Source organism: Spinacia oleracea, chromosome 3 (assembly GCF_020520425.1).
Source record: "Spinacia oleracea cultivar Varoflay chromosome 3, BTI_SOV_V1, whole genome shotgun sequence".
NCBI lineage: Eukaryota > Viridiplantae > Streptophyta > Magnoliopsida > Caryophyllales > Amaranthaceae > Spinacia > Spinacia oleracea.
This window is the reverse complement of record NC_079489.1, coordinates 23110858-23182946: the sequence shown is the minus strand read 5'-3', so window position 1 is coordinate 23182946 and position 72089 is coordinate 23110858. Positions and strand designations below refer to the sequence as shown.

The 72089-nt window shown below is 36.1% G+C and overlaps 3 protein-coding genes and 1 long non-coding RNA gene across 4 annotated transcripts; 2 read left to right on the top strand and 2 right to left on the bottom strand.

Annotated features, from left to right (window-relative positions):
• Window positions 1-18719: 18719 nt before the first annotated feature.
• On the bottom strand, window positions 18720-30155 carry LOC110798938 (protein NEDD1). The gene is made up of 10 exons (XM_056839930.1): window positions 29735-30155; window positions 29533-29645; window positions 26716-26976; window positions 26521-26625; window positions 25011-25076; window positions 24685-24906; window positions 22009-22539; window positions 19643-20239; window positions 19325-19504; window positions 18720-19228 (listed from the first exon to the last, which is right to left on the bottom strand). The coding sequence occupies exons 1-10, from the start codon at window positions 29868-29870 to the stop codon at window positions 19121-19123; spliced, it is 2319 nt and encodes a 772-aa protein (XP_056695908.1). The 5' UTR covers window positions 29871-30155; the 3' UTR covers window positions 18720-19120.
• Window positions 30156-33255: 3100 nt separating this feature from the next.
• LOC130470718 (uncharacterized) lies at window positions 33256-34380 on the top strand. Its single transcript, XR_008931441.1, has 3 exons — window positions 33256-33344; window positions 33478-33619; window positions 33721-34380. It is a non-coding gene; the product is annotated as an uncharacterized lncRNA (long non-coding RNA).
• A 3485-nt stretch (window positions 34381-37865) lies between these two features.
• On the top strand, window positions 37866-43636 carry LOC110798940 (uncharacterized). Its single transcript, XM_022004133.2, has 4 exons — window positions 37866-39022; window positions 40715-40952; window positions 42550-42721; window positions 42807-43636. Exons 1-4 carry the CDS (start codon window positions 38035-38037, stop codon window positions 43230-43232), a joined length of 1824 nt encoding a protein of 607 aa, XP_021859825.2. The 5' UTR covers window positions 37866-38034; the 3' UTR covers window positions 43233-43636.
• LOC110798939 (isoamylase 2, chloroplastic) lies at window positions 43525-47439 on the bottom strand. Its single transcript, XM_022004131.2, has 2 exons — window positions 47139-47439; window positions 43525-46368 (listed from the first exon to the last, which is right to left on the bottom strand). Exon 2 carries the CDS (start codon window positions 46301-46303, stop codon window positions 43721-43723), a length of 2583 nt encoding a protein of 860 aa, XP_021859823.2. The 5' UTR covers window positions 46304-46368; window positions 47139-47439; the 3' UTR covers window positions 43525-43720.
• Window positions 47440-72089: the final 24650 nt, after the last annotated feature.

Sequence of the window (72089 nt, the reverse complement as noted above, 5' to 3'; positions counted from 1 at the left end):
AATCAACGAAAATAAAGTCAATGTAGCTAGTTCAACAAGTTTAAAGTCCCATTAAACAAACCAAAGTCAACTTAGCAAAACAAACTAAATACAAGCTCTCTAATCCCGATCTCAATGATGCATCATCTTCAAACATGTAGATGGGCAACGCTTATTGATCCTTAGAGACTGCTCACCAAAATAGGTCAAGGATCAATAAGGCATAGCCATGATCAACACACACAAACAAAGCACGTAATCAGCAAAGCTGAGTACTACATATTAAATCAATGAATAAATATTCCTAGCGTGATACTAATAAAGTATAAGTAAGGACAACCAAAACATGTTAACTTGAAGACTACATTTGACTAGACTGGACTAGACTTTTATAACATTAATATTATTTTAATTGAAATAGTCAATGGACCGAGTTGTCTACTAGAAACCTTCACTAAGGAAGACGAGGTACGGGCGCGACTCCGTAACCCCAATGACCTGCGATATCGAGGAACTTTTGAATAAAATAGAACCGGTGATCAATTCGGTCCCAGAAAACGCCATAGGCGACCCATGACCCCAACTCCTGATTGTCCGCCACTTCAAACGTGCACATTAACATGCTTAGAATCATAAAAATTATTACTTTGATAATTCATAATCATCCTACCATGATTTAAAACCATTAAAACCTTAAAAATTTATACATTAATAATTAAAATCATTATTTCAATCAAATTGTATAATCTGATAATTAATAATTTAATTATGCAAAACATGAAATCTGAAATTCATAATTAACTCATGAAAACTACAATTTAATTCAAGAAAAACATGAATTATATTAATAAAACATAATTAAAGCACTAAATTAGTTTAGGGTTTAAGAATTAACCAAAAAAGAGAGAGAAGGGGTTTGTTGGCCGGCGGCAGTGGCGGAGCGGCAGCAGGCGGGTGCTCTTCGACGCGGCGGACAGGTGGCGCAGCGCGACTGGTGGCTGACGCTGGTGATGGTGGCGTGCAAGGTGAGCAACGGTGGTGTTGTTGTGTGCGCCTGTGGTGGTAGCCCGCGAATAAAGAAAGCAAAGAAGAGGAGGGCTCCGCGAGCGAGAGGGGGAACAAGAAGGAGGTCGTCGGCTGGTGTTATTGCCGGAAACGATGATATTGCCGGAAACGGAAATATGGATCGTATCGGAAATATAAATATTATCCAAGTCGTAGATGTTGCCGGAAACGGAAACATGGTACGTATCGGAAAATATTATCGGAAATAGAAATATTGCCGGAATCGGAAATATTGCCGGAAACGGAAATATTGTCTGAATCGGAAATATTATCGGAATCGGAAAATAATTCCGGAAACGGAAATATTAAATATTTGTTCGAAACGGAAATTAATTCCGGAATCGGAAATGTTAAATATTGTTCGTATCGGAAATGAATTCCGGAATCGGAAAATTAATCGGAAGCGCGTCGTACGAATTAGCATCGGACGAGCTTGCTAGACGAAGGCCCAGCACGAAGCCAGGCCCATGTCCAGCAAGGGAAACGCGCGCCACAACACGCCAGCCCAAGGCTGCGCCAGGCCCACCGCAAGGCAGGCCCAGCGCGCGCCCAAGGCTGCGGCAGTCGTGGGCTGCGTTGCTCGGGCTGTGCGCGAGCGCGCATGGCGCCCCTCGTGGGCTGTTGTGCGTGCGTAAGTGTTTGTGTTCGCATACGAAACCTAAAACGTGCAGAGTTCGGTTAATGATTAAATTCCTAATTCTATTTGATAAATTAATTAAATAAGAGTTTTATTATAATTCTAATTTAATTAATTCGTATCCTAATAGGATTCCAATTCTCTTTCCATACCCCTATAAATATGTGGCCTGGGTTCACAATTTATAACGAGTTTTTCAAGTATTCAAAGTGAGTTTTTGAGAGAAAAATTCAGTCACACATCTTGCTCAAAAGTGCCGAAAATTTATAGTACCTTAGGGGCGATTCTAGTTGGTCAATCTTAAGGCGGATCCGGACGTGCTGTGGACTATCTACGGAGGAACGACACTTGGAGTCCTAAAGACTTGTTCTTGTTCGGTTCGGGCGCAGCTAGGGAAGGCACGCAACAAAGAGTATGCATCTAAATTATGCTATATGATTATGTGTAAATAATATGTATTCCTGGCTTAATGGTTGTTTCCGCATGATTTATGAATTGTCATATGAATCATAACCTAACAGTGGTATCACGAGCCTCTTATTATTTTCATAATCTAAATTGCATGAACTTGGTTAAATATTACAAATTTGCAAGAATTAAAAGGGGTGATTAATTTTCGTAATTGTTAATTAATTGCAAATTGCGTTTATTTAATTATACGTACGCAATTTTTCGGCAGTTTCTTCGTTACTCATCCAAATCGAGTGATTTTTGTGTCAATTCCGCATGTAAAAGGCATTCTAAAATTTTGACTTTTCGAAGGTTTTAGTTTTTCGAATGCAAAATTTCGTAAATTTAAGATGTTAAATTAAATATTTGCGATTCTTGTTGATAAATCTTGAATTTTTGATTAACCTACTGTATATGTTTAACAAGTTTGAATGCCTAGCCTTGTTAATTATGCAATATAATTTGTAATTATGATTAATTAGTTGAAAATTAGAATAATTTAGAATTAATTTGATTTTCATAATTAATTATAATTTAATTAGAAACCTATGATTAAAAACCACCATAAAAATTGTAAATTTATGATAAATTTTAAATTTTTATGACCTAGGCTTGAATCCATGAAAATCGAAAATCAATTGAATAATAAATTTTCGATTTTTCGCCCTAAAATTATGAAATTAATATTAATTTATTAATTTGTCATTAATTTTAAATATAAATTTTAAATTTTTATGCGATTCGTTCATATAACTTGCACGCACAAAGCAATGGACGCTACGTGTTACCCTTAAGGGGTGTTGTATAGTGCGGGCATGCAACGACGAGCAAGGGAGCTCGTCGCCCATGCGGCACGAATGCAATGAGCAAGGGCATGGTGCACGAGCACAAGGCAGCAGTCCTGCCTTGTGTCGTGGGCTATGAGCAATGGACGAATGGGCATGGGCGAAGGCAAGGCACGGCAGTCGCGTGTGGGCAACAAGCGAGCTGCGCCACAACGCGCACTGCCTCGCGCAAGCGCGCGCAGCCTCGCGCGCAGCGAGCGCAAGCTCGCGTGCCACGAGTGCTGCGCCCAGCGTCGATGCCGCGCGCAGCGAGCGCTAGCTCGCACCAAGCGAGCGCTAGCGAGCGCGCACATCATGTGCTGGCGAGTGCACGAAGCGAGCGCTGGCCCGCGTGCAGCGAGCGCTAGCGAGCGCGCGCAGTGAGCACATGCTCGCGTGCATCGAGCGCTGGCGCGCGCGCAGCGAGCACCAGCTCGCGCGATGGCTTGCGAAGGGTAGAAGCAGCAGCTATGCGACGCAGCGCATGGGCTGCGCGCACATGGCCAGCGATGGCTGTGTGCGTGTGGCCCATGGGCGTGTGATGCGTGAGGTGTTTGCGTTGCGATTAGATCGTTTTGAAATTTTAATTTGAAATTTTCAGTTTACGTAAATTTAATTAATTTTAAAATTAATAATTTAAATTATTTTCTTGGATTTTAATTTTGAATATTGTAATTATAATAAATTTATTTATTCTAATTATTTTACTAAAATTAAAATCATGAATTAATTTAAATACGACTGAAATTAAATTAAACTTTTTGGATTCAATTATAAATTTATATGAGCTTTAAATTTTAATTAAATTTGTATGTTTCCGGTTAGACTAGAAATACATTTTTATGTTTAAAATTAGTAAAGCATATGAATTTATTGGTTTAAGTGGGAGCGCTTTTAGTCATAAACTCTTAATTAGGTCTACAAAACCTTAAGGTTAAAACAACTTGATTAGAATTAATAAGGACTGAATAATTGGTAGATTATTGGTGCCCTTGATTAATTGCTGCAAATGTTTACGTGATGCATAATGTGTTTTACTAACCAGCTATGTGGGCCATTCATGATAATGAATGGGTGAATTGTATATATTGTATATGTACTGTTTTGCAGGTTATGAAGTGACTAGTATGGCCCAAATAGGATAGAAAATATGGTCTGCGTACCATTAATTTGAATGTAATTGGTCTAAAGTACCAAAGTTGTTTTTCAATTCAAATATGGTCTGCGTACCATCAAATAGTTGTAATTAGTTTTAATTATAGCTTATCCTATTTGAAGAAAATGGTGTCTCCCACGGAGATTTTCAAGACGGACTTTGAAGTTAAAGCTTCAAGATGAAGTCGGGCCATACTAGATCACATTTATCTTATGCATGCTTTAAGTTATTTATTGCTTTAAATATGTCTTAAAATGCATGAGATCAAAAGCTTGATTATGTTGCATGATTAAGGATTTTAGTTCACTTAAAATCTAACCAACATAGTAAGAGCCTTAAGTTCCAAACTTAAAAATTGAGTTAAAAGGTGCCATGCCAAAATATACACTTGCTTGGATATCCTTTACATCAATCTAGTAATAGTTTTCGCTCAGCGAGGTGTTACTTATTGGTCCTAAAGGGGCAAGGTACACAAATAATTGTGAGTACATGTTAGTTTTGGTGAAACTCAACGATATAAGTAAGGAGTCCTTTTATGTCGTGGCAAAATCGATAGGTTTACCTAATAAGTTCTTAGACGTACCTATCAACCAAGAATAGTTTCTAGACTATTAGCAAAAGGCTTTTGCTTACCTAAGATATTTTAGGATTAAGTCGACAAACTGTGCTTAGTTCTTCAATGATTTTAGGATCTTGGAATCATTTTATTCACACCTGCCGGAACACATAATTCGAATAAAATGCTAATGACTTGTTTAAATTGCATGATTGCTTTCATTTTCAAGATATTATTCATGATAAATGTTTAGACTTTGCATGCTTCAATGTATGTTTTAATTATTGTTTATAATTAAATATCTTGCACTGCAATAAATCCTTTTAGAAAGGTAACAGTAAATTTCCTCGATTGGTAGTGAATCCAAGAACGATTCACGGAAATGAGAGAAAATGAGCAATTTAAAAATGTACGTTTCTTTTAGCGACTTTTATGGTTGTTTTCGAATATCAAAATCGAATGGCGAACCAATTGGTGCTTGTGAATTCAAAATACACTGTAGTTTTGAGATCATAAAGCATTGAGTTTAATACGCTCAGCTTTACCAATGGTTAACAACCTAATATCTTTGTCCATTTAATTCTCGAATGAGTCTAGACCCTAGACATTCGAATAGATTGATGCTTAGAGAACTTTAGAAGCTTCTGGTAAGATCATCTAGTTGAAACTTAATATTCAACATAAATGGTAAGAACCTTGTTGGGGTGACATTGGACATGTCTAACAAAGTATAAAAGTCAACACTAAAGAATTCAATTCTTAAGACTATAAGAAAGGGTACAAGAAATAGGAAAACAAAGGAACAAATGAAAGGAATTTATAATTCCGTTTCTACCTATAAGTTTATGTTTAAAGAGAAGTGACCTAGGAATCAAACTTCCTTGGTATCATATACCGCTTGAAGTTCTTACTTCGGTAATAACTCAAACAATGGAAGCTAGGCTACACTAATGACCTACAAGTGGGAAATGAAGCATGGCAATGCTACATTAGTTGTAGGGTCATCTAGTTTGTTTTAAGTCCTTTCAAAGGCTGGAACTTAATGGCTATTTTGTTCCATAATCAGCATACCTAAATTTCTGCTTCAAACACAGAAAGACTCACATTCAGAAGAACGAAAACAATGCTTGTTTGTTTGTTTATTTGAATGAAATGGTCATTTACGGTTTGAGTCAATATGCTTGATTAAAACAAACAACTCTTTAAATAAAAACTTCACTAGGTTCAAATCAACCCCTTGATTTGAGTTCCACTAATCTTTGGCATTGTTGCTTAGACCATATCAACAAGTTAACATTCAAAAGCTCTATTTTGATGGACTTTTGAAAGTTGATTGATTTCTAGATCATTTTAAGACAACTAGTCTTACTTGTTGAAAGTAACAAAAGATATGAACTATTGTTAGAACGCCTAGACGATAGAGTTCAAAGCTAAAGAAAGATTTTATGACTTTATTATTTCACATGGATTTGAGTAAATATAGGTTTATTTACTCAAATGTGATATAAGTTGAATCTGTTTGGCTAGTTCAAAGATTCAGAAGTATAAAATCCACTTGGCAAGAAATCATAAAGATCTAGGTTAGATCATGTTGATGATTACTTGAGACCAAATATGATCATCAATGATTGTGTGTTGTAATTTCACAATCTAGGTCCATAAGATATGGCATATCTTAGTTGGAATAATCGAAGTCAATTAGTACTTGATTCGATTAATGATCAATCATAAAGACTTTTCCTATAATTTCTAAAACAAAATGCTCAACTACCACCAAACTAAACCAAATTCGTCAAAGCTATTGAAAAGTAATTTCAGGATAACTTTTCATAAAATATATCTAGAGAGTTCCTAAACTCAGTGGGAGCTTAGTGTTTGTTATTCAACAAACTAAGGCCCAAGTATAGATATATGTTTCATTGTGATTTATTCAAATGAGACACAGGGTATTGTTTCTACCACGAATTTTTGAGAACATAATGTTTGTTTGCTCGAAATAATGTCCTTTTGGAGATTCGTTTCCAAAATGACAAGTGGGAGAAAATAGACCTCAAAGGTCTTCGAGGCGAACAACAAACATAAACGGACATTCCGAAGGCTTTTCGAAGTGCTTCAGAAAATCTGAACTTATTCTTTAAGGACTTTAGAAGTGGCTTTAAAGAATAGACATCTCTTAGAAGACTTTACAAGTGCTTCAAGGAGAACAGAATATTCAAAGGACTTTCAAGTGGCTATTGATATTCTATTGTTTGATGTTCTATACCCTAGTAGGCATAGAGTTCAAGTCACTGGAACTATGAGATTCTTCTATTAGATAGTGAAGAAACATGGAGTTCAGGTCATTGAAGCTATGCGATTCTTCCATTAGATAGTGAAGAAACCTACAACTTGCAGTCAAACTATTATCATGTAGATTAATGAGTTTGTGACTTGTAAGAAAGCTATGACGAAACCCAGATTCCCTTAAATGGTTAGAGGCCATATATAGACTATATGTTTAATTGGTTAAAGGCCATAAAACGTACTCAATGTTTTGATGACAAAATTGAAATTTTGTTGATTTGCAAGAATAGTTTCACACCTATTGGTTGCAAGTTTGTTTTAAGGATAAAAACCATCAAACATGGAATTGTGTTCACTCACAAAGCTAGATTAGTTGCTAAAGGTTAAAAGCAAATTCATGGCATGGATTGTGTTGAAACCTCATGCAAAATCGTAATGCTTAAGTCTATAATTCAAGCAATGATTGCATATTGGTACATATAGCAATTGGATGACAAAACGTATTCCTCAATCAAATGTTGGAATATAATATGTACATGGTATGTCATAGAATTTGTGGATCCAAATAAATGCTTGAAAAGGAAAGCTAGCTTATAAAATCTAAGTACAGATTTAAGCAAGCAATTGGGAATTGGAACTGTATTTTAGTAAAGCTAATAAGTATTTTAGTTTCATAAAATATACATGATTCTTATAGATATATAAGAAGTTTAGTGGGAGTACTTAAAACTTAATTGGTCCTATGTGTATTACACACATATCTCTCTATTGTGAAATAACATTCAAATGCTAATGACTTAGATTTGAAATTATTCATCAATGATGGACCATGGAGAAACTTAGTACATACTGGGTATTAAGATCTATTTACAAAGATCTTATGATATTGTTTTGGATTAAGTAATGGCATTTACTAAATCAAACACGAAAGTCTCCATTGGAGATATTCGACCCATGTGAATAAATCTAAGTAATGAATGTTTGAACTATGTATAAGCATTTACTAAGTTAACATCAAAGAGTCTAAATGAGATTCTTAAACCTATATTATATGTCAAAGAATTTAGCTGGATTCAGTATCTGCTGAAATTGAATGAGCTAAAGTTACATGAATAGAATTCAATTGGGAATTATTCTGCAAAAGAATTTATCATGTATGATATAATATGAGGATCGCCAAAAACGTATCGTATGACTTTAGGCATGACGAACATATACCAATCTCTATTGATCTAAGTGAAGATCAACTAGATTGAATCAAGAATACTTATGGTACTTGAAAAGGTACATAGGAATAGTTCTTGATTCAAGGAAATAAAGATATGCTAAATATTGATGCTACACGCATAAACACTGGCAAAGGATCAAGCAAGACCCTTTGGAGTTAACCATTGATAAGGACGAGCTATAGAGCATCGTGTTTTGAAATGGCAACATGGATTGGAGACCATGAGTTGTTGCGTGGGATATTAAAATATTAATTTCTATGTTCTAAGATACAGCTGGAAAGTAATCCACATATCTGTGAACTGCTTGGATAAGTAATTCCAAACAAAGCATCACTAGCAACCTATAAAGTTGAAGTAAAAGTACTTATTGCCTAAGAAGCAATAAAACAGGGTTGTTTATGTTAAAGAGTTCTTCACTGAACTTAGGTAGATCACATGTCTGCTGGCTTGATGGTTCTTCATTGAAAAATGCGTAGAACCACTCTTGAAGTAAGAAAGACTAGATCACATAATAAACATACTCAAAAGATCTTATCATCTATCTCGAAGAACATTCGATGAAAAGGATATTAAGATTGGCAAAGCATGATAACTAAACCTATGCAACAAGTGAGAAACAACACTCACATTGTAGCACTGGAAATCAAGCATAGCTTTGAATTCCATGAACTGTTTTAGAAGATGGGTTTGAGGCCCATGGTGGTAAAACATTGGGGTTGAACATTTATCATATATGAAATGAATTTTCATATTCCATTTAATCTTGGTTTAGTATTAAATGATGAGTCCCTTCAATTTGACGATATATTCAAGATAGACTGTCAGGACCAGTCCTGTGACTAAGAAATGTCTATCAAGTGAACTTGAATGTCAAAGGTTGAAAATGGTCCCTAGTCGGAGTTTTCTATAAAATTGGACGCATAGAAAACGTTAGACGATTAGAATGCAAGATGACTAGTAGTTCTGTTTCTTGAACTATGTGGACATGGAAATGTCATAATCATTTGCATAGATACTTACTTTGGGAAGACTAGTATCGGACAAGACCTATGAAACTTTACTGTAAGAGATGAAAATCTGTCATAAGTAAATTTCATTAAAATTATTAGACACTAAATCCTCAATACCTGAGTGATTTGAGATTACTTGTTTGAGAACTGGTTGCTTTGACGTTGACCAACCGTTGCACCGTAAAAGGAGGCTATAAAGGCAACGCTCAGGTAATCACCTATCAAACGAAGTCTAATCTCAAGATCGCAAGATTGGGATTGTCCTCCCATAAATCGGGATGAGATGCTTAAAAGTTGTACAAGGCCACTCGGAGAGCTAGAAACTGTGAAATGCATGGCCATGCTCGGATGAATCATAGGCTATGATTATCTGTTTATTTGATCAGTTGAACTCTGAAACCGAGGAACACCTCTGGACATAATAAGGATGACAACTCTTACCTTATGTTCAAGAGCAAGCATCGAGCGACAAAGGAATTAGGAAATGCACACTTGTCCCTAAGGACAAGTGGGAGACTGAAGGAAATAATGCCCTTGGTCCAAGTATGCATTCAATGTTAAGTCTAATAAATGCGGTTCAGTATTAATTAACAAGTTAATAATTCAGTGAGATCAAGTGAGCTGAATGCCTGGCTAGAGGCCGCTTCAGTTCAAGTGGAATTAATGATATTAATCCACAGCTTGCTCTTGACTGAACCCGTAGGGTCACACAAATAGTACGTAAACGGATCAAGTATTTAATGGCATTAAATACTCCATCTATGGATATTCGGAATCGACGGATCTTGGTTTCAGTGGGAGCTGAGATCGTCACAGGCAAGAAAAGAATACTCCGGAAACGATGATATTGCCGGAAACGGAAATATGGATCGTATCGGAAATATAAATATTATCCAAGTCGTAGATGTTGCCGGAAACGGAAACATGGTACGTATCGGAAAATATTATCGGAAATAGAAATATTGCCGGAATCGGAAATATTGCCGGAAACGGAAATATTGTCTGAATCGGAAATATTATCGGAATCGGAAAATAATTCCGGAAACGAAAATATTAAATATTTGTTCGAAACGGAAATTAATTCCGGAATCGAAAATGTTAAATATTGTTCGTATCGGAAATGAATTCCGGAATCGGAAAATTAATCGGAAGCGCGTCGTACGAATTAGCATCGGACGAGCTTGCTAGACGAAGGCCCAGCACGAAGCCAGGCCCATGTCCAGCAAGGGAAACGCGCGCCACAACACGCCAGCCCAAGGCTGCGCCAGGCCCACCGCAAGGCAGGCCCAGCGCGCGCCCAAGGCTGCGGCAGTCGTGGGCTGCGTTGCTCGGGCTGTGCGCGCGCGCGCATGGCGCCCCTCGTGGGTTGTTGTGCGTGCGTAAGTGTTTGTGTTCGCATACGAAACCTAAAACGTGCAGAGTTCGGTTAATGATTAAATTCCTAATTCTATTTGATAAATTAATTAAATAAGAATTTTATTATAATTCTAATTTAATTAATTCGTATCCTAATAGGATTCCAATTCTCTTTCCATACCCCTATAAATATGTGGCCTGGGTTCACAATTTATAACGAGTTTTTCAAGTATTCAAAGTGAGTTTTTGAGAGAAAAATTCAGTCACACATCTTGCTCAAAAGTGCCGAAAATTTATAGTACCTTAGGGGCGATTCTAGTTGGTCAATCTTAAGGCGGATCCGGACGTGCTGTGGACTATCTACGGAGGGATGACACTTGGAGTCCTAAAGACTTGTTCTTGTTCGGTTCGGGCGCAGCTAGGGAAGGCACGCAACAAAGAGTATGCATCTAAATTATGCTATATGATTATGTGTAAATAATATGTATTCCTGGCTTAATGGTTGTTTCCGCATGATTTATGAATTGTCATATGAATCATAACCTAACAGTATTGATGTATTGGCACCACTTAATTTGCAGGGTATAGGACCCCCTCATACAAACAAGGGATTGTACAACCTCTCAATTTAAACGTTTCACTCCCTCGCACACGGATCGTGACATAAACCAATATAAACCGTCAATAAAAAAAATGGACGATTCAAAACGTGTCACTCCCTTGCATACAGATCTTGTCACCCTATATATCTATTTTCCCCTAATCATTGGCAACCTCCAACCACTCACCCTCATCCCCAGACATTTTGTTATAATGACAGCTCCTTTTACTTTCTCATAACCCCTTCTCATCCTCTCACCATCAAGACAACCCCTGTCCGCGAATATATTTTTATCATGAGGAGGTACATAAAGCGCCATCAAATTCATTTGGGGTTTGTCAATCAGTATATGTGATTGATGGCCGACACGCTGGAATATGAGCTCGCATCTCACCGATTGTGTGCTGAAACCGAGACTTCTAACGAGGTAGAACGTGAGATAAGAGGTTTTGATATTGTTCATATCACTAATTCATCATAGTACAAAATGCTACATTCAAGAGATGTTGGTAAAAAAAATCATGATGGTTCTGGTTGATGAGGCTGTTTCGCCAACATCCGAGGCTCACATAAGAAGGAAGATATGAGAGAATGAGACGAAATTGAGGGTTCTGTTCGATTCGACTCTGGGGGAGAAGGAAGATCTGATGAACACCCTTGGTCTGTTTACAGCCCGATTTTCCAGTTGGTCTCCCAGATCTTCTGGGCTTTCAGACTCACCCTCGATCCCGGGAGAACATTACTACAGAAAACCTTTTAATAGCACTTATTTTTGCATTTTACGACGCCTCTAAAAGCAATGTTAATGCTCCGGTGTAAAAACAAATATGTACATTTAATAGCGCTTGGAAAAAGCGTTGTAAAATGTACTATTAGGATAATTTAAAATTTTCTTTTATAGCACATTTTAAGCGCTATTAAAAGCATGTTATTACATATTTTCCTGCCAAATAGTAGATGTTTATGATGTGCTATTAAATTAAAAAAATTATTTATTAATTTTGTTGGCGGCAATATATTTTATTTTTCACAATAATGTATTTATTATTAACATATTTCATATATAATAACACTAATATTAGATAATAAATAGTTGAATATCACTTTTCAACTCCAATAAAAAGAATTCTACAATCAACGTCATAATAAAATTGATGACATAGATATGTTCTAAAAAGGCTTTATACGTTAAAAAATGACTTGATGTCTGACAACAGAAATGAAAAATAAAACAATGCAAGAAGCAATGATCAAGATATACACTCTAACATAGTGTTATTTTAGCATTGCACAACAACACTGAATATCAGCAAGCCCTACACGACAGCAACCCCGGCAAAGACAGCCCTGGACAACACCAGCAACATCATGCCTGGAAGCAAGCTCATGACCTTCAGTTTGCCTAGTCGAGCGCCGGTGCTTCTACAACCACTAAGAAGTCGTTCTCGAGGAATTGAAATCATTCAACAATAACTTTAAACTAAATCACACAAATTATAGTCCTTTTTTTAGCACCAGAAAACTAAAATAATATGCCTCGGTCAACGGTTCTGGTCTAATGAGTCTAGTGTTGGAGAACATTCCTCATTCCTCACCTTAGTTGGGCCTTTCTGTTTCGAATAAACCCGTCAAAATCTACATTCAAAACAATGACATGATCCGACTTGAGATAAACCATGGCATATATTTAAAATCAACACGAAAAATCGTTTTTAGTAGTAGTAGTAGTAGTAAAAGAAGAAAAAGAAAGGGAAGAACAGTAGGAACCTTTCTAGAAGGATAGTAGATACTATGAGCTCTTGAGATGTCCAGGAGTACAATCTGAGATGCAAGCAAGCACAATTTTAGTCAGTACGAATATAACAACCTAATTAATTTCACAAGTAGAATAACTATTCATAACCAAATTAATGCAGAAATTCAAGAGAAAGAAACACTTAGACAGACCAAGCTAGAGAAGAAGCTCAGAATAAAAGTAACAATATTATAAGATATGGCATGTGTTAGGAAAAAAAAGGTACGAGGAATGGAGAAAACAAATACAATGCAAAGGCAGTGTACTAGTTTAGCTAACACGTCTAACAACTTAGATGGATGAGGCGGTTAAGGAGTGAGTAATGTTTCCTCTAGACCAGAACCAATTTCAACCACAAAGTGTTATTTTGACGTTCTGATAATCTTACAACTGCAATAAAATAAATATTAGAAGCACAAGCTCGGGAAACCAATCTCCACACACTTTGCGTAGGCAACAATAAAACACCAACACCAGCAATAATAAGCACCAACAGACCTGAATTGACGTCTTTATTGGGAGTTCATGACAATAATTGAGAAAGGTTCAGTTTGGAATTCATCCAACAGTCCAACAGACCTCAATAAGATTTAGACCTTTTTTTCTTTAAACTGCAAGATCAATATGCAAATATAGTTTTCATGATCCCAAACACCTTTCGTAAGACATCCGTCATTATATTATGAATGAAGAGAAGCAAAGAAACTTCACGTACTTGCACACTTACCAACTTTAATAACCTAAGTTTTCCTCAAGAACAAAAATTTCGTAAAATTGGAAATGGACAGAAAATGAAATAAAGATGAAAAAAAGGACTTCATGAAAACTAATCAAAGTTTCAGGAAAACAAACACGTTCCGTGTGTAAATAAAAATCCCTAAATGCAGGACAACTTAAATTTATTAAATTTTATTTTCCTAATTTTCCCTTTGTGATAATGAAGTGCATAATAATAAGGTGCATATATTATAGCATACGTAGTAATGTCATGCAGTCTTTTTTTTCGCGTAATCATTACGAGCAATTAAGAAAAGTTGGGGATATTACTCGCACTATTCATCAACAACCCAATCGAATTTCCAAAACCATTAGTTATCTATTGGAAGATAATTTTGAAGCCCTTTGTCAACCTGCCGGAAGTCATTACCGGATCCCACGACCTATTGCCGGAAGAAATTTCCGGAGCACCTAACCTAGGAAGAAAATTCTGAAGCCCCTAAACAACTGCCGGAAGAAAATTGCGGAGCCTCTAACCTATTGCCGGAAGAATATTTCGGAGCTCATACCCAACTACCTAAAACTATTCCAAAATCTTTAACCAACCACTGGAAAAAGCAAGGAAATATGGAATGCATTGAGATAAAGAAAATGTGGGAAGAAGTTAGTTAGCACAGGTGGTACGAAACATATATAGGAGGAGGAGAAAGGAAAGTAAAATTTTATTTAAATAAAAAAACATAAATAGTGTACCTCATCAAGGAGGAAGATGGAGAAAAAGGGTTTTTCAACAATGGAAAGTATGGAAAGTATATATTCCGTAGTTACTCCGTACTACGGAGTATGTTTTTTTTTTTGAGGGAAAAGTTAGGCAGGGATTATTATTGCAAATCAAGATCCGCTAAAGTAGAGATACTTTGCGGAAAAGAGTTCATACAAATCAATTCAGAACTACCTCGAGTATCCCCTCTTTCCCCGAGATGGGCTACCGTATTCCCTGCCCTCTTAACATGAGAAATCACAAAAACATTAAAGAGCTTTGAGAGATCACATATATCATCGTAAATTAAAAATAAAGGAGAGAGACCCTTCATATTTGTGTCAACAGCTCTAGCCACGTTGGTTGCGTCACTTTCAATCCACACCCTATCAAACCCAAACCTTCTGGCAACCTGAGCACCATACCTAGCTGCCATAGCCTCAGCAACTTCCACCTCTAGACCTACATCCACCCTTTTCGTTGCCGTCAACAATAGGTTACCCAGCTCATCTCTTACTACCACTCCAAGACCAGCATATAAGCCTGTAACATGTGCATCTACATTAAGTTTTATCATACCAGTAGGGGGACAATTCCATGTTGTAGCTAACAGGGGCTGCACAGAGCAATGGGCACTATGAACCTTCTTAACATACGTTCCATGTTCCTCGATAATTCGTACAAAACCCGAAGTGATCATTGTACCATTTAAGTGTTCTTGCTCATGTACTCGCTTATTCCTACAGAACCAAATAGCCCAAGTAATGGCCATAATACTACGAAGCTCAGAGTTGCTAACTTTACTCGCCAACCATATTAATCTTGCTGCAAAAGAAGATATATGAGCCTCATTAATAATGCTATAGAAAGTGCTACTCACCCATGTGGACTTTGCTTCAGTACACTCAAAAAGAACGTGAATAATTGATTCACTCTCAAGGCCACAACAACCACACAAATCATCACTTGCTATATGCCTCCTAAATAGTACCTCCTTTACCGCCATGCTCCCTCTACAAGCCTGCCATAAGAAATGACTAAGCTTCGGGGGGCCACCAATTCTCCACGCCGTGCGCCAAGTCTCTTTATTTTCCTCATCCATGCCATCCAATTCTACACGCAATCGACCCATACGACCCAACCAGTACCCCGGTTTCACAGAATATTCCCCGTATTTCGATGGCCACCAATATTGACAATCATGAGCTTGTGTCGAGGAGTGGGGGAGTTGTAGAATTTTAGTACTAACCTCATCTGTGAATAAATGTCTCACCATTTGACTCTTCCATTCACCACAAGCAGGATCAATCAATGCACTTACTCGTATCCCTGGATCAATACTAACACCATGACGAGGTAAAAGAGCTACATTGCATCCAGGGAGCCATAAATCCTTCCACACCTCAATATTGTGACCATCACCCACCCTCCACAACAATCCATCCAGAAGAAAAGACTTTGCACCCCACATACTACGCCATGAGTAACTCGGATCGTAGCCCCGAATGGCTTCTAACACCGAGCTATTTTTAAAATATCGAGCTTTCAGTATCGAGTGTAGAATAGTGCCTTATTATGAAGACGCCATATTTGCTTTCCTAAGAGAGCTTGATTACACTTTAAAGTCACGAAAGCCCATACCTCCCATTGCTTTTGGTTTACAAAGAGTTTCCCAGCTATGCCAATGCATCTTCTGAGTCGTTCCGTCTGATCCCCACCAGAAACGGGCACATAGTGCATGTATTTCATCAAGCAGACCATCTGGAATTTTAAAAAATGCTCATCATATATGTCGGAATCGCCTGTGCTATAGCTTTTATCAACACCTCTTTACCCGGTCTAGACAACAACTTCTCTTTCCACCCTTGCAGTTTCTTCCATATTCTCTCCTTCAAACACGCAAAAATTACGTTCTTAGACTTTCCGATGATAGTAGGCAAACCCAGATACTTTTCATGTTTTTCAACTTCTCTTACCCGTACTACGGAGTATGTAGTTAGGGATGATAAAGAGTTTGGGTTTGAAGGATGGGAATGAATGTGGATTGTTAGTAAGCATAATAGAATGGAGTAGTATGAATTACAGTACTATAAGGGTGCGTTATGTTCAACTTATTTGACCTGAACTTATCTGAACTTATTTGAACTTATCTGGTCTTATCTGAACTTATCTGATCTGAACTTATCTGAACTTATTGGAACTTATTGAAACTTATCTGAACTTACCTGAACTTATTGAAACTTATTGGAACTTCTTGAAACTTATAATTAATAATTAATAATTAATAATTAATAATAAATAATTAATAATTAATAATAGATAATAAATAATGGATAATAAATAATAAATAATAAATAACAAATAATAAATAATAAGTAATAAATAATAAATAATAATATTAATATTAATATTGAAACTTATTGGAACTTATTGAAACTTATCTGAACTTATCTGAACTTATTGGAACTTATCTGAACTTATCTGAACTTATCTGAACTTATTGGAACTTATTGAAACTTATCTGAAATTATCTGAACTTATTGGACCTGAAACTTTTTTTTTAAGGTGAACAGAACGCACCCTAAAAGTATAGAAAAGGGTATTTTGGTCTTATAAAATTTGTGGTATCATTAAATTGTCCTTCATTTATTATCATTTATTATAATTATAATTTTTACTTTATTTAGTTATTATTTATTACTTTTTAATTATTACTATTCCTAATTAATTATTAGTATTACTAATTACTTATTTTTTTATCATTTAGTAATAATTTTACATGGGCTATACACGCATGCAAGTGATGCAGTTACAAAAGAAATAAACGGACGGAGTATCAAAAGTAGGCCGAATAAAAAAACACAAATTCTTATGTACATGTGGTGTACAATAAATATTGTACACTGGAGTCAAAGTTAACTCAAAATGTTTAAAAGGCACCCTTATATATATGTAAAATTTATCTATTTTTAAATACTAAATTTTTCATTTTAATAAAATTTATTTCTTCAAAACCAATAATAATGTATAAAATTAATCATTTAACCCTTTAAAATATTTATCTATAGGCTTTTATTTAATATAATATAAAAGTTATAAAAAAACAACATAAAAGTTATATTAGTGTACAATAAATCTATCGTACACTTATGCTTACAAGACCTTTTATAAAAATAAAAAAAAAAAAAAATTATAAAAAGTACGTAGTACTCCGCAATTTTTATATTTTGTTGGGCCTTTAAGGCTGCAATATCTGTTTTGTAGTTTGAATGCGCCACACGGCCCACACGCAAGACGAGTTGCCCATACTTCAAGGATAATAAACGCATAAAGCCCATAGATCGTGAATTAATCATCATGTATTTGATTTTGTTATTGGTTTAAAAATAAAAAAAGTTGGTAGGCGGTGGATTAATTTCCTAATTGTAAACAAATTATATTTGTATTTCCTAATTTAAAACGTATTTACTATTTAGTCTTCTTTCAACGATTATAAATACAGTAGGTAATACAATTACATAACCCATTAGGCCATTACGCTTCAATTTCACAAAAAGTTTTGTCAAGTTTTAAGGATGGAGATGGAGATGGAGAGGCAAGAGGATTTATTTGGGGAATCTTATGTTAAGAATGTAAGATTATTCAAGTGCGGTGAAGAAGAAGAATTGTTCTTTCTAAAATTACAGAACACCTTCCACTCGGGTCAACCCGGAACCCTAACCGAGTCAATCCAACAAGTGAACTATAGCTTTATTCAGATTGACTTGAAGCCGTCCCTTGTGTTTTACGATGACGTAGACAAAAGCATAGTAGATCTTATGGCTTCGAAAATTGTTGATTCTGATTCCCCAATACAATTTGCATTCCATGTGGCTCAAGATTTAGCCCGAGAATTGTGTTGTTATTTGAGGAGTTGTTACCGTTGTGATCAAGTTAAGTCGACAAAGGAATGGTCTTTGGTACTTGTTGCGGATGTATGCGTGACCAGTGCTACTTTGGATTATTTAAACGCCAAGGAAAAACAGATCTTGTTACCTAAGATGTTCAGTGTGTTGTGTTTTATTCAAGCATTACACATGTTTGAAAGATAATAATGTAGTCAATGTACATAATAAGTAGTACTCTCTGTTTAAAGTCTATATTTTTTGGGAGGAGTGTACATAATAACAAGTACTTTGTATGTTTAAAGTCAATATTAGTTTTACTTGAAGTTGATCATTATGTTGAGAGAACCAATCCTACCTTCAAAGCAAATATTAAAAGAGCTGCATGCACTAGCACTAGCACTAGCACTAATGATGTAGACAAAATTTGATATCCATTAAATCAAAGGGAACCAATAAGCCAGTACACCCAAAATCTTTCTTATCAAATTGAGTTAGTTGAAATCTTCAATCAACAACTAAACTGCATAATTAAATAACGAGAAGGATCATTTTGTTTCAAACGATTCTAACCATCAAGGCTAACACTCACTTTCTCTAGCAATAATCACACAAATTTTATGTAATGCTAAAAGCTAAGCCAGATATTAAATAAAAAGAATACATATTCATCTGGGCTCATGGGGGAAAAAAACATCACCTACTCAATGATGCATCTATATACATACAGGGAAAACAAAACTATAAATGAAAACCCGCCAACCAAACACCTCCTCCAATAAAAGTAAAAATAAATTCTCAAAGTCCTTTGTGAATTTTCAAAGCAATTGACGAAGCCGTTCATTTTCTTTCTTCAAATCCTGGATTTCTTCTGTAAGTGAATCTAGTTTATTCACAACTGTATTCATAAAACCTGAAACTTCCGTCTGTACAACAATATGAAACAGCAAACATGTGAGGAAATGCACCAGTGCACCACAATATAGATAGAAAGGTACAAAGCAAGGAAGATAAAGCAATACCTCTTGCATATGAAATTGCCTTAGAATTTCGATATGAAGGTTCCTCACGTCTTCATGTATTGACTTCTGGAAGGATGACAGAGTTTCTTGAAGGGTATGTTGAAATAGTTGAAGGGTGAAGTTAGTGGATCCTGGCTGCAGGTCTGCTTGAGGTGTTCTCTGATGTAAATTTGGTGCTCCCTAAGCCAAAGAAAAAACAACTACTTTACTCTTTGTGTTTGGTAAGCATCATCAGTAAGTATTAGCAAAAAGTTCAGGAATGCTTCTCGAAATCAAATCACATAACTAATCAGTCTACTCATCTATGTTTATACGTACATTAATAGTTGGAAGCAACCCAGGTTCAGCGGCATATGTTGTATCAGATCTGGCCAACAGACTATTCTGAAGTTCTTCCCGTGTTTCAACTCCTGTTTTCTTTGTTTTAGGTGAACCGACTGAAGCAGAAACACCATCGTTGAAAGATGCAGAACTGCCTATCCTCTCAGCATAGGTGGTAAATCTTCGAGACGGATTCAAAGAAAATGGTCCAACAGCTTCAGGATTTGCCTGGGATTTTGAACCATGATTCGAGAGAGCACTAAAGGGGACATGTCCAAAAGCTCCAGGGGAACTTTCTTGAACAGATGATATGTCTCTTGGTCGCAAGCTTGAGATAAGACTTGCGTTTGTTGAGTAACTCATGGCTGACTGGCTTGCAGATGGATCTTGCAATCCAGTGTATATTGAAGTGGAAGTACTGTTAGAAGTTGACATACTGAAACGCGATGTCAGAGATCCCAGCTGACGATGATGGGCAATTTTATCTGATAGTCTCTCACCACCCCAAGCTTCTGGAGGAGTAATAGATGAAGAATCGTCACTTCGGGAAGATGCACTGGGAGTGGAACCAGGAAGGGATGAATGGGTGTCATCCTAAGAAAATGCAAATGCAGCAAAATTAAAACCTAAAATAGAACAAGAATTTAATCTTCTACTAAAACATTCAACAACCAACTGAACTTATCATTCAGAGAGATGCTGTTGCATGAGCTAAGGACACAACTGAGAGAATTTGTCTGCATGTTACAAATCTTACTATGAAACACACAAAAAATCTGAAATTTTCAATAGAGGACAGACAGGCCTTCACTACTTCTGCAAGAAAATAGCACCACACAAGATTTATTTTCGTTTTAGCAAGTCTTAGGAAATATAGAGTTGTTGCAATTCTCTTAATTCATGAGCTAGTGTATAATCTGTACGCAGTGGGCCAGTGGCGGTTCCAGGAATTTAGAGACGGGGGTATGAAAAGAAAAAAAAAACCAAGAATTTTTTGCGCCATAATATGCAAATTGTTATTTCGTCCTCTATTTTATGTACTCACTCTTCTATTTCATATCGACTAGAGGTCTAGAGTTGTAAAAAGAGATTGCAAGCTGTTTATTGTGAATTAATCCATTTTTTAGATTAACTCGCTAAATTGTTAGATTAAACATTTAATATTGAATGATTATTACCCTTTACAAACAACTTTTTAAGTTAATTAATATGCATTTTCTAAAAATGCTACGAAATAAACATGTCCTAGAAAACAAAATTCCTCCATACAGTGGAGTTTTTTTTTTCCTTTGAAGTAAAACTTGTCCCCAAAAAATAAAATATAGCAAGCCATATCGCCTATATGGACCACCATACCATTTGGAGCAGGAATAGAGAAAAAAGAAAATAAATAGAGAAAAATGCAATTATAGATAAATGCTTGTAACAGGACTTGAACACTGAATCATTGTTCCCACGCACTCCAGAATCCACTTCCGCAACCAATGAGTCATGCATCACTGTTTTGCAATGATTATTCTATATTGTACTACTTCACTGTATTTTCAGAGGGGGGGGGGGGGGGGTTCCCTGTTGTGGATTCCAGGGAATGGGGTCTTCCCTTAAGAAATAGCAAACGTGTAGCCTATCATTGTGGTCTTTGCGGGTAATTAAGTATCAAAATTGAGTTCCCACAAAAAAACAACTTTTTTAGATGAGAGATTAAATAGACTTGAAAAATATAAAAAAGGAATACAATTCATCCCTGTTGCAGGTTTCAATAAAAAAAAAGGACACAATAATTGTGAAAGAGAAATAGAGAACAGACCAAGCCTGCTGTTATTTCAGAAACCAGAAAGACACAATGTGGTGAGTTACTTGCAAGTTACAATGCAATTTATAACAGTTCATGAGGGTTAAACAAGGGCTATAGTAGTAATATCAGTACTTAGTGCCCCAACAATAACTAAAATTTTGGAATTGGTTAAGTCATTATAGGTAATTATTATCTATGTATCGCCAGGGGGTTTAATTTCCTTTTAGTTGTAAGCAATCTAATAACCAGCTTCAAGATAAGTGACTTACAAGACCCAAAAAACATTTTGAATAATAACTAGTGTGCAACTCATACTACGACGCTTTATAGTTACTGTTAAGCATAAAGATGTATTTGTTCACTCAAAAATCTCACAACAGTTACCAGTAGTATCCTGAAAAAAGTGCCTCAACACTTCAAAGTTCAAATTTTCAAATGCCCTAAGATCACAATCTGATAACGATCGCTTTTTAAACCTCTTTAAGAGCAACAAAACAACGTTCGTACGACATTACAAATACCATCACATGCAAATTCCTACAATCAGAGAAGATGGAGTATTCCAAACCTGTTTAGAAGCTGGGCCAGGTTTCCAGTCAAAAATTGGGTGTATATCATTGACACCTTCCGGAAGTGTGAATTTCCGACTGGAAAACAGTGAAGAGATTTTTTTATCACCGGGTTGATCTTTTCTGGATCCTTCAGGCTCATTCCATAGTTTATCAAGTGCGGGCGTAATCGGCTGGACATCCACAAGTGGGGAGAAAACATCCATGTCATCCTTAAAGTTATAATTCCGAGTATGTAGTCTTGGCAATACTCCACCTGTCTTCAATGAGCTTCTGTGAGGTGTTTCCTCTGATGAAGACAAAGTGTTTGTAAATGTTGTAGCGAAGGCTGATTCCACTGCAGAGCTTGAACGTCGAGGACCAGACAAAGTTGTTGATAGTGAAACACTGGATAATGTTGCTGAAGGAAGTGGGTCAGGCATTAAAATTGAGTCCTCAACAGACCCTCCTAAAAGAGCTACGTCTGCCGTACAATTTTTCTCATTGACATCAATAGGTTTTGATCTTTGCCAACACAAACTCGTGACTGCCTGATAATTAATTCCAAATAAATCATTAGAAAATTTACCAAAATAATTAAACTTCTTTCCTTATCTGAACTTATAAACCCCTGTCTGAACAATGAACACACTTAAACTTCTCTGAACTAAATTTATATGGTCAAATGAACTTGTTATGGGCTCTAAACTTCATGTTTCCCGGAAAAAAATTTAAGTTAAAAGAACAAGGGATTAGTTATTTTACTCAAAATCTCATACCGTATACTTCGTATATAAAATTCAGATCTTCCCTCATAAGGAATTCCTGAATGAAAAATAGAGTGACCTCCAAAAGAAATTAAAATATTCAGATCAAAAGAGTAATATCCATACGTACATAGATTTATTCTCAGATTTTGTTGCAAAGTTAAATATTATAGGACTCTACGTCTACGAATTTCCATAAGAAAATCATCCATGTTTAAGTGCAACTATGTCTATGACCACATATATTCCCATCACTTACATAAATTTCAACCAAAGGTCAATAGTTACAACTTACAACTTACTTCCTCCAACCTTAAATGTTTGCCCCATTGCTATTTTTTGGGTTAAACTTTAAAAAGTTAGACCATGAATTCCCATTAATCTATAAGAAATAATAGTCATGTGGGGTCTTGTTAGATTTGATTCAATTTATATTTTTAGAATATCAACTTTTTAGATTTTTTTACACATGTAGAATTGTAGGTAATTCCGCTTTAAGTCGCGTCTTGGAGACTGTGAAAAGTCAAATGGAGCAAACAGATGTAAAGTGAAGGTGAAAACATAAAAGAGTATTAACAGCTGATTTCACAACAACAGATGTAAAGAGAATAAGAAATCACAATCAGTTCAATCAATAGTGGACTTAAATAGGTCTCCTGAAAAGCGGGAGCACATCTCTCCAAGGATTGAAATTAAATAGGTCACGTATGGATGCTTGTGTAGATACTAGATAAAGTGCCTGTCAGATAAAACTGCTAGTTTTCTCAAGCTAAGGTGAACGTCTTGGCTAACTTAAGAGTTTACCCTCCATTCACTCTTCTTAGCATTTCATTAGTTTCCAAATCATCAATCTACATTTTCTTTTATCCTATCCCAACCAATACTATACCATTCACTGTGCCTAACAGCACACTTTTATTTAAAATCTTCACTTAATTTCTTTTCCTTGTGACCGAACTGGAAGAAATTAAGAGATGGGGACAAACAATGCAGCATTATCTATAAATCACAGCTAGGCACAAAGATGCACTTGCACCGGTATGACATGTGGCATGGACAGAGGGAATCAGACATATAAATGTACAGAACCCGTGATATTTTGCTCATAATCAATTCATATTCACGCTATCTTTTAAGATTGGAGAGTCTTTTTCAACAAATTCCTAGTCCATAACAAATAACAGCATAGCACACTAATCATCAGACATATTTATTTGAATACTTTGTTTGACAAGAAGTATCGAAGCATAAAATAACAAAAACACAGCTATTAAAAGCAGTATATAAGAACAGATTCAAATGAAATGTGTCCACATATCTCCAAAGGTATTTTGGTGTCTGATACGTCTGACACCAGAGAATTTTTAAAAATGTCTGCAACTCTGCGCTTCCTAAAGAGCACTTTAGTTTTATTCTTAAAAGATCCATAATGAACTTACTGTTCTTCCTAATTCAGTTTTTTAAAAAAATTAAACCATTTTTGGCTCTCATCATGATTACATTCAGCGGCCAACCCACTCAACGGCATTAGGTGCTAATGAAGGAATACATCCAGCCCCTTTATTTGCTTGCTCTTTGTTCTTGTGTTTCAAAACCCTTGTAATTCCTTCATTCACACTATTATGAACTAGTCAAGTAATGCTTACCCCAGTACTCTATCTCATAGATATTCTTTGCATTGACCACAATTTTACATGGGTTAATAATATAAACCAGTGAGACAATATTTGTTAATGTGGTCAATGATTACATATTTGTTGAAGTCATCAGATATTTTACTAAGCCTCGCTAACTCAGTATGCTCGTTGATTCAAGGTTGTCATGGAGAATAGCATAGCACGAACAAGAGCAAGGTATTAGATTGTATAAAATATTGAACTGCACATTATTTTACACCAAGAATAGATAATAGTAAACCAGTGTAGTTACCTCTGAATGCCCATAAGCACGAAGAACAGTAAAAGGCTGTGGTTTTCCACGAACATCATAGAAAACCACGCGACCGTCGCTTGTTCCAGCAGCCAATATCCAGTCATCCTCTCTGAATGCCAGTGAAGTAAAAGGGGCTTCATAAGCAATGCAAAACGAGGACCTTTTCGTACCTGAATCGAAAGTATACAGCTTTTTATCTAGACCAACAGTAGCAATCATCTGCATTAGAATCAGTAAACAAATTCCATTTTAGCAAATTACTGTCACTGTCCACAAAATTTGGGAAATTTTAGAAGCAACATTTGTGAACATTGAGGCCAGACCTTGTCATTTGAAGGAGAGAAGCTAAGACCAGCAGTAGGTGCAGAATGCTGCTTTAACCAAGAGACCTACAGAAAATACAGAGGGGAAACATGTAAGGATAAGCATTGAATTTGCAGGAATTGTGTACTATATAATGCAAAAAATGGTATAAAAAAAACCCCATCAATCTATAAGTTCTACCCACGCTGGGACGTCAAAAGCATCAACAAGGTGTTTACCTCAATGTCTCAGTTACAACTTTACAAGGCACCAACCTTTTCTAGTAAAAAAGCGCAAAAAGAATGCAGGTGATTATTCTACTGGAAACTAGACAGTCTGAATTTCCTTTAATTGATTTCAAGAAATAGACAACATGTTGGCAAGTATACAAGAATAAGACTTGTAATTTGAAGAATTTGAACCCTCTATGTACTTGGTTAACTACAGTTAAGTGTGTACAGGATTACATCAAATTCTAAAAGCTTTTCATCCATCAGAATGAACCAAAGCAGAAACTATGAAACCAACTAATGTCTAATAATGCTTCAAGCCTCAATTGCTGAAGGTCGGTATGCAGGTTGCAAGCATTTGACAAGAATAAACATTAGGACTTTTTGCAGCCAAATATGTGAACTCTTGGACAATAAAATACGAAATCGATTCTATCAGGTATCTTGGGTATCTTTGGTCATCAAGGAGACCATACAAACTGAAGCCATATAATAATAGTTGTTGACTATCACTCTATCAGTATGAAAACTGGGTCCATTTTGATGAGTGGATTACTGAAAGTATCCCTTCCTTCTACCTAAACTTTTAACCAATAGCATCTTATTAAGAAGTTTAACATTATGCAGAATTTTAAGTACCTAGAGACATTGTCTTCAATATATATCAGCCAACTAATTTAATATCAATTTTTGACCAAATTAGGTTCCGCATCAACAGACTAGACCTGCCACAGTACCACACCCATAAGGCAATTTATATGAAAAAATAGTGCACCTTATGAAAGACTATACAAGAGACCTTGTCTTTAATATATATCAGAGAACTAATTTAATATCAATGTTTGACAAAATTAGGTTCCGCATCAACAGACTAGACCTGCCACAGTACCATAAGGCAATTTGTATGAAAAAATAGTGCACCTTATGAAAGACTATACACATCGACACATCTTCCCAGACTAATATGTGACCCTGATGCGAAGTATTTAAGAGCGGCATAAAAGTAAGAAACACAATATTCTACAGCTAAGGTTCTGGGATTCCAAGAGGCATTCTAGACATAGGAATGCAAATGTAATGTACAGATACTAAAAACAATCTTCAAACTAAACCTCGCATAAACCATATAACCAAAAAGACAAAAGTATCTGGACCATGTTCACAAAGGGTTCACACAAATCAGGTTTCTGTGGTTTCAAAAAAGATTCAATGCAACCCAAAAAGTTTCACTGAAGAGGATCAAGCTAGCATTAATGATATCATGTATTCCTCGTGGCACAAAAGTCATCACAGTACACACCTTTGGACTTCTACCGGTTGTATCCCACAAATGCACGGAGCCATCATCACCAGCTGTAGCCAAGAGATGCCGGCTAACTCGAGAATAATCAAGTACTCTCAACATCTGGTCTTAACATCCAATACATGAGCATTTAGCATAGCCAAAACAGAAGGAAGTTTAACTCTTGACAAGATGTAGAAACAAGGAACCAACCTGTCCGTGAGGATCTTTCAGTTCAGCAGCTCTTGCACCAGAGGCAAGATTGTGGACCAAAAGATCCCCATTAGTACTAATGGAGGCCAAGTGCTCATCTTTGCAATTATAGATTGCACTTGATATTGACCCAGTATGACCTTTCAACCATTTGATACAACGCTTTCTCTGTAGATCCCATATTCTAACAACTTGACCACTTCCCCCAGAACACAAGTATCTAGAGGTTTTGTTGCTGAAGCTTATGGATGATATAGCCTCCTGTGATATATCAGAAAATACAGAATAAATTAAGGATACAGACAAGATAACCATCTTTCCATTAGAAGCAGAAACACACCCAAAAAATACAAAAGGGTTCTCTCTCATATACTAATTGTGATGCTGTCAGGGATGCAATATAGAGAACTGGATCCAGAAATTCAGCTAATCCTAATGAAGAATCACAAATACAATCCACATAACATTCTCTTTTAACAAAAGCCAGCCTGCAGTCAGATACATAATCACAAAAATGGTCTTGAATCGAAAACAATCCATATAACATCCAGTGACTGTAGGAGTTAACTTTAATACAACAATATTTCAAAGAGCAAAGCTAATATTCAATAACAAGAGTTACGAGAAAAACTTAGGGAAAAAAACAAATTTGTCCTTTAATCTCTCACTTAATGGTTATATGTTTCAAGTATTTCAACTAGAATAAAGTAAAGATATCACAAATGGGAAAGAAGAGTAAAGGCAAGGGTTATTTTTAGCATGTTCTAAATTTTAAAAGGCGTGAGGCGCACCAAGGCGCAAAAGTCCATGGAGCCTAGGTGCAAGGCGCACCATTTATTTTATTTTTTTGTGGTACTCCGTATTTACTTTCTGTAAACAAATCAAAATAGTGTTAGTTCCAGTCATATTAAAGGACCTTTTGAGAAGGGGGGACAAAAGCAGAAAAGTGGGGGGCGACTGTGGAAGGTTTCACGTGACTTTTTAGTCACCGACTCTTCATTTGGATTATCAGAAGAAGTGGGACACACCTTATGTAAAACAGTCTTTTAAAAAAGGTAGTGTTTACATGACTGCCGTTATCTGACTAAAAAAACACAAGAAAAAAAGGGATATATTTTGGGTTTTCTCTCTCCCCTTCTCATTATAGTAAATCTGATTGTTGGGGAGCCACTAAAGTCACATGGTTTTGGCTTTTTTTAGAAGAAAGTCTTACATGTCAGTAATTGGAGCCTTATACCATAAGGCACGCTTTGTATAACTAAGAGTAAGATTGTGTTACCTGTTTTATTTGGTTAATATAAAAGTAAAAGTAATCAAGTAGCCTCCTTCTCTAACACCTCCTCTCCCCTTGAACCATGCCACTAACCCTCTTGTCTCACAATCTCACTAAGTCACTACTCACTAGCACTATCACCACCATATCTCGCTCTTGCCCCTACCACCATAACAGTCACTCTCTAGACCATCATCAGTTCTAAGCTTTTTCCGTCCAACAACTACTCCTTGCCCCCCCCCCCCTCTTCTCTGTTCAGGTTGGGTGGGTCGTGTAGAGGGCTTAGGTACCATTGACGTGTAGGTTTCATGGTCAACTAGTAGTAAAGTTGGATTTGCACCACAACAGTTCCCCTTATCTACCATGAAGAATTGAAACTTTCAATGATGAAAACACTTGCATTACAGTTACAATCTACATCTGAACATAGGTTTATTGATCACAACTCACACATCCACAGTTTCACACATCATTGGAGATAGGGTGATTGGAGTAACAACAAGAGTGTACAAGTTGGTCTGGATTTTCCTGTACTTCCCATGTTATTTATCCAATAGTGGAGATATGGTAGGACCAGGGTTTGTGAATCAACTACCACACCATTTTGGGGGATTCCTCAAACCCTTGAAAAGAAAGGGAAAACTTAAATAACTGAACCAGACACAATAGAAGGGAGTCTTTCTTTCTCCATCCAATACTTTAAAATAGATAACTCCTAAATTTTTTTTTAGAAACGAATATTTGTCCTTCTTCTCTTCATTGTAGATATAATCCTCTAAGCCTAAGACTACTCTTAAAACAGAGAACAATTTTGAGGGAGCAAGAAAGAGGAAGATCTGAATTATGCAATAACCTACACCCCAAAACTCCAAAGAGAAAATTCTCCAATGCACAAAGACAACATTGTCACTTTTAAATACCAAAGAACTCCTCGAAATACACCAAGCAAAGTAAATAGCACACAGTCAAAAGAGCTTGTTGGTATTTAGATGATCAAAGTCACATCAAAGCGCAGCAACATCAAAAGAAAAGCAATTATAGCACAGTAACATTTAATACAACAGAAGTTGCTCCTGCAATGTATATCCAATCACCCTCGTTTCCTACTCTTTTCCTCTTCAACCCATAACTGTACTTAATAATCTCACCAAATAGAAAACTTGTACAAACTCTTATGTTTTCCTGATTATACCTAGCACTAGATGTACTCCGGGACATAATAACAACAGAAGATGCTCTAACAAAATTTACCCAGTCACCCTCATTTCCTACACTTTTCCTCTTCCATAACTATACTCAATAATCATTCAACTCTTAGATGTTCCCGATCACACCTAGCTCTAGATATACCGGAAACATTATTAGCATTATCGAAAACTTAAATACAACAAAAAAATGTTCCTCCAGTTTGTACCAAATTACCCTCATTTCCTCTTAAACCCAGGATTCTACTAAACAATCTCCCCAAACAAAATTGAAATTTTGAAAAGTAATATCAACCCACTAAAATCGAAATCAAAAGGATAAGTAAAATGTAAGATTACCTCAATATTATCACCAGATTCAGACCCTGAAAGAGGAATAGTCCCCATACTCTGCCCATTTTTACGCCACAATGTAATCTTCTTATCATCTCCAGCACTTGCAACAACCAAATCTGCCCAAACCCAGAAAATCAAATTCAAAATCAAATCAGCTTTTAATTAAAATACTGTAGAAATCAAAATAAAAGGGGAGAACACTAACTGGTATGATTCCACTTGATGGAGTTAACTTGGCAACCGGGCGATGGGGTGTAATTGAGAGAGCAAGGATCGCCGGACTTAACCGACACGTCAAAAAGCTTAACGGTGTCGCCGCCGCTGGCCGCCAACAACACCATTGATGCGCAGTGCGAAACACCGCTCTATATTTTCTCTCTCCTCGCTTTGAATCGAACAGTGTGGTTCTATGCCGGAGGAGCAAAAAGGGGGGAGGCCCTAATGGAGGGATGGTGAACAGTGTCAAAAAGTATGCCAAGTTTTTTCAATTCGATCTTTATGATTTTGAATTTTGAATTGAAATTGAAAATAGTGAGTGAATGAGTGAGTGCGTAACCTTTTGCTTGAGATGTTTGGGAGGCATATTTACCAATTAGTGTTATATAACTCTCTCTAGTATAGTACACGTGTGATACACGATTTATAATTTAAATATAAATATAAATATAAATATAAACTAGTTTTTGAGCCCCCTTTTAAGAATGGGCAATTAGTTGTTGTTTACGTGTTTTAAAGTTTTAACTTTTTTTTGATAGAATAAAGTTTTAACTGTTTTGAGGGTTTGTGATGTTAGGGGGAATATATGATTAGATAGAGAGTAAAATTTGAAGGTTGAAATAATATATAAAAATTAAATTAAATGGTGAATTAATATTGAGTGTTAAAAAAGTAGATGAAGTGTAAAAAATTGAATGAATATTATTAAATGGTAAATTGATGTTGAATGAAGAAGATGAAGTGGAAGATGCATTAAAATTGTAAAATATAGCAAACAACAAAATAAACAATTGAAAGAACAAATAATGAGTGAAAGAAAAGAATGCCACATGTCATCTAAACATCTATGGTGTTGTTTTTTAAATACTAGGTATAGATAGATAGATTTATACGGAGTATGAAATCATGTATAGACGTATAGTAAAGTAGAGCTTATAAATGTACTACATATTAAAATTGAGGATGGATAAATTTGTTATTTCTCATTCAATGTCGTGTTATTATTAAAACAAATAAGGGTACAAAGATAAAATTATTTTCATTCTCATTCACCACTTGTGTCAAACATAAAGTTATCTCATCCACCATTCACTTAGATAGTAATACTCACTTAATACTCGCACGTTTTCCTCATCTACCTCGTTACCCGGTCATTTAACACCTACCTACACCATTTATTATACTTTATTCAGTTAGAGGTGACTTTAAAGCGGGGTGGGGCATGCAAACCTGTACGGCCGTACCCGCCTACAATTCCCATCCTCATCCCCAGCGTCCACGATAGGAATGATACCCACCCCTCCCAATTAATCCTCGTTTCGAGAGATAAAAAATAAAATTCATCCTCGCTTCATCACCCCCCATGTATCCACATCCGCCTCAAACCCACCCCTAGACTCGACTTTTATTTTTTGGCAATAGATTTTTGAATTTTAAAACATTATTCTAGAGTCTTTGACAATTCGTTTTCTGATTAGAATAATTGAGTAAATAAAATAAAACATTATAATATGTACTCCTAAGGTAGTAGTATTTTTTTCTTCTATATATTCATAATCAATTATACGTAGGATTAGCGACGCAGACGGGTCTAATCTAAAATCTATCATCGCCCCGTCACCCTGCAACAAATACATTTTTTAACCCCATCACCCACCAAGTTTTCCTCCACCCCCCACCAACTTAGGGAGGATGCACATGGACATCCCCCCAAAACACATGCCCTACTGACAATCTGACATCCATATATTCGATAGATTAGCCTGCACATCTCTACTTGCCTACAACTCTCATCCTTATCCCCTCCATGCTCCATCCACGATAGGAATGATACTCACTCCTCCCAATCTCCGTTGCGGGAGGTACAAAACAAAATGCATCCCTTCTTCATCACCCACTCCCGTGTATCCACACCCGTCTCAAACCCACTCCTAGACTCAACTTTTTTTTTTTGTAAGACAATTTTAAATTTTAAAACTCTATTCTAGAGTATTTGACAATTTGTTTACCTGATTAGAATAATTAAATAAATAAACAAAACGTTATAATATGTAGGTTTGTAAATTTTGTCTATATTCATAATCAACGTAGTAGCACTTTTAATAAGTGACAGTTATGCATATTGTATTTGGTAAAAAGCAATGTACCATTTGATATTACGATTCTCAGCCCTATATTTGAGAAAAACTATCTGTATACTAATGAGTTGTACGGTTGGAATGACGAAAGGTCTTCGAGAGTCTTCTTCAGATGCCGAAGCCAGACAAAGGTTCTAGGCTAAGAATTAGGTTTAGGGTTTATTGATTGCATCCTTTTGGACATACATTTGGGACGTATTTATAGGATGCAAAACCTAAGTAGGTTACGTGGGAAACACGAAGTGTCCATCAGGCCCACTTCTATTAGGTTTAGGATTCAACTCGTACTACAAAGTACAGTTGGACGAACCCTAGAGACTATGGACCGGCCGACCCTTGTGGGCCGTCTTCTGTGGTGTTTCTTTGATATCGTATTTTACTTATGTCCATGTCCGCCTGGGCCTATCATGTAGGGCTCGGGTGTCGGTGTATTATGAGCCGTTTGTATTCCCAAACAAATATTATCCCCCCAATTCCCTCAACAAAAAAACAAAAAAGTGTTCGTGCTACATTATTACTATATTTTCTTTGAGATTTTAAAAATCATAGTATTAGATAATGCCTTGAATCAGTCAAGCCCTTTACTGCAACGCCCCAGCACGGGGATCTCCTTTACGGTATCTGTTATTCTGGACTAGGGTTATCTGCTTTGGACCTATTTTCTAGGCTTTTCCGCATCTGTATAGAGAGTACTATATAAACTCTCTAGGTCATAACCTACTTGTATTCTGAAATCTGTAATCCTCAAGATCAATAAAACTTTCCTCCCCTCTGCCTGTAGACGTAGCTAACACATTGTTAGTGAACCACGTTAAATTCTCTGCGTTCTTTATTACGTTATTTATTCTTTCTTTGCATCCGTTATAACACACAGGACATCTACTGAACAAATAAAGTAAAATTAGTCATTTTTAATACTCCCTAAAATAATGTTATTTTGAATACCGAAAGCATAATTCTCAAAAACTGACGACAGATACAACAAATTTATCTCTCTTTTCCTTCTCTTTTTAGGATTTACAAAAATTCTGGTTTTTTTTAGGCCGAAAATAACCAATTTCCCTCGAAAATTAGGTTATTTTCGACCCTTTATCTCCAATTTTGTTTTGTTTTTGTGTTTGATCTCAATAAAACTACATATTTTCAGTTTAGTAAGTACCATATAGTGGGTTTGATTCTAGTCATATTTTGTATGTTTAATTTAATTTAGTTTGTTTCTTCGAGAAAGATTTGTTCGGGATAAAAGAAGGAGGCCAATCTTCGAATCATATTTATTACAGCTACAACAGATCAATAGACCCTCTGTTGAAGAAGGGTTGTAAATCGCAGTGATATAATAGAGGCTATATAAAATATTCTATATACTACCATCAGCAGCTTTTCGGTAGGACCGCCCTACGGGCGCGTGTAGGAAAGACCGAGTGAGTCAACCACGCGCGCGTGGCCTCACGCGCAGTATAAGTAGATATTTTTTCTCTCTCCTTCATTCTTCTCCTGCAATACGCTATTCTTCATCTTCTCTTTGGTTTCTCTTTTCTCTCTTCTCCTCTTCCCACCTCATTTTCTCTCTCTTCTCTTCCTCCTTCCATCGCAGCCACACCACCGTTGAAATAGTGGCGAAGCAACAGTGATGAAGTAGGTTTTCAGATGCCGACGGCGACGCAAGACCTAGATCCACACGGAGTAGCGGCGCTCGATGTAGATCGGAAAACTGCGGAAGTTAGGTCGCCGTTGAGGTAATTCTTCAATCTCTATCCAAGTCTCTCCTTCACTATTCTTCACTTAGTTAGGTTTTTGATAAATTTTGTTGATTTTTTTCAACGTCTTTGGTGGGGAGGCTGAAGAAGGAATATGAAGAGTGAAGCGAAATCGCTTCGCGACGGAATCCACGGCGGTGGTGGTTAGGTTGGTGGAACTGAAAATGGCGAGGACGGCAGCGCCGTTGTCTCGGAATTAGGTAACTCTTTCATCTCTCTCCTTCATCTCTCCTCTATTCTTCAGTTATTTTAGGTTTTCATTTTTCAAATTAATTTTTGAAATTAATTTAGGTGAATTTAGGTTTTTGATTTTAGGTTTTTTTTGCCTCTGATTAGTTGCGGTTGCGGTGGTGGAGGTGGCGGAGGTGGAGGTGTGGCTTGGTTCTGCGAGAAAGGGCGGCGAGTTTCGGCGGTGGAGGTGTGGCTGGGTTTTGCGAGAAAGGGCGGCGACTTTGGGTGGTCGGATGAGGAGTCGCAAGGAAGGGCGGCGACTTTGGGTGGTCGGATGAGGCGTCGCAAGGAAGGGCGGCGAGTTTCTTCAAATATGCAGGGCCATTGATTTGAGTGTGATGGGAATTTTCATTTCACCATTGATGAAGAATGTTCGCAAGTGTGATTACTCTGATTGTCCAATTATTATTGCATTAATTATTTTATATTTATATTTTGTTAAAAATTGTAATGATTTAGTGGTAATTTTCTCATATTTAGTTATGAAAATAAATAGTTTAGTTTCAATATTTTGTTTTTGCATATTAGTTATACTTTTGTTATAATTAGTTAAAAATACTTTCGTTTTAGTTAAGAAAACTAAATTGAAATTATTCTTAACTAACACAAATTTAATATTAACTTAAACATGATTATTCTTAACTAAACCTTATAAAATCTTAACTAAACTTAGAAATACGTAATTAAAACTTCTGAAATCATAACTAATTGGTTTCGCTTAACTAGTTGGTTTCGTTGCTTAACTAATTGGTTCCGTTGGTTAACTAATTGAATTTCAGACTTAACTAATTGGTTCCATGACTTAACTAATGGAATTTCAGGTTTAACAAATACTTTCTTTAAATCCGTAAACTTATTAGTTTCATTGCTTAACTAATTGGTTACATTGCTTAACTAATCGGTTCTAATCTTTAACTATTTAATTCCATTACTTAACTAATTAGTTACAATGCTTAACTAATTGATTATATTGCTTAACTATTTGGTTTCTATGTTTAACTAATTGGCTGCATTGCTTAAATAATTGGATTTCTTTGCTTAACTAATTGGTTTCATTGCTTAACCAATTAGTTTCAATGCTTAACTAATTGGTTTTATTACTTAACTATTTGGATCCAGTGCTTAACTAATTGATTCCGTTAATAAACTAATCGGTTCTAATGTTTAACTAATTAGTTCCATTGATTAACTAATTAGTTACTATGTTTAACTAATTAGTTACAATGCTTAACTATTTGGTTTCTATGTTTAACTAATTGGCTGCATTGCTTAACTAATTGGATTTCATCGCTTAACTAATTGGATTTCATCGCTTAACTAATTGGTTTCATTGCTTAATTAACTACTTAGTTTTAATGCTTAACTAATTGGTTTCACTACTTAACTATTTGGATCCAGTTCTTAGCTAATTGAATCCATTGATAACTAATAGATTCTAATGTTTAACTAATTAGTTACAATGCTTAACTAATTGATTTTATTACTTAACTATTTGGTTTCTATGTTTAACTTTTGGCTGCATTGCTTAGCTAATTGAATTTCATTGCTTAACTAATTGGTTTCATCGCATAACTAATTAGTTTCAATGCTCAATTAATTGATTCGATTACTTAACTAATTAATTATATTGCTTAACTAACCGATTCCATTGCCGATTCTATTGCTTGAAATGTTGTATCTTAACTAAAGCCTGTAATCCGTTATCTGAAACTCGAAAAATATATAACTAAATGGTATATATAAATTATCATATTGCATAACTAAATATAACAAAAGTTTAACTTAAAACCAATATTTCTTAACTAAAACAATGACAAAACTAAAACGAAATTATCATAACAAAAACGAAAATATTCGTAACTAAAACAAATTTCACCTTAACTAAAACGAATTTATTCTCAACTAAAACAAAATTATCCTTAACTAAAACAATATTATTCATAATAAATACAACAAATGTGAAACTAAAATAAAAAAAAACGACTGCCTATGTTGCCAAATATTCTGAAACAGGGGAAACAACGACCACCTGACCAGTGACCACCACCACAACACCCACCACCCACCCAAAAGCAGTTGTTATTCCTAAATGCAATAAAAGCATAACTAAGTACAATAAAATCATAAGCCTAAAATTCAATTAGTTAAGCCCAAGATTCAATTAGTTTAGTTTTGTACCAATTAGTTAAGCAATTAAATCAATTAGTGAAACGTTGAAATTCAATTAGTTAAGCATTTGAACCAATTAGTTAAGTTTAATATTCAATTAGTTAATCCTAATATTTATTTAAGCCTAAAATTCAATTGGTTAAGCCCAAAAATCAATTAGTTAAGCAATGAAACGAATTAGTTAAGCACTGGAATTAATTAGTTAATCAATCGAACTAATTAGTTAAGCATTTGAACCAATTAGTTAAGCAATGAAACCAATTAGTTAATCAATTGAACTAATAAGTTAAGCATTTGAACCAATTAGTTAAGCAAAAAAATTCTTAACTAAAACAAAATAACTTTTAACTAAAACATCATTATTCTAAACTAAAACAAATTAACCTTAACTAAAAAAATAATGTGTAACTTAAACATCATTATTCTCAACTAAAGCAAAATATGTAACAAAAACAATAAAAGTTTATAACTAAAATAGGATTATTTTTAACTAAAATGAAGTACTTTTTAACTAAAACGAAAATTTCATTACTAATAAACATTATTCTTTAACTAAAAGAATACTCCATATAAATTATAGCTAAAATAACCATAGTCTTTAACTGAAACGAAAACTAATTTAAATAACAACAACAAAATTCGTCGGGACCGTCAACCCTTGCGAGGCCCAGCTTCCCTTCGTTCGCGTCGCAGCCACCAGCAGGGACTAGCGCAGCCACCGCAAGACCGAGATCTCCACCACCGCATTGATGATTCTCCCGCCGAAAGTCCAACTCCGACTAGCGCAGCCACCGCAAGAAGGTCCATGCCCTGCTGCACAGGCAACATCGTAATCGCCGAGGACTCGAGGAGGCTAGTCGCCGCCTCTCTTCCCCACGACTCTCACTCTCTCCTTCGTCGCATAATCTTTCTCCACCTCTTTCTCCATCATCGACGGCGAAAGTAGTGTCTCACCGCCACCTCCGATGAGATCTACAAAAGTAAAAAAGAAAATTCAAAAACCTAATTTCTAAAATCAACAACATTAATAAAAAAGCTGAAAATTAAAAAACCTAAAACAAGAAGAAGAAGGAAAATGGAGGAGAGAGATGGAAGTACCTCGTTGCTTCGATCTCTCCTTGCTCGCAGGCCGCGAGTACGGGTTCGCCACCACCGTTCTCCGCCGCCTTCGAAATTTGAGAATCGAGAAGGAGAGGCGGCGATTTCATCACCAGATCGCTCTGGTTCTCGCTTCCCCATCCTGCCGGCCACCAGGATCTCCCGCTGCTAAACAGACTTCGCTGGTCGCCGTCGCCTCATTCACATCCGCAACCACCGCCACGAGCCACGATAAACCATTAGATCTCGTTTCACCACCGCGCGCCTCCTTGCTCGGTGCCAGTAGCCGCTCACCGCCATCGCACCTTTGTGGACCACCTCTTGGTGGTGGTGGGCATGGAACTAATTTTGAGGAGAGAGAAAGAGGCAGGTGTTTTGAGGAGAGAGAGAGAAATCGAGAGTTTTGAGGAGAGAGAGAGAAACCGAGAGTTGTGAGGAGAGAGAAATGAAAATTGGTATTATATATTTTCAGAAAATAAAATAAAAACAAAGTTGATATTAGGCTGACATCAGTAATGACGTGGCAATAAGGTGACAACAAGGCGGTTTTTCATGTAAGACTGTCTTTTCTAAAAGTTTGTATACTACCATTGTTATGTACTACGTAATTATTAAATTTAAATATTTATGTAGATGTTATATGACTTTTTATCAATTAATTTATTTGATTATATTAAGTCACAAAATATATCGAACGCGTCCTCATAATCCGTCGTTGTACTCAAAAACACAAAGCCCGTCATTCTTAAACTTCGAAGTCCCTCCTTATAAAACCCTCCCTAAATCTCATTCCTTTCCACTTTCATCCATCAATATTTCCCGTTAAACCGTCTCTTAAACTTCCACAAAACTCTCCTTTGCTCTCTCCTCGTTCTGTGATTCCGAGCAGTGCTATAATGGCGGAAGAATCCCCATTTCCATCTTCTGAAACCTCCCCTCTTTCCCACAAACGAAGAATCACTGACATGGTCTCTCCTCCTCTTGATCATGAAACCATCATTTCACAAAACCCAACTCCCACACTCTCACCCCTTCCTTCTTTTGAAGCGGAACCCTTGATTCTTGAAGTGGGTGTTACTGAAATCCAGAAAAATGATTCTTCAGCTGAACAATCCCCCAAGAAGGCGAAGTTGGATACTCTGAATCGCTCTCTTTCTGACGAGGGTGGTATAACTGATGAAGTTCTTCAAGATTCTGAGAATTTTTCTGACATGTTGCAACTGGGTACGGATTCGAAGGATGAACTGTTGATTCTTGATGGTAAAGATGAAGTCCATCAATCTGAATTGGAGAAAATTGATAAGCGTTTTGAAGAAATTGATGAATTTCTTGGAAATAAAAATGAAAATCCCACTCAGGTTTCATCTGAAAATTCATCGGGAACTGCTGTAAGTGAGATTGTGCAATTGGAATATGAAAAAAAATCCGAGAATTTCAATGGGTTTTTGCAGAAATTTGTTAAGGGCGGAGACTCGGCAAGTTCATTGAAGATTGAGATGATTGATGGAACACTGCTTCTGGGGGTTGGAGGAACTGATGTTCCGATGACAGATGTTGAATGGAAGCGAAATCGAAATGGGGGGAAGAAGGGTAATCCAAGAAACAACACTGGTTGTGTTGCTGGGGATTCAAATAAGGGGAAGAGGAAGTCTGTGTACTCAAGGAAAGATATGGAGGAAATGAGGTATGTGAACTTTAAAGGCCAGAGGAAGTTTTGGAATGAGATTTACAATGGATTTTCTGCGACTGTGAAGAAGGAGTATGTTGCATTGGGTAGTTGTCAGCATCAACAAGCTGGTGGCGGCAAGAAGAATTGTAACAATGACGGGTTTCTGGGCGCTTCTTGCTCAACTGTTCCAAACTTCAGTAACCGAGGAACTATGGGTATATTCTCAATTGCCCATATGATCTTTAAATTCTGTCCTTCAATGATACTTTATCATGCTTTCTTGAACTATGTTTGTTGGTCTTATGTTGCAAATTTGGATTATTTTGTTAAGTTCAATCTTGAAGTCACTGTTGAATGCTTTCTTGAATGATCGAGTGATGTTGCCACTGCTTACCTATGGAATTTGAGTGTTTTTGTATGGTTGAGTGTTAAAGTTTTGCATATGTAGTGAAGAGTGAGACACCATTGTGTTATTTGAATCGTCTATGCGAAAGTGTAAACGATATTGTGGTTTTTTAAGTCCAATAGAGCTTTACTTCCCCAACTGGTAGGAAATGGTGGTGTTAATATTTCTTTGGGTACTTGATTTCATTTGCGTAGGTTTTTTGTCATTATTAACTATCAGTGTACTCTTTCCAAAAAAAAAAAAAATCTGCTAAGGTGTGGCCAACGTATTTGAAATTTTATTTGTGAAACTCCAATTATGAAATATCATAATGGTAGTTTTGCATGCAGAAAATTTACTCTTGCAAAATACTTACACCCTTTTTGTTTGCCTCTTTAAGCCCTTTTCAGTTTATTTTCGTCTTAGTTGGCCTGTACAGTTTATGTTGGAGGGATTCCTGATTGGCTAACGTATAGAATGAAGACCATGAACACCTAACATGAGCCTGTTACTCCTTCTATTCTAACATGACTTGGGCCGGGTTGAGTATGTAGTGTTGAATAAATTGGCTTCACATTTGGTTGCATCAAGATGCACATGGCTTCAATACTACCTGTTTCTGCTTTCTGGCTTGATCTTCTTTTCTTGGATCATATCGCCAGGCCTTGTTTTGGGTTGCCGGGGGGTGATTTGTTTGGGGGGGGGGGGGGGGGGGGGAGGAGATTTCGATGCTTGAGATATTATTTTCTTTCCATCTCCTGATCTCCTCCATGTCATTTTCTTCTCCTCCCAGCAATTAGAAGAGGGTATTTTCGGTTGATCTTCCATTTGCTTTCCTCAATCATTGTCCTGTATTTTCTTGGTTGGATTATGAGTCATACTTCAATAATCCTATGGCCCTCAACTCTTATTTCTCATTCTACCTTCAAAATTTTCTTTCACACTTACCCTCTCTGATACTTTATGCAGCTTAATCTCTTTAATCAGTAAGGGGATGGGGCATTATTCCATTAGTAGTCTGAGTTATCTGCTTTGGTGTTCCTCTCTGACTGTGTCAGGATCAATTTCTATTGTCACAGGTGTGGCTGCTGCAAGGGGAAGATTCAATAATCCAACCATTTTTGTCTACAGAAAGAAGATAGCTACTAACTGCTAAAGCCTGATCAATTGACATTTGATCTTGGTGCCTGATTACTTGTCCAAAGTTGATAGTGTCTAGTTCGAGTTGTGTATACCGCTGGTATATAGTGTAGTTTGTGGGATAGTTTTGTAGATGACCACGTGTTCTTTCTGTATAGAACTTGTTTGTGAGTAACAGTGTAGCATGGTGCAACATGTGAATAAAATCTGATAGTGAGTGTTATGCTTTGACATTCACATTGTTTGAATTCTTTGTTATGGAGTGATTGCAGATTAATTTTTTTAGTCTCATTGTTATTCTCTTTTGCAAGTCTGCAACCATGGGATATCGAATCCGTTGACAGTTTAGAATAGAGTTGCTAAGCTTTATGATGTCTTTCAGGAGAATTTTGTTCAGGAAATGTGAGTTGTGATGCAGAATATGTTAGTTCCTCAAATTTTACTTGTGAGGGTGACAATAGTGGCAAGGATGGTGATGATTTGATAGGGGAGTGGAGTGAAGGTGAAGAGAGTGATGATGAATATGAGAGCATGCATAGACCTGCTTTTAAGGTTCAAGGTGAACCAGATTTTGAATCTGGGTCACCAGAAGATGGATTAGAATACCTGAGGCGTGTCAGGTATACTTCATGGACTTCTATGCTACTTTGCTCTGTTTTTTTTAATTTCTTTCCTTGCTGATGCCTCATTCATCAACATTTATATCAATGTGCACGTCTATATTTGCCATATTCTCTAATTTTTGAATTATGGTGCAAGTACTTTCTTGTTGTAAAAAAATTACACGTAGTCTTTATTCTTGTTCATTGAGAAATTCTAACTTTTGTTGTTAACATTGCGGCGCAAAAAACTCAATATCTCCTCCAAGCCCAGCTTTTACGCTAGTTGTCCAATTTTGGCTGTCTGAAATGTGCGTTTAAGTTTATGCACTTGGCAATTTCTTAGCATTTTTGTAAAATACTCTGTTTTACATATGTATTAAACAATAAATACGTATAACAAGAGGAGAATGTAGTACATCATATATGAGAAAGCATCATATGCAAATCAATTGAGTACAAAGTCTACTTCTTAGTAACTGCTCCAATTTTGTTGTAAATACTACAGTACGTAGTAATTGGTGGCAGAAGTATGATCTGTAAACAATGTACTGGAAAGAAATCCAAATCAACTAACATGAACCAGAAATGATAAAGTATATATTGAAAGTAGATGTTTAAGACTTGGGGTGGGAGTAAGGGGGGAAACCAGATGTGAGCTATTGTATAATTCTAGTAAATAGAAACTGAGGCTTTTGTTGGAGTTTACTATCTTTCTGCTGATTCTACCCAGCCTAATCCTGCATTCACCGAATGCTTGTGCCCCATTTTATATAACAAGTAGCTGAAAGTGAAGCTTTGCTTTTATTGGAAGTGTACTACCTTTCTGTAGATTCCAGTCAGAATCCAAATCACGCATTTAACTTGGGTATACTTGTATACAGCTAGTAATAAATATGAAGCATGCTTCCCCTTTTGAGGTGGCACTAGGCCATAATTATTCTGATACATTCCATTTTTAGCCTTCCTGTTCTCACTTGTAAAAATATTCTCCAAGTTCGGCATAACTGCAGTTTCCTATTAAAAGCTCTGTGATCCATGCGTGAATGTGAATCGGATATGCACTTGGGCATCTCTACTTGGACTTGCTTGTCTGCGGTGTTTATTGATTTGGATGTGTCCTGTGTGATAATGGATGACCTTGACCATATATGTTTAGGAAACAAGTTATTTGATTGGGAAGAAAGGTGTGCAAGTACCTAACTTTTGGACAATAAATAGTAAGTTTTTTGTTAAATACAAAACCACAAGATTTTTAACAAAATCAAGGTTTTATCACTGGAGACTGCATTAGGGTTAAAACTATATCCTTATAAGAAGTGTTGGGAGAAAGTTAGTGCATTATATGCAAGAAGAAAGATGCTTAAACAAAAAGTAATTCTGTTATTATTACTTCAGAAGTATGTTTACATGCCACTGGAAAAGAAAACAGCATAACAATTAATCTTGCTTTAAAAGATCTCTCTCTGCTATATTGCTGCAGGTTAGAAGCTCTTAACAATTATACTTCTATAAAATTAAAAGAGAAGAAAATAATTGATTATCCTTTATTAGAAACCCTGTTAATGTTTTAGTTAGTCTTCTTTGAACTGAAAGATTAAATTGTCATTTTACTTAGGTGGGAAGCAAAGCGAATTCCAAAAGTCAAGGTTGCCAAGCTTAATATTAAAGTTAAGGATCAGAGTGTTTACATGCCCGGAATTCCTGATATCGAGGAGTGCCCTTCACACCTTCTTCCGTTGAGGCCATGGGAAGATGAGTTCATTGCTGATTTTTCCGAGTTGAGGCTGGTAAATAAATTAAACCTTTCCCGCTGATTTCAGTAAAACTAACTTCCACATTCAATCTTGACCTATTATGTTATTTTGGTTGTAGGCTCTATCTCGCCTTGAGAATACCAGTGATGCTGTTTCTGTCGACTCAGAATCAATCATATTTGCTCGTCCCGAACACAAGAGTCAGCCCTCACAAAAGTTAGCATCACTCCAATTAACATCAGGTGGTCCAACATTATCTTCAGTCCTGGCAATGGACCCAGTAACTAGAGTCGCACTGCTGAGAAGACGTATAAGCTTGTTTGAGAATGCAAGTGATTTGTCAAAGGATGATTGTGCATGGCTCTTTGCTCTTTGTGCAGTAGTTGATACTCCCTTGGATGCTGATACTTGTGCATCTCTCCGTTGTTTGCTTCGAAGTTGTGCTAAGTTCCGGGCAAGTAAACCTGAAGTTGATGATGAGGTCATAATGCTGAATGTCTTGGCAACAATATCCGGCAGATTTTTTAGGCAGTCAGAAAATTAATGTGCTATGTTTAATTATTTTGATCAGCTCATTACTAATTCTTATAGTCCTATGATCAATATCATTAAACCCATGTTTTTAGGGATAATTTTGAGTATATTAGCACTACTTATGTTGGTCTAATTTATGTTAGTTGATTTTGCATTCCAATTTATTTGTTTGGCGTGGTCATGATTTCCTAAGACATCAGACTTACACTTGTTAAGTGATGGAAACCAAATGAGAATCGAATTTGACACAACTATTGTTAAGGATATTTCGTTGAAATGACTATTATTCTGGATGAAGGAAGTATATTGAACAAAAAACTGTATTGAGCAAAACCATCAAACAGCACAATTGAGGGTACTACATCGTTGTCTCTTGTTACAACTACAAGTGACTTTGCTGTAAAATTATATCTTTAAGAAATTTGGACGATTTCATGACTAATACACTTTATTTTATGCACAATTACTATTTTTTAAGAACTAATTTCCAGTTCAGAACTACAAAACTGAAGCATTCACATTCTGGATCCTCGCTTCAAAAAGTAGAGAGCTGTGTGACTTCATTTCATACTCTATCAGGCCAGATTCTTGCTCAGGAACGGGAATGCCATCCAACGAGAAAAAACCAGGAAATGAAAGAGCTGTGTCAACTAGTCGTACCCAAGCCATCCCCTCAGGGGGTGATGGTAAGATGACATTTTCTGAATCTTCCCCGGCATTGAAGACAGCATACAAGTTTCCCTTCATGTGATTGTAACTTTGAATGCCTTTGTTATCAGCCTTGAGTTCCATAGCCAGGAATTTAACTGATGGATCATCCCATTTTGGTGTAGACAAATCGCTGTCATACCAATCAATCTTTTCTTCTTCCAAAAACTTCTTCTTCTGCAGAAGATCGCTACGCCTTTCTCTCAGAGTAATCAGATATGAAATGAACTGTGTCATCTGAACACCAAAAGCAGTGTTAAGTGCACTCCAATTTAAAGGCTTTCTATCCTTTTTTGAAGGTGATCCACCAGATGATTGCCCACACTCATCTCCCATATTTAACACTGGAACACCAAATGATACAAATAAGATAAATAGAAAGTTACGAATTTGTTTAAGTCGTGTTTCAAGGATGATTTTCTTATCTGTAGCCCCTTCTTCCCCACAATTCCAACTTAATTCAGAAGCAAGGTCACTGCTGCTGAAACTAACCAAATCGACTAGCGGAAGACCAACGTTTCTGGAAACATAATTAAAGGACTGTGCTGGACTTCTTCCAGCAGAAAACATGTCTCCGCTTCCACAAAGTCGCGTTGCAAGACTGCTTATTAGTCCTTCACCCCTCAGAAAATTTCTCACATCACTAGAAAATTTTGTATTTATTTCGGCCCATCTTGTCCAATGAGGAAAGCGGGTTTCTTTGTATTTCATATCAAATGGATCCCAAAAGTCTGCAATTACCTTGGTTTTTGAAAGCATGGTACCATGAGAAATAGCTTCAACTAAAAGGGGGCGAGATAAGCTCTCTCCAAAAGAGCCTTTCAAGAGATCTGAAGCATTTATGAAGCAAAATCCATCTATATGGAACTCTGTCAACCAATAGAAGAGACTGTCAACAATCATCTGCTGCATGGTTCGATAGTTACAGTTCAAAGCATACCTGGCACTCAATTCTCCGTTCTTATCGGTATAAGAATAGGATAAAGGATCAATTTGTTGAAGTATTCCATCTTCAGTGGTATGAGTGAAAACAACTTCCAAGAAAACCTGTATTCCATTGGCATGCATTCTCTTTACCATCTCTTTCATTGCTTTAATAGCAGATAAAGAGTCACCTTCAGGTCCATATTCCTGCATTGGTGAAAAATAATGGAAGGGGAAGTAGGGGCCCTTTTTCTCGTCGCATGGAAACACTGGCTCCAACAATATACTATTAATTCCTAGATTTTTGAAATGCTCGACTTTTTCAGTAACACCAGAGAAGGTTCCAGAGGAATCAGCAGGTAGTTTACTGGACTTGTCCCCAGTAAAATGCTTTATATTTAGCCGATAAAAAACTAATTTCTCCATGCTCAACCCAGGACTGACATCACCACTCCAATCAAAAGAAGGTATAGCACGGAATTCTCCAAGATCAGGCAGACCAGGAATCTTTTTCCTTAATAATTTAGCATAAGGATCTAAAATAACTCTGTTACTTGTTCCATTAAATACAGCTCCTTTGCATCTGTAGCCATAACTCACAAAGGGTCCAACACTATCAAAGGATGCATGCCAGACATAACCAGTTCGGTTCAGATATGGATCCAGTTCAATCTCTAAAGCAGGTTTCTCTGATGCATTATCATCGAACAAACACAGGATAACACTTTCCGCACTTCTTGAGACAAGAGCGAAATTCATCCTACCATCGCTGGAAAAAGAAACACCCAATGGATCTGAACGCCCAGCAGCAAAGCCAACAGGAACACAGAAATTAGTTTGTCTGTTACTTTTTATCTCTGAACTTTCTGAATCAGCACCCTTTAAATATTCCAACACAAATGATAGACAGAATGGGGCTAAATATGATTCAAATTCTATTTCAACTACGTAGGTACCAAAAGAGTTCTTCCTCGCAGAAATTTGAGAAACTGCCTTCTCTGGAGCCGAGGTTTGGAATTCAAGAGGAATAAAAGATAAAGAGTCAGATCTATATATACCCCAATTTAACATCAGCTTCTCTGGGTTGCCATAAAATTCAGTAAGAAAAACCTCAATATGCACTGAATATTTTAAACTTCTCTTCCCTACAGCTACCTTCACCTGACCACCATTCTCAGTCCTAAAACGGTACTTTGACAATCTTTCCTCAGCCTGTTCAAGGGGGATGCTTGATAATGCGCTGGCTTGGAGACCTAGTTTCTTAACAGGATATATTTCGGCATGACCATAGCTTTCTCGAAACGCATGTTGCCACCCTATTTTCCCTTCATGTCTTAAATCCCTTCTATCATACGAAATGCAACCACAAACAAACTTTCTTGATAATTCTGCACTAGTATTGATTGTTTGGAACAGTCCCACGGGTACGGATGTCACAAGCATTGCCATTGACTTCCACAAAAATGGAGATAAATTCCAAAGTTTCTCAAACAGATGCTACAATTGAGTTAAACCTGTTTAGTAGACAAGTAGTAAGTCCAAAAACTCGCAGAAGGCGGATAACTGTATAAGTACTAATTCTTACTTTATACCAACAAGTTCAAACCAGAAACATAGGCACATAAACTAGCAAAAAGTATCATGATCACCTTCTAGCTACTGCTACCAAACATGTTGGAGCTGCATCATCAGAGCATACATCATATGGAGTACACGAGACTCAATCTCTCTTCACAAAAACTTATATGTGACGTGCCCATCATTAGTTGGCGTACAGTAACAGGGGTTACTAACAATTTCATCAATGGAGTTATTCATCATGCATAAATGACGTTACTCATAGAAATTCCTTTACTTATCAATTCATCAATTAAGAGAAAAGACCCGTGTATAACAGTTTTAGCTAGGTTGAAAAGAGATAGGTTGAACATATAAGATTGAGATTGACTAACATATTTCGTATAACATTGGTGGGATACTCCACTATCAACAGTTGATTTTAGGATGAAATCCGTCAGTTTTGTAAGTGATCAATCTCTTCTCTTGTCTAAAATTAGAGATTTAATTCGATCCATTGTCTAAACAGTGAACCTGTGCGTGGGGATTTGTCTGCGCTAGTGGTGTACTGGTTTGTATCCAACAATTGGAACCCAATTAACTTACATTTAATCAAATCATCTCAACTAACTGAAAATTCACTTAACCTTGCCAATATAAATATGAAAAGAAGAAAACAGAAAACCCCAATCTGTATTCAAAAAAAGTTAAGCAATGATAAGTTTACCTGACGAGTGAGTGAGTGAGTGACTGAATTCGGTATCTGGAAAAATTTGAGTATGCCCAGAATCATTTCATTTCAGTATTCTTTGAATTTGATCATCAAATCCTCAATTTGGGGAAGGAGGAAGAATGCGCAAGTTACCTAAGCTGGATTACGTAAGAGAGAGAGAGAGTGATGATGAGATGGTTTCTTGGGAAGATGAAGGATTAATCTTTGAGTGGGTCCATTCAGGTTCAGCCAGATTTTTGCATCTGATCCGTACGATTTGCCTGAATATTAGAGTTACTTGTGTTCTTAATTGGTTGCTCCATTTCTGTTTATGAGGAGTTGAATTTTATTAACATTGACCATTTTAAGCGTGAATTTATTACTCCGTATTAACTAGATTAGGTCTGTATACACACGAATATTCAAAAAAAAAAATTATTTGACCATCTTTTTTATACAATATTTAACTAACTATTCATTTAATATGCTATTTTTGCCCTATTATGTAATATATATTTTATATGTTTGCTATAGTAATTTGACAAAAATATTGAATAAATATTGTTTTTACTATTGAAATGACGATTTGACTAAAATATTACCAAAATCGTTTGTCATATTGTATAATCCAATATTTATTTCCAATACATAAATAATCCTAGTTTGTACTATATAAAGGAAAAGAAAATAAAAAATAAAGTAGATAAGTTTTTATTATGAAAGAGATTTTTGCACGGGCGTAACCAAAAAAAATCTTGGAGGAAGGGGGGGGGGGGCAGGGCATGAACGATTTAGAAAATTAATACATGTGACAAATCATTTATGCATATGTAGTTTCTAAGTAGTAATAAAGATTCAACATTAAGAAATATGCCTAACAAAAAATATTAAATACAAAATAATTTATCATAATCATTTAACTCGAGTTCTCCTAGGTTTCATAGAGTAAAAGTCATCTATGATTGACTTAATTTCGAACTTTCCAACAATATCTTTCTCTATATACACTAGCAAGTAATTCGAAAGAAAATCATCTTCCATCTTGTTTCGAAGACTAGTCTTCACAATTTTCATTGCTGAAAAAGTTCTCTCTGAAGTTGTTGTGCTAACAGGAAGGGTCAAAATAAGTTGAATCAATCTATCTACTAAAGGATAGACATCTGATTTCCTATTCTCCACCAAGCTTCTACATAAAGCAGTTATGGTACTCAAGTTCTTCATATCCAGATTCTTAGGAACATCACAATAAAAGAGTTCAAGTTGATACTTCAAATGTGATATCTCATATTCTGAAAGTCCCGAGGATAGTATTTCTCTGCAAGACAACAAATATTTTCCACATCAAAGTGCTTGTATCCATCAATAGGACTCAAATACGCACTTAAAGTAAGTAACTCTGTTGTAAATACGCACTTAAAGTAAGTAACTTTGTTGTTTGCTAACTGAAACTGCTATTTAGCTCTTGCAATTGTTGATCTATGATTACAGAAAACACATTGACCCTATAATGATGCTCCACTGTTATAGTGTCTTTGTTGCGTCGTGATCGAATTATTTCGGCATAAGAAACCTGCGTATCTATTATTTCCAGTACCATGTTTATTGCAAAAAGAATGAAATTTTTGTAATAGACATTCCCAACCATCATCTCTAAGCTTTTGAATCAAGGACTTTGTACCAATAACTAAATGCATAGCATTTAAACTGTCTTGTGATTTACGCTGCAAAGATCGACAAAGTCCATCTGTATACCCCACAATATCTTCCATCAAATGTAAAATAAACACCAAATCAAATAACAACAACTTTTTAAGAGCAGATTTACCATCCCCGCGTTGAGCATATGATTGTTAGTGCTATTTTCTTAAGGACTGAGCGAGTTGTGTTGAAAATTCTTAACAAACTACAAATTGACTTAAAATGAGAGCTCCATCTAGTATCCCCAGGACGTTGACGAGTACCAATTTGATTCAACCCTTTTCCCGTTTCAACCTCCTCGATCTCAACTAAATGCTCCAATTCGGCTATTTGACTAGCTTGCAATTCATCATGACGCTTAGTAGAAGAGCTTACAGTGTTAACAATAAAAATCATATCTTTGAAAAAATCATGGACCTCGGCTACTTCTCTAGCGGCGGCAATAAAAGCAAATTGTAATTGATGTGCTAGACAGTGTACATAATACGCATAAAGACAATCTCTCATGAACAAACCTTGTAAACCATTCCACTCTCCCGACATATTACTAGCACCATCATAACCTTGACCTCTAAGATTTTGAATGCTCAACCCGTGATTAGATAATACTATACAAATTTCTTCATTCAAAGTCTGAAGGTTGTATCTTTAACATATATGTACTAGCTCAAAAAACCGCTCTAGTAAGAATCCATTTTTGTCGACAAATCTTATTATAAATGCCATTTGTTATCTTTTAGATATATCTCGAGATTCATCAACGATTATGCAGAACTTTGAATCACCAATCTCCTCACGAATTGTTTTTTGCACCTTGTCAGCAAAGACTTGTAAAATCTCTTTTTGAATAGCAGGAGATGTATATTTAGCTTTTGAGGTCACAACATCATGTACATCCTTATTATAACATGCTAAGAGTTTTAACATCTCTAAAACGTTCCCCTGATTTTTAGACTTTGAACTTTCATCATGTCCTCTAAATGCACAATGTGAAATGAAAGCCACCGAACTATTTCATTTGAAATTTTAATTCTTAAAAGATTATTTTCAATCAATTGGGGATTTTGTTTTTCTAACACCTTATTAATATGAGCATCAATTTTCTTTGCATTTTTTTCAACATAAAGTTGAATATCCATGAGCTGAATTGGTATCTTTCCCCATGTGAGTTGACAAAGAGAATTCTTTACTCCCAACCTTCTTCCAGTTTTTAAATCCATGTACTATAAAACCATCTGAGCCTGATTTCCCCAACGGGTCCTTCAGATAAAGGAAGCACGGGAAACAATAAGCAACATCACTTGTAGGGGAGTATTCTAACCAATTAAATTTCTTAAACCATGCATGTTGGAATCGGCGTGGATGATTTATTGGACCAGAACGAGGATACTTATAGAGAGGAACCCGATAAGGCCCGTAATGAATACATGCATTGATAATATCTTCATGCTCTTTTGAAGGGCAACTATCAATTGGTTTGCGCAAAGCAGGATCACGCTTTAAAGTTTTATTTCCAACATTAACCGTAGATTGAATGTGTTGGTTCTTCATCAGGAACTTGCTTAGATGTTTGAGGATTGACATTAATATCAGGTTCAGTAGTCTCACTCGGGTTTGAGTTTCCGATACCTGATTCGGAAAGAGGTTTTGCTTTAGAAAAATATTAATCAATTTTTTTTCTCTTCATATCGAAAACCTAGCAACAATAATATTATAATAACATGATTAATTATTTGATTAACTTATTAAAGTGATGGTTCTATAATCTAAAATAAATTAAAAAAATTCAAATATCCACAATGATTAAAGTATAAATAAAACTAATACTTTTATAAAATTAACATACAAAACAAAAAGTAAAATACTAAAATAAAATTATACCTTTATCTTGATAGGATATATCCGATAGCCGCGATACCCCGTAGCTTCCTCCTTAATTGCTCAAGAATTTGACTGAAAAATCAAAATAAAATAAGACAAAAGCTTTTAATTATAAAAAAAAGGCCAATAAATCAAAACAATTGTATACACAAACAATTACTTCTAGAAGGCGACAAAATTCACATCAAATTGCAATTGATTATTGATGCCTTGATGGGATGATGCGACAGGCCAGACAGATAAATTGATTTAATAAGCAAAACCTAGATGCTAGACTGCTATATATACATATATATACATATATATATAGGGTGAGGTTCCTGTGAGAACCAACTTACGGTGAGAACCAATTTATAACCGTTCGATCAAACAAAATCTGATGGTCATTATACGCACGTGTGAATATATTAATCTCTTAAAAGTCATAAATACGGAGTACCAAACCAATGCATATTTTTTGAACTAAAGATGCATATTTTTTGAACTAAGTATGCATAATGTTTCAACTATATGTACATCTTTTTTATCAAGATAGAATTTTTTTTCCTTATGAAAAATATGCATATTTAGTATAAATTATATGCACATTTAGTTTTAAAATTATGCATATTCACTTAAAAAAAGTGTAAGACTTTTCGTTCAATGTTGCCTCTACATTGCAGTATACTCCTGCGCTTTAGCTTTCTATCTCCCTGCTTTCACCTATTACAACTACTTAAAAACATCATGATCCTTATTATGATCCTTATTACCAATTTGATTCATAAATAAGCATCATGGATGATAAAGAGATATTTATGAGATTCTTAAGAATATCCTTTGAATGATAAAACCCCAATTTAATTGAACAGAAGTACAAATCATCATCTTCTTCAAATCTTCGCCATTGATGCTACCTTCACAACCTTCACACTCTCACCATCTTCATCCACCATCTCCGCTCCTTCGCCGCCGCCGCCATTTCCGTTTTCCTCCACCGAAACTCCGAATCAACCTCAATTTCTCTCTCTTCTCTGCACCATCTTCATCTGCATTTTTCACACCTTTGAAATGAAGCAATTCAACTAGAACTAAATTATGAATCAAATGAATTACTCGGTAAAAAAACCTAATAACAATTAAATCGCAACTTATCTTTAATTGCAGCAAATTTGCACCAAATTCTTTGAAATTGGGGTCAAATATTTTCGGCAATAATGAAGATATTCAAGAGTACAGTCTTGTGAAGAGAGAGAAAGAGAGAGGAACTTGAAGTTTGAAGAGAAGACTGGATTTTTGGGAGAAGAGAGAGAAGGAAAAGCTACCTGCGTTTTGTAACTTGAGAGGGATTGGGTTTAATAAAATTTAATCTCATCCGTTAATTCCGTGTGATCAAATGGCTATAAAGGTGGTTCTCACATTAAGATAGGTTCTCACCTTAAGCTGGTTCTCATAGGAACCTAAATATATATATACATACATACATACATATATATATATATATATATATATATATATATATATATATATATATATATATATATATATATATCACTTCTTATGGTGAGAACACTTTTACACTCTCTATGTTCTATATTTGTTCAACAATGTTCTAAATTTTCAAACTCATGTTCTAAATTTAGTCAACCATGTTCTAAACTTATTTAACCATATTCTAAATTGGTTCAGCCATGTTCTAAATTTATTCAAGCATGTTTTAATTTTATTCAACAATGTTCTAAATTTTTAACCTCATGTTCTAGATTAATTCAAGCATGTTCTAAAATTATTCAACCATGTTCTAAATTTTTAACCTCATATTCTAGATTAATTCAAGCATGTTCTAAAATTATTCAACCATGTTCTAAATTTGTAAGCTCATGTTCTAAATTTATTCAAGCATGTTCTAAATTTATTCAGGCATGTTCTAAATTTATTAAACGATGTTCTAAATTTTCAAACTAATGTTCTAAATTTATTCAACCATGTTCTAAACTTATTTAACCATATTCTAAATTGGTTCAGCCATGTTCTAAATTTATTCAAGCATATTTTAATTTTATTCAACCATGTTATAAATTTTTAACCTCGTGTTCTAGATTAATTCAAGCATGTTCTAAAATTATTCAACCATGTTCTAAATTTTTAACCTCGTGTTCTAGATTAATTCAAGCATGTTCTAAAATTATTCAAGCATGTTCTAAATTTGTAAGCTCATGTTCTAAATTTATTCAAGCATGTTCTAAATTTATTCAAGCATGTTCTAAATTTATTCAAGCATGTTCTAAATTTATTCAATGATGTTCTAAATTTTTTCAACCATGTTCTAAATTTATTCAAAGATGTTCTAAATTTATTCAAACATGTTCTAACTCCATCCAACAGTGTTCTAAATATATTCAATCATGTTTTAAAATTATTCAACCATGTTCTAAAACTTATTCAAACATGTTCTAAATTTATTGCAAAATATTCAACAAAAAAGGCGAGTGAATAAATTTCGATAATTATGTCTAATTTTTAATCTGGAAATCGTAAAAACAAAAAAAAAAAAATTGGTCAAAATTCAGTGAGAGAACAAGCAGCATGTTTCTATCACTTTCTCTTTCTACTCATTTTCAATCCTTTAATCAGAGAAGCCATCCAATTGAAAATCCGATTTCTTATCTCTGATTGAAATTGATTTTGAATTGAAAGTGCTGATTGAGAAATGGAGGAGGAAGGAGGAGGATACGAGGTCGCCAGATTTCTGCGAGTGGTGAACTGAGAGCGGCGACCTATGAGCGGCGCCGGCAAGATACGAGCGGCGCCGACAAGCTACGAGCGGCGCCGACTTGCTACAAGTGGTGACCGGCAAGATTGAAATCGATTTTGGCGAGATTGAATTGAGAAATCAATGAAATTGAATTTCAGCGAGATCGATTTCGATTCGATTTCAAAGAATTTGAGCGAGATTGAAATAAAAAATCGATTGAATTCTTTTTACCTGATTTGCGAACCACAACTCTCTCCACCACCATTTTGGTTCGATTTCGGGTCGGCGACCGACGATGTAATTGCTGAGGGCGGCGGCGACGAGCGATGACGAGCGACGAGCGATGACGAGCGACGACGGCGAGTGGCGGCCTGAGCAGCGACATAAGTGATCGAAAAGAGAGAGAGGGGGATTGAAGAGAGAGAAAGTGCACCGGAGAAATGAAAAAAATACCGTGAATGAATAATTAATTTGGGATATTTATTCATAATAATTACGAAAATGCCATTATTAAAAAGTGTTCTCACCGTAAGGAAGTGTTCTTACCATAAAGTAGTGTTCTCACGAGTATATATATATATATATATATATATATATATATATATATATATATATATATATATATAGAATCAGGGTCCGGTGAGAACCACCCCTTAAGATGAGAATGGAGAACTAATCTCAGCCCTCGATCAATTCAATCCAGCGGCCATCATCTCACCCGAAAAAATTAAAATATTAAGGGTAACATGGTAAATTTACATTGCTGAATGACCTCCCTCTCTGAACCCAATTTTTAGGTTTTCTTTCTCTCTCTTCCATTAGTTTTCTCTCTTCTCCTCCAAATCCTCTCTATTGCTTCATCTTCTTGGAACGCTCTTGGAAGATTTCGCTCCCCTCAGTCCTCTAACATCTTCAATCGAAGCTTCAGCTCAAAATTTAGTTCATCAATGGCGTTTTCGAAGAATTTGTAAGTTTTATATCTCTCCTTCTACGTTTTCTCTTCACAAACCTAATTAATTAGGGTTTCAAAATCCCTAATTTTTTCCCCCAATCGACGAAGATGCTTTATGTTGTAAAATAAGGGAATGAGAATTTAAGCAACTATTTTGTCGTCAATCTTCGATTCATTCCGTCCTTGAAATTTCTGGTAGGTTATGTTTCTTGTGCGCTTTAAATGGACCAAGGACACTTCAGCAAATATGTGCATTTTTTAAATTTCATCTTTGTGTCTCGTTGTTGCAACCGTGGTGAGAACTGTTCTTGTAACGAGTTTAAGAGAACAGAGAGGGAGAGGAAACTTTCATGTGTTAAATGAAGTACCAGTAGGCCTGCTTGATTTAATTATTCCAGAATCCATAAATTCAACTTTTATGACCAGTTATTTTTTATAGTAGTATGTCATATTGCAATCCAGTAATCATTTGATGAACTTGCTGTGAAGTGACTAGCAATATGCTGGAACTTTGTTTGCTTTCTGAGGATGCAAATTTACTGTTTGTTGTGATCTTCATCTGTGTTTGATCTGAAAATTTACCACAATTTATTTATGAGGAGTTGTAGGTTGGTCATTGTTTTATCATTAGGCACAACATCAAACCAAGATGCCTTTGATCTAACATTCTAACCATTACGTGAAATCATTAAGAGTTTGTTTTCTTTTTTCTTCTTCTTTCATCTTACCAATAGCAAGTGCTCATTGTATCTGAATACTTGTGTTTAGAGAATGGGAGGATTTTGCTGATAGGAGACTTGCTTGTGTTTGCTGGTTCTACCCTTTATGTAGTCACCAATGTTGGCGAGGTTAGTGGTTACGTTTGTGTTTTTCATGTTTATATTTGCAATTACATTTAAAGAATTTCTATTTAATTTGCTGATGTATGTGATAGGATAATCAATAACAGATTAAAAAAAACTTCCTTCATATTGAACTATTGTCTGTTGAGCTTGTTTGTGAAAGCTATGCATAATTCTTTTTCAGCAACATTATATAAACTATAGTATCATTATGCAGACTGCAGTGGCTATTTAAAGTATGTTTTTTTTCTTTTTCTCAAGCATCAACGCCTACCTATGACGGCAATGGAATTGTTTTCTTAGTAGAGTGAGGACCTTGTACACTGCCTATGAGATTTTGCTGGAAGAATAGGTACTATATATCTATTAATTGGCATCAGTTATGAGTTAATTGCATTGCTGACTCCATATACATTGCCACGGAGTTCTATGTAGAAATTCCTTGTAAAAAATGCACACCAAGTTGAACTCATGGGAATGTTTGGACTATCTGGTGCAATCATTATTTCTGTCCAAATGTATCCTCAATTTAACTTGTTTCCATCATATCTTGCCACATCATTGTTGTTTCAGAAACTTAAGGGGATACTCATAATGCCTTCATAAATTTCTTGTATGGACCACATGAAAAATGACATGTCTTATTTGTTCTGCATGGCCAAGCAAATACTTAACAGATTTTCAGAAGCATACTGGAGCACAATGAACTCAGATCTATCCTTGACAGATTTTCAGAAGCATACTCGAGGCATGAAGTTGTCTCTATTTGGCCTAAATCTGTTGTTTCTTCTAGGAATTCCATTTTCGTCCAGCGGTCCTTGTTCCTCTGCTGTGTTGCTTTTCAACTTCTCATCTGATATCTGAGCTCTTGAATTACTGTAGATCATTCTCTCCAACAGAATGTCATTCCATTCAGGAGTATATTCAACATCATCATAAACCGCAACAGACTAAACAGAAGTAGAAAAGGTAATCAAGGGCTTTTACTTTTGAATTATTTCGATCTACTTTTTTTGGTTTTTTTATTTACTTTTATTTACGCTATTTGAAAACACTAGCCTACTAGCTCAATCGGTAGAGCATTGTGCAAAAGCACAAAAGATGTGGGTTCGAATCCCACGTAGGTTCGTTTACTTTTGTGTTTCCTTTATTTACTTTTGAGTCTACATTGTTTACTTTCGAGTTTATATTATTTATTTCTTAGATCTTCCAAATTACTTCAGAGTATTTCATTCTCCTCGAAGCTAGTTAAAGGCTTGCTGGGTTCTTTTGGAGTTGGCACATGGGTGACAAAGGTATTATCTCTGTGCTATTGCCTATTTGATGATCTTTACTTTTGAATTGATTCTATTTACTATTACGGGTTCTTTATCTACTTTAAATTAAACAAAAGGTAAAATATATTGTATTCTTGTTACTTTTGCTCTATCTTTAAATAACACTAGCCTACTAACTCAATAGGTACATCTTTGTACAAATGCACAAAAGATACGGGTTTGAATCCCACGTAGCTTCATCTTTACTTTTTGTATTTATTTATTTATTTACTTTTTGTATAAATTTGTTTATTTTTAGTTTAAAGACCTTTACTTTGACCGTTTGACCTAATATAATTCTTCTTATTCAATTACTTCTATTTTTTTGGGGGTAGACAACAACACATATGAGGTATGGTTAAGGAATGTTATTGGGGCAACCTATTTGTAGATCCAATGCCTCGATGTTCCAATGGAAATCTCCTCAAGGATAATTTAGCAACAATAAGTCGAGTTTTGCAAATAATAAACAGCAGGATAAGTCGGGGAAAAGATAACGGAAAATTCTTCTGGAGGAAGCGACTGCTAGCTCTCACTTTAAACCACCTTCCGCATTAAAAATGCTAGGGTCTCGTAGAGTTGTGGAGCAATAATGGGAATCATAAGCTCCAGATGTGAAGAAACCCTCTGACAAAGTACTTGTAAAAGTAAAAGAGCTAGTGTTAATTTGCTGATCCAAAAGGGACCTGAGGTACTACATTAGTCCCGACGGATCGCAAACCTGGTCTTAATGATGATGTTGGCATGGTGGCATGGTCCATGGAAATGTCAACTCCTGAGTTCCCTAGTGGAAGGAAAATATTGGTTATAGAAAATGATATTACCTTCAGGGTTGGATCTTTCGGACCAAGAGAAGATCCTTTCTTCCTTGCAGTTACAGATCTTGCTTGTGCCAAGAAACTTCCTCTAATTCTATTTACTTATTACAAGTTCTTTTACAAAAATTCAATTTACTTTTAGAGAAACTTAGTTTACTTTTATTGAGATTTAGTCTACTTTAAGATAAATTGGTATTGGACGAAAGCATCTCCTATTTGATGATTCTTTACTTTTGAATGAGTTATATTTACTTTTATGGTTTCTTTATTTACTTTTGAATTGAATAAAAGAAAAATTATGTCAACCTATTTTAGAGCAAAGAGATAAACTATTTATACCTTTGAATCAAAGCTCTATACTACGTAACTCTTTTCTTATTTAGTTTAATGTATACTTATTTTGATTTATTTTTGATTTATTATGATTTACTTTTGAGTTTCTTTTATTTACTTTGGAGCTCCTTGTATTTACTTTTGAGATTATTTTTTTTTTAAAAAAACTTTTAGAGACAACCTATGTAGGAATCGAACCTACATCCCCTATGCATATGCATAGTGCTCTACCATTTGAGCTAATAGGTTTAAGGAGAATTGGGATAAGTGATAGGTCTTCCTTGCATTTGCATACATAAACGAAGGAGAAGCACCTTCTGCTAGTCCAATTTTTCATAAATAAACCAACACGATAAGCATAGTATGAAGAAGCTCTTAGCTAAAACATCAAAATCACTTGATTTCCCTCACATATCATGATCATTTATGAGCAGCACCTACTCCCAAGGAGAGTAAGATCCTACTCAGAATCTGTCCATTTTTCTCATTTACTTTTTAATCAGTTCTGTTTACTTTTATGGATTTTTTATCTACTTTTAATTTGAAAATAAATAAATTATGTAAAGATATGATACACAACCTCTATCATCCAAGCGAAGTTGAATATATAAGCAACAAAACCACACAGACATGACTAGCTAGCAACAACGACCCCCCTACATGGCCAACAACCAGCAACACCAACAGAATAATCACAACACCCTAAACATACTAAACACACCCTGAAATTAACACCTGAACCCTGCAGTCAGACCCAGAAATACAACAGCTGAAATGCAACATCAATGCATACAACATCATCATTTGAGCCTGCATCATATCATTCTCAATTAACTGCGCAAGCAGGAGCTCGAACAAGCCTCTTTAACAACAATCTATAGAACCAGCAACAAAACCGCAAAGACATGACCGACTATCAGGAAGTATCAAAGCATCAAAGCAGGCACCTAAACTACAGTCAGAGATCAAACAAGCAGGCACACTTCATAAAACCAGTTGAAATCATCATCCTTCTGCTTGTCACTATTTTGTTTCAGAATTATTTTGTTTACTTTTAGAGAGATCTCGTTTACTTTTAGGGATATTTAGTTTACTTTCAGAATTATTATTCCAACTATAAGTATAACCAGAAGAACTGCAGAAACTTAAGAAGAACTAAGTTTCTAATTCCTCTAATATTTTAATCAGAAGAACTGCAAAAGAAGATTAAGAATTTAAGACCAACAACTGGTTTGCGAGTGGCCATAACAAAATTATCTCAGGCTCTAGACAAGGCAGTTTGCCCACCCATCCCACCCTATCACAGTATGACCAATCGAAAGAAACCGAATCTCCGGCACGCAACATTTTCCTCGTCTAATTAATGTAAACATCATTTAGCAATGAGCATTAAAGTAATTAAAAACCTAAAAATCTAATTGAGCGAAATCAGCTCCGAATTGACCAAAAATAGCTAAAAAAAAGATTAATTCGGTAGTAGAAAATTGTTGAATAGCTTCAAAGCTTATGAAATTGCGTTAATACCTGATTCTGAGCTTGATTGTGCACCACTGTGATAATTCAACCTCGCATAGAAATTTGACGAACTCCAAAATTGTAGCTGAAAATTACAATAGAACATCATAACATTTGATTTCGCGAGAAATAGTGTGCAATTATCGCTTAATTTTGACGAATTAGACCTAATATTGGGACAAATTTCTGAAAATATGAAGAAAATCGAAGATCAGGAGGATTTTGCGAAGAGAGAGAAAACAACCATTTGTTTGTTTGGGAGGAAGAGAGAGAAAACATGTTATTTTTGAAACAAAAGTTGACGGGGGATCGGGGAATCAGTTTTGGGATTGCATTAAAATTCGATCTCAGCCGTTCACTTTATTTAAATCTAACGATGGTAAAAGGTTCTCATTATAAGGAGGTTCTCATCTTAATGGAGGTTCTCACCAGAACCTGGTCATATATATATATATATATATATATATATATATATATATATATATATATATATATATATATATATATATATATATATATATATATATATATATATATATATATATATATATATATATATATATATATATATATATATATATATATATATATATATAGGTTTAGGCTCACGTGAGAGGTACAAGTTAGGTGAGAAGTATGAGAAGCATTTTGAGCCATCGGATCACTAAATCTGACGGAGGACAAAGCACCAACGTCAATAATAGAAGTGTTGTAATGTAAGCCTACTACTCCACGTGCCCAACTGATTCAACCAAAACAAATATCAATTTTTTTTCCTCTCTCTTTCTTCTACTTCTCTCTGTCCTAAGATTCTTCTGCGATATTGGTAATGGCGTTGGCCAAACACAAGAGGTCAACAATCCATTCCATAAACTCTCTCTCTCAACTGTAATTTTTAGGGCTAATTGTTTTTTTATGGGCAAAATTAATTAAAAAATAATGGTTATTACTCTGTCTTATTATAATCAAGCTCATATCACTTTTAAAATTACAAGTATTAAAACCCTTGATTTATTTATACGATGTATCTGAGAGGAACTTATAAAAGGCAGATGTTTCTCTCTCTAAAACTAATATCAGATGTGTTAGGTTATGATACATATGACAAAACATAAATCATGCGGAAAAACCTTAATGCCAGGAAACATATTATTTACACATAATCATTTAGCATAATTTAGGAGCATACACTTTGTAGCGTGCCCTCCCTAGCTGCGCCCGAACCGAACAAGAACAAGTCTTTAGGACTCCAAGTGTCGCCCCTCCGTAGATAGTTCTTAGTACGTCCGGATCCGCCTCAAGTTAGACCAACTAGAATCGCCCTTAAGGTGCTTAGGATTTTCGGCCAGGTTAGTGCAAGAATATGGCTGAATTTTTCTTTCAAAAACTTACCCTTTGAATACTTCAATTGTATCTATAAATTATGACCCTAGGCTCTTATTTATAGAGGTATGGAAAGGGAATTGGAATCCTAGTAGGATGTGAATTAATTAAACTTAGAATCCTATAAGAACTCTAATTAATTATTTTATCCTTTTAGGAATAGGAATTTAATCATATACCAAATCCTAATAACTTTAGGAATCGTGCATGAACACAAACACACACACGCACGACAGCCACGAGGGCCGCCCATGCGCGTGCGTGCGAGCAGCAGCCCACGCCACGAGGCCCACACAACCGTGGCCTTGGCGCGCGCTGGGCCTGCCTTGCGGTGGGCCTGGGCGCTGCCTTGGCTGGGCGTGTGGCGCGCGTTTGGCTTGCTGGGCGATGGCCCCGCTTCGTGCTGGGCCTTCGTCCGGCAGGCCTCGTCCGATGCTTATTCGTACGATACGCTTCCGATTAAATTCCCGGTTCCGGAATTCATTTCCGATACGAACAATATTTAATATTTCCGATTCTGGAATTAATTTCCGTTTCGAACAAACATTTAATATTTCCGTTTCCGGAATTATTTTCCGATTCCGATAATATTTCCGATTCTGACAATATTTCCGTTTCCGGCAATATTTCCGATTCCGGCAATATTTCCATTTCCGATAATATTTTTCGATACGTACCATGTTTCCGTTTCCGGCAACATCTACGACTTGGATAATATTTATATTTCCGATACGATCCATATTTCCGTTTCCGGCAATATCATCGTTTCCGGAGTATTCATTTCTTGCTTGTGACGATCTCAGCTCCTACTGAAACAAAGATCCGTCGATTCCGAATATCCATAGATGGAGTATTTAATGCCATTAAATACTTGATCCGTTTACGTACTATTTGTGTGACCCTACGGGTTCAGTCAAGAGTAAGCTGTGGATTAATATCATTAATTCCACTTGAACTGAAGCGGCCTCTAGCTAGGCATTCAGCTCACTTGATCTCACTGAATTATTAACTTGTTAATTAATACTGAACCGCATTTATTAGACTTAACATTGAATGCATACTTGGACCAAGGGCATTATTTCCTTCAGTCTCCCACTTGTCCTTAGGGACAAGTGTGCATTTCCTAATTCCTTTGTCGCTCGATGCTTGCTCTTGAACATAAGGTAAGAGTTGTCATCCTTATTATGTCCAGAGGTGTTTCTCGGTTTCAGAGTTCAACTGATCAAATAAACAGATAATCATAGCCTATGATTCATCCGAGCACGGCCATGCATTTCACAGTTTCTAGCTCTCCGAGTGGCCTTGTACAACTTTTAAGCATCTCATCCCGATTTATGGGAGGACAATTCCAATCTTGCGATCTTGAGATTAGACTTCGTTTGATAGGTGATTACCTGAGCGTTGCCTTTATAGCCTCCTTTTACGGTGCGACGGTTGGTCAACGTCAAAGCAACCAGTTCTCAAACAAGTAATCTCAAATCACTCAGGTATTGAGGATTTAGTGTCTAATAATTTTAACGGATTTTTCATGAAATACCCCTCAATTTTCACGAAATTCACCAAATGCCCCTCAACTTTCAGAAATTCACCAAATGCCCCTCACCTTTACTATAATACTCAAACTACCCTTACTAATGACGCGCTGTTAGTCTGCCGTTAGCCTTACTTTCTAATTCACCAAATACCCCTATAATGTAACTTATTTCACCAAATACTCCTATATTAAAATATAATTCACCAAATGCCCCAATGTAAAAATTACCTTCTTAAAGCCCAACGGCTGGATTTTGGGATCGACCTGGTACGGTGTATGTGCTTATTACAACTACAACACAAGGACTCAACAAGAAGCAGAAACTACAATTAACATCCTGCAAATCTGCAACCATCACTACAACAGCAAGCATGAAAGAAGCAAACTTAACCAGCAAGCTTGCATCCTACAAGAGCATCACATAAGTAGAAAAACACAACAAATGAGCAAGCTTGCATCCTGCAAGAGCACCACAGAAGCAGAAAAACACAAAAATTGCACAAAGCAACCAGACTACACACAACAGAAGTCTGCAAATCAGACTGCAACAACAGAACCTGCAGCCATCATACACCACAACAGAAGCCAGAGAACTATAGGAGCAAGCAGAAGCAGCACCAACAAATAAATCACCAACAAATATTATGATTATAAAACAAAGTAACCGGGCTTACTCTCAACAAATAATTACGAAAATAATGAACAAAACCAAGTATGCACAGCAACAAAGGTCTTCATTAATTTAGTTCGAAGTCTTCCAAATAAAGCCATGCTCAAATTAAAAATACAAACTATTATTTAGCACAATAATTCTGTCATCTTGTTAACACTGTCACACTATAGGAGCTTCCAATAACGGAACATTTAAGTCAGACTTTCCATTGACACGTACTGAACCTAAATTTTCGATCTCCAACCCTGGTAAGAATCAAGAACAAGTTGATAAGCTTTCCTCCTGAACTTGAGTAATGGATGTCATAACAATCAATAAAGTCAACATTTTAAAATATTATTATTAAGGTTTTGATCCAGTTTCAAACCCAAAATTTGTTAACCAAGTCAACTTGCTATCCACATCACAAGAAGGAATATTGAACTAAAAAGCAATGCTCTTCTTGATAGATCAAATTTAGCTCAAAAAAATTAATCAGCTCATACATTAAGTGAATCGAGTTATCGTTTTAATTGATCATAAATGAATCAAATTCATGCACCAATTTGATTTCTAAAAGCCTTAATTACTCCTGAAATTGCAAAATTAGAGCTTCGGAACCAAAATTTACCCCTCAAATTGCATAAACCAATTCAATTCAACAACACCTAAAATTCAACGCGCAAAACATAAAAAGTGCCTAAAAATCAAGTCAAATTAGCGGACTAACTAGATACCACACCATCAAACTCCATGAACTTAGATAATTATTTAAATTCCAGAAAATTTACAACAAAAGTGAAATAACTATGATGCAAAAACTGAACGAAAATGATTGAGCATTTATAAATGAAATTTACCTCAATTTTCCCGAATAAATTGAACACTGAAATGTTTCGAGTTCTAGAAGAACAATTACAGAAGTGAACAAATAAAATTAGGGTTCCGAGATTCGAAGGTTGGCGGTGAATTTGGGGATGAGAATGAGAAATTTGGCAAAGTTTCGTAGCCACGTCGCTTTTGCACTCAGAGAATCAGGGTGCACCAAAATTTTGAAGGTTTTTGAGTGATTGATGAAGCAGTAATTGCGGTTGAATGTTGAAGAACAGGGGAGAGAGAGAGAAGAATTTTGATAGTCGCGTTTTTTTTTAACCGTAAAGAAGGAAGTGGTTGGGTGAGGCGCAAAAGAAAAATAAGGGCAAAAGAGTAAAAAGCAGCTAACGGCGACTTAACGTCCGTTAAGTGTAAGGGTAGTTTGGGTATTATAGTAAAGGTGAGGGGCATTTGGTGAATTTCCGAAAGTTGAGGGGCATTTGGTGAATTTCGTGAAAATTGAGGGGTATTTCATGAAAAATCCGTAATTTTAATGAAATTTACTTATGACAGATTTTCATCTCTTACAGTAAAGTTTCATAGGTCTGTCCGATACTAGTCTTCCCAAAGTAAGTATCTATGCAAATGATTTTGACATTGCCATGTCCACATAGTTCAAGAAATAGAACTACTAGTCATCTTGCATTCTAGTCGTCTAACGTTTTCTATGCGTCCAATTTTATAGAAAACTCCGACCAGGGACCATTTTCAACTTTTGACATTCAAGTTCACTTGATAGACATTTCTTAGTCACAGGACTGGTCCTGCCAGTCTATCTTGAATATTTCGTCAAATTGAAGGGACTCATCATTTAATACTAAACCAAGATTAAATGGAATATGAAAATACATTTCATATATGATAAATGTTCAACCCCAATGTTTTCCAACCATGGGCCTCAAACCCATCTTTAAAACAGTTCGTGGAATTCAAAGCTATGCTTGATTTCCAGTGCCACAATGTGAGTGTTGTTTCTCACTTGTTGCATAGGTTTAGTTATCATGCTTTGCCAATCTTAATATCCTTTTCATCGAATGTTCTTCGAGATAGATGATAAGATCTTTTGAGTATGTTTATTTTGTGATCTAGTCTTTCTTGCTACAATAGTGGTTCTACGCATTCTGTAATGAAGAACCATCAAGCCAGCAGACATGTGATCCGCCCAAGTTTAGTGAAGAACTCTTTAACATAAACAACCCTGTTTTATTGCTTCTTAGGCAATAATTACTTTTACTTCAACTGTTTAGGTTGCTAGTGATGCTTTGGTTGGATTTGCTTATCCAAGCAGTTCACGGATATGTGGAAGACTTTCCATCTATATCTTAGAACATTGAAATTAATATTTAATTTCCCACGCAACAACTCATGGTCTCCAATCCATGTTGCCATTTCAAAACACGATGCTCTATAGCTCGTCCTTGCCAATGGTTAACTCCAAAGGGATCTTGCTTGATCCTTTACCAGTGTTTATGCGTGTAGCATCAATATTTAGCATATCTATATTTCCTTGAATCAAGAACTATTCCTATGTACCTTTTCAAGTACCATAAGTATTCTTGATCTCAATCTAGTTGATCTTCACTTAGATCAATAGAGATTGGTATATGTTCGTCATGCCTAAAGCCATACGATACGTTTTTGGCGATCCTCATATTATATCATACATGATAAATTCTTTTGCAGAATAATTCCCAATTGAATTCTGTTCATGTAATTTTAGCTCATTCTAGTTTCAGTAGATACTAAATCCAGCTAAATTCTTTGACATATAATATAGGTTAAGAATCTCACTTAGATCCTTTGATGTTTAACTTAGTAAATGCTTATACATAGTTCAAACATTCATTACTTAGATTTATTCATATGGGCCGAATGTCTCCGATGGAGTCTTTCGTGTTTTGCTTTAGTAAATGCCATTACTTAATCCAAAACAATATCATAAGATCTTTGTAAATAGATCTTAATACCCAGTATGCACTAAGTTTCGCCTTGGTCCATCATTGATGAATAATTTCAAACCTAAGTCATTAGCATTTGAATGTTATTTCACAATAGAGAGATATGTGTGTGTTACACATAGGAGCAATTAAGTTTTATGTACTCCCACTAAACTTCTTATATATCTATAAGAATCATGTAAATTTTATGAAACTAAAATACTTATTAGCTTCACTAAAATACAATTCCAATTCTCAATTGCTTGCTTAAATCTGTACTTAGATTTCATAAGCTAGCGTTTATTTCAAGCATTATTTGGATCCACAAAATCTATGACATGACATGTACATAGTTTTCTTCCAACATTTGACTGAGGAATACGTTTTGTCATCCAATTGCCATATGTACCAATATGCAATCATTGCTTGAATTATAGACTTGAGCATTACGATTATGCATGAGGTTTCAACACAATCCATGCCATGAATTTGCTTGTAACCTTTTAGCAACTAATCTAGCTTTGTGTGTGAACACAATTCCATGTTTGATGGTTTTTATCCTTAAAACAAACTTGAAACCAATATGTGAAACTATTCTTGCAAATCAACAAAATTTCAATTTTGTCATCAAAACATTGGTTATGTTTTATGGCCTCTAACCATTTAAAACATTTGAGTCTATGTATGGCCTCTAACCATTTTAGGGAATCTGGGTTTCGTCATAGCTTTCTTACAGGTCACAAACTCATTAATCTACATGATAATAGTTTGACTGCAAGATGTAGGTTTCTTTACTATCTAATAGAAGAATCGCATAGCTTCAGTGACCTGAACTCCATGTTTCTTCACTATCTAATAGAAGAATCTCATAGTTTCAGTGACTTGAATTATATGCCTACTGTTAGGTTATGATACATATGACAATTCATAAATCATGCGGAAACAACCATTTAGCCAGGAATACATATTATTTACACATAATCATATAGCATAGTTTAGATGCATACTCTTTGTTGCGTGCCTTCCCTAGCTGCGCCCGAACCGAACAAGAACAAGTCTTTAGGACTCCAAGTGTCGTCCCTCCGTAGATAGTCCACAGTACGTCCGGATCCGCCTTAAGATTGACCAACTAGAATCGCCCTTAAGGTACTAGAATTTTCGGCACTCTTAGGTAAGAAATATGGCTGAATTTTTCTCTCAAAACTCACTTTGAATACTTGAATTAATCTCTAAAAATATGTGACCCTAGGCACGTATTTATAGAGTTATGGAAAGGGAATTGGAATCCTAGTAGGACACGAATTAATTAAACTTAGAATCCTACAAGAACTCTAATTAATTAATTTATCCTTTTAGGAATAGGAATTTAATCATATACTAACTCTAATAGTTTTAGGAATCATGCATGAACACAAACTCACACACACACGGCAGCCACGAGGGCCGCCCATGCGTGTGCGTGCGAGCAGCAGCCCACGCAGCGAGGCCATGGCCTTGGCGCGCGCTGGGCCTGCCTTGCGGTGGGCCTGGGCGCTGCCTTGGCTGTGCGCGCGTTTGGCTTGCTGGGCGATGGCCCGACTTCGTGCTGGGCCTTCGTCCGGCAGGCCTCGTCCGATGCTAATTCGTACGATACGCTTCCGATTAAATTCCCGGTTCCGGAATTCATTTCCGACACGAACAATATTTAATATTTCCGATTCCGGAATCAATTTCCGTTTCGAACAAATATTTAATATTTCCGTTTCCGGAATTATTTTCCGATTCCGATAATATTTCCGATTCTGACAATATTTCCGTTTCCGGCAATATTTCCGATTCTGGCAATATTTCCATTTCCGATAATATTTTTCGATACGTACCATGTTTCCGTTTCCGGCAACATCTACGACTTGGATAATATTTATATTTCCGATACGATCCATATTTCCGTTTCCGGCAACATCATCGTTTCCGGAGTATTCATTTCTTGCCTGTGACGATCTCAGCTCCCACTGAAACCAAGATCCGTCGATTCCGAATATCCATAGATGGAGTATCTAATGCCATTAAATACTTGATCCGTTTACGTACTATTTGTGTGACCCTACGGGTTCAGTCAAGAGTAAGCTGTGGATTAATATCATTAATTCCACTTGAACTGAAGCGGCCTCTAGCTAGGCATTCAGTTCACTTGATCTCACTGAATTATTAACTTGTTTAATTAATACTGAACCGCATTTATTAGACTTAACATAGAATGCATACTTGGACCAAGGGCATTATTTCCTTCAGTCTCCCACTTGTCCTTAGGGACAAGTGTGCATTTCCTAATTCCTTTGTCGCTCGATGCTTGCTCTTGAACATAAGGTAAGAGTTGTCATCCTTATTATGTCCAGAGGTGTTCCTCGGTTTCAGAGTTCAACTGATCAAATAAACAGATAATCATAGCCTATGATTCATCCGAGCACGACCATGCATTTCACAGTTTCTAGCTCTCCGAGTGGCCTTGTACAACTTTTAAGCATCTCATCCCGATTTATGGGAGGACAATCCCAATCTTGCGATCTTGAGATTAGACTTCGTTTGATAGGTGATTACCTGAGCGTTGCCTTTATAGCCTCCTTCTACGGTGCGACGGTTGGTCAACGTCAAAGCAACCAGTTCTCAAACAAGTAATCTCAAATCACTCAGGTATTGAGGATTTAGTGTCTAATAATTTAATGAAATTTACTTATGACAGATTTTCATCTCTTACAGTAAAGTTTCATAGGTCTTGTCCGATACTAGTCTTCCCAAAGTAAGTATCTATGCAAATGATTATGACATTGCCATGTCCACATAGTTCAAGAAACAGAACTACTAGTCATCTTGCATTCTAATCGTCTAACGTTTTCTATGCGTCCAATTTTATAGAAAACTCCGACTAGGGACCATTTTCAACCTTTGACATTCAAGTTCACTTGATAGACATTTCTTAGTCACAGGACTGGTCCTGACAGTCTATCTTGAATATATCGTCAAATTGAAGGGACTCATCATTTAATAAACCACAAATTAAATGGAAAAATGAATTCTTTTCATTTATTGTGAATGATTAACCAATAATGTTTTACAAAGATTTAAACTCTAAAACTTTAAAATATTAAACAGAGACATCAAAGCCATTCTCCAATATGCTTGATTCCCATAGCTGCAGTGTGCGAGTTGTGCTTCGCCTGCGGCAGATGTTTAGTTAATGGATCTGATATGTTGTCATCAGTTCCAATTTTGCTTATCTCGACTTCTTTTCTTTCAACGAACTCTCGTAGAAGGTGAAATCTACGAAATACATGCTTGACTCTCTGGTGGTGTCTAGGCTCTTTTGCCTGTGCAATAGCTCCGTTATTGTCACAATACAGGGATATTGGTCCTTTAATGGAGGGGACTACACCAAGTTCACCTATGAACTTCCTTAGCCATATAGTTTCCTTTGCTGCTTCATGTGCAGCAATGTACTCCACTTCAGTTGTAGAATCCGCAATGGTGCTTTGCTTAGCACTTTTCCAGCTTACTGCTCCTCCGTTGAGGCAGAAGACAAACCCAGACTGTGATCTAAAATCATCTTTGTCGGTTTGGAAACTTGCGTCCGTATAGCCTTTAACAATTAATTCATCATCTCTACCATAGACCAGGAAGTCATCTTTGTGCCTTTTCAGGTACTTCAGAATGTTCTTGGCAGCAGTCCAATGCGCCTCTCCTGGGTCTGACTGGTATCTGCTCGTAGCACTGAGTGCGTACGCAACATCCGGGCGTGTACATATCATAGCATACATTATTGAACCAATCAATGATGCATATGGAATCCCATTCATTCGTCTACGCTCATCAAGTGTTTTTGGGCACTAAGTCTTGCTTAGAGTCATTCCATGAGACATGGGTAGGTAGCCTCGCTTGGAGTCCGCCATCTTGAACCTATCAAGAACCTTATTGATATAAGTGCTTTGACTAAGTCTAATCATCCTTTTAGATCTATCTCTGTAAATCTTGATGCCCAATATGTACTGTGCTTCTCCTAGATCCTTCATCGAAAAACATTTCCCAAGCCAAATCTTGACAGAATTCAACATAGGAATGTCATTTCCGATAAGCAATATGTCGTCGACATATAATACTAGGAAAGCAATTTTGCTCCCACTGACCTTCTTGTATACACAAGATTCGTCCGCGTTCTTGATGAAACCAAAGTCCTTGACTGCTTCATCAAAACGTATGTTCCAGCTCCTGGATGCCTGCTTCAATCCGTAGATTGATTTCTTTAGCTTGCATACCTTTTTAGCATTCTTTGGATCCTCAAAACCTTCAGGCTGTGTCATAAACACAGTTTCTGTTAAAACGCCGTTTAAGAAAGCAGTTTTGACATCCATCTGCCATATTTCGTAATCGTAATATGCAGCGATTGCTAACATTATCCGAATAGACTTTAGCATTGCAACTGGTGAAAAGGTTTCATCGTAATCCACACCGTGGACTTGCCTGTAACCTTTTGCAACCAATCTAGCTTTGAAAACTTCAAGTTTCCCATCCTTGTCCTTTTTCAGTTTGAAAACCCATTTGCTTCCAATGGCTTGGTAGCCATCTGGCAAATCGACCAAATCCCATACTTGGTTTTCAGACATGGAGTCTAATTCAGATTGCATGGCTTCTTGCCATTGCTTGGAGCTAGGGCTCGTCATAGCTTGTTTGTAAGTCGCAGGTTCATCACTTTCAAGTAATAGAACGTCATAGCTCTCGTTCGTCAAAATACCTAAGTACCTTTCCGGTTGAGATCTATATCTTTGCGATCTACGCGGGGTAACATTTCTAGATTGATCATGATTCTCACCAGATTCTTCTAAAGATCTCTGAGTTTCATCATGAATGTCATCTTGAGCATTCTCTAGAGTTTGTTGTTCGACTCGAATTTCTTCGAGGTCTACTTTTCTCCCACTTGTCATTTTGGAAATGTGATCTTTCTCCAAAAAGACACCATCTCGAGCAACAAACACTTTGTTCTCAGATGTATTGTAGAAGTAATACCCCTTTGTTTCCTTTGGATAGCCCACAAGGATACATTTGTCAGATTTTGGATGAAGTTTGTCTGAAATTAATCGTTTGACGTATACTTCACATCCCCAAATCTTAAGAAAAGACACATTTGGAGGCTTTCCAAACCATAATTCGTATGGAGTCTTTTCGACATCTTTAAACGGAGCTCTATTTATAGTGAGTGCAGCTGTATTTAGTGCATGTCCCCAAAATTCTAATGGAAGTTCGGCCTGACCCATCATTGACCTGACCATGTCTAGCAAGGTTCTGTTCCTCCGTTCCGACACACCGTTCCATTGTGGTGTTCCAGGAGGAGTCAATTCTGATAGAATTCCACATTCTTTCAGATGGTCATCAAATTCATAGCTCAGATATTCACCGCCTCTATCAGACCGCAGTGCCTTAATCTTCTTGCCTAATTGATTCTCTACTTCACTCTGAAATTCCTTGAATTTGTCAAAGGATTCAGACTTATGCTTCATTAGGTAGACATAACCATACCTACTGAAGTCATCAGTGAAAGTGATAAAGTAGCTGAAACCACCTCTAGCATTTGTACTCATTGGTCCACATACATCTGTATGGATTAAACCCAATAGTTCATTTGCTCTTTCTCCAACTTTAGAGAAAGGTTGCTTTGTCATTTTGCCAAGTAACCATGATTCGCATTTACCATAATCCTCTAAGTCAAATGGTTCTAGAATTCCTTCCTTTTGAAGTCTTTCTAAGCGTTTCAAGTTTATATGGCCTAATCGACAATGCCACAGATAGGTGAGATCTGAATCATCCTTTTTGGCCTTTTTGGTATTTATGTTATATACTTGTTTGTCGTGATCTAATAAATAAAGTCCATTGACTAATCTAGCAGATCCATAAAACATCTCTTTAAAATAAAACGAACAACTATTGTCTTTTATTAAAAAGGAAAATCCCTTAGCATCTAAGCAAGAAACTGAAATGATGTTTTTAGTAAGACTTGGAACATGGAAACATTCTTCCAGTTCCAAAACTAGCCCGGAGGGCAACGACAAATAGTAAGTTCCTACAGCTAATGCAGCAATCCGTGCTCCATTTCCCACTCGTAGGTCGACTTCACCCTTGCTTAACTTTCTACTTCTTCTTAGTCCCTGTGGATTGGAACATAAGTGTGAGCCACAAACTGTATCTAATACCCAAGAAGTTGAATTAGCAAGTATACAGTCTATAACGAAAATACCTGAAGATGGAACGACTGTTCCGTTCTTCTGATCTTCCTTTAGCTTCAAGCAATCTCTCTTCCAATGCCCCTTCTTCTTGCAGTAGAAGCATTCGGATTCAGAAGTGGGTTGACTGACCTTCCTCTTTACAGATTTGGCGCCAGTTTGCTTAGTTGGGCTGGCCTTGTTGCCACCTTTCTTAGCATTCCTCTTCTTTCCAGATTTCTTGAACTTGCCCCCACGCACCATAAGCACATCC

Bases quoted from the DNA above. Each gene is read 5' to 3' on its own strand.
- LOC110798938 (XM_056839930.1), bottom strand. From the start codon at position 29,870: ATGGTGTTGTTGGCGGCCAGCGGCGGCGACACCGTTAAGCTTTTTGAC. The intron at 29,646-29,734 runs GTTAGTGTTCTC...GGGTTTGGGCAG, and splicing joins CATCAAGTGGAATCATACCA to ATTTGGTTGTTGCAAGTGCT. The intron at 26,977-29,532 runs GTAATCTTACAT...GATATATCACAG, and splicing joins AATCTGGTGATAATATTGAG to GAGGCTATATCATCCATAAG.
- LOC110798940 (XM_022004133.2), top strand. From the start codon at position 38,035: ATGGCGGAAGAATCCCCATTTCCATCTTCTGAAACCTCCCCTCTTTCC. The intron at 39,023-40,714 runs GTATATTCTCAA...GATGTCTTTCAG, and splicing joins CAGTAACCGAGGAACTATGG to GAGAATTTTGTTCAGGAAAT. The intron at 42,722-42,806 runs GTAAATAAATTA...TTTTGGTTGTAG, and splicing joins ATTTTTCCGAGTTGAGGCTG to GCTCTATCTCGCCTTGAGAA.
- LOC110798939 (XM_022004131.2), bottom strand. From the start codon at position 46,303: ATGGCAATGCTTGTGACATCCGTACCCGTGGGACTGTTCCAAACAATC.